This window comes from Meriones unguiculatus, chromosome 19 (genome assembly GCF_030254825.1).
Source record: "Meriones unguiculatus strain TT.TT164.6M chromosome 19, Bangor_MerUng_6.1, whole genome shotgun sequence".
NCBI classification, from domain to species: domain Eukaryota; kingdom Metazoa; phylum Chordata; class Mammalia; order Rodentia; family Muridae; genus Meriones; species Meriones unguiculatus.
Window position 1 is genome coordinate 38,656,219 of NC_083366.1, and position 71,054 is coordinate 38,727,272.

The 71,054-nt window shown below is 43.3% G+C and overlaps 3 protein-coding genes, 2 non-coding genes and 1 pseudogene across 6 annotated transcripts; 4 read left to right on the forward strand and 2 right to left on the reverse strand.

Moving 5' to 3' along the window:
* The first annotated feature begins 3,664 nt into the window (after window positions 1-3,664).
* Gpx6 (glutathione peroxidase 6) lies at window positions 3,665-14,249 on the forward strand. The gene is made up of 5 exons (XM_021649823.2): window positions 3,665-3,806; window positions 5,211-5,364; window positions 11,526-11,643; window positions 12,110-12,209; window positions 13,348-14,249. Exons 1-5 carry the CDS (start codon window positions 3,720-3,722, stop codon window positions 13,570-13,572), a joined length of 684 nt encoding a protein of 227 aa, XP_021505498.1. The 5' UTR covers window positions 3,665-3,719; the 3' UTR covers window positions 13,573-14,249.
* Window positions 8,978-9,079, reverse strand: LOC132649375 (small nucleolar RNA SNORA17; annotated as a pseudogene).
* Window positions 14,250-17,158: 2,909 nt separating the features above from the next.
* Trnat-cgu (transfer RNA threonine (anticodon CGU)) lies at window positions 17,159-17,232 on the forward strand. Its single transcript has one exon. It is a non-coding gene; the product is annotated as a tRNA-Thr (tRNA).
* Window positions 17,233-21,066: 3,834 nt separating this feature from the next.
* Trnam-cau (transfer RNA methionine (anticodon CAU)) lies at window positions 21,067-21,139 on the reverse strand. Its single transcript has one exon. It is a non-coding gene; the product is annotated as a tRNA-Met (tRNA).
* A 16,583-nt stretch (window positions 21,140-37,722) lies between these two features.
* Window positions 37,723-38,664, forward strand: LOC110556171 (olfactory receptor 2B11-like). The gene has a single exon (XM_021649825.2). The coding sequence runs from the start codon at window positions 37,729-37,731 to the stop codon at window positions 38,662-38,664; it is 936 nt and encodes a 311-aa protein (XP_021505500.2). The 5' UTR covers window positions 37,723-37,728.
* Window positions 38,665-58,956: 20,292 nt separating this feature from the next.
* Window positions 58,957-65,933, forward strand: Zscan12 (zinc finger and SCAN domain containing 12). Of its 2 annotated transcripts, none has more exons than XM_060372859.1 (4): window positions 58,957-59,230; window positions 59,877-60,283; window positions 62,953-63,097; window positions 64,659-65,933. In XM_060372859.1, the coding sequence occupies exons 1-4, from the start codon at window positions 59,179-59,181 to the stop codon at window positions 65,852-65,854; spliced, it is 1,800 nt and encodes a 599-aa protein (XP_060228842.1). In that variant the 5' UTR covers window positions 58,957-59,178; the 3' UTR covers window positions 65,855-65,933. The 2 variants fall into 2 exon arrangements, with proteins under 2 accessions (XP_060228842.1, XP_021505476.1); XM_021649801.2 differs by having other exon boundaries at window positions 58,957-59,110.
* Window positions 65,934-71,054: the final 5,121 nt, after the last annotated feature.

The window sequence follows — 71,054 nt, forward strand, 5'->3', positions numbered from 1 at the left end:
TATTGGTTGCATCTTTAGAGCATCTCCTTTTGGGGCAGTGACAGTGTACCCAATACTGCGGTCATGTGTGGACACGGTGGGACCCCCCAGGGGCATTGCAGTGGGAACAATGGACCCAGTCAGTATACAGAAAGACACATGTTCATCTTCACATAGGCTCTCTCTTGTGTCACTAACTGCTACAACTATCTTCTGACGCAGATGAAGGTAGGCTTTCTGGTAATAAAAACAGAGCCTCAGGAGGACTTTAAGTTAGGGCCAGGAGTCATCATGAAAGCTCAAGATTAAAGCCACAGCCAGCCTGGATCTGGGGTTTCCTCAAGCATTAGGCAGTACAAGGCAAAACGTGCACAAAAAATGTAAACAAAGGAAACCTACGGCAAATCTATCACCAAGAAGCCAGGTGGTCCCTGCGTGTGACTCCAGCCCTTGGGACACTGAAGCAGAAGAACTGCCATGGGTTTGAGGCCAGCTTGGGCTACATCCTATGTTACAGTCCACCCAAAGTGACAGAGTAGGATCCTGCTAATAAATAAATGCGACTAAATAAGTAAATAAATAAATAAACACCACTCTTCCCAGTGTCAACATGTGTAGTGAGTGCATACGAAGAACAGAAATAAACACAAAAATTATGTCAAGTGACCTTTTATAAAATCTATGCTGACATTTGTAACTGGGAAAATACATCACTGTGACGTTCAATCCTCTTAAAACTGAGAACGGGAGAAGGCTGAAGAACTTAGAGATGTGCACAAAGAGGAATGCCTTCTGCACAGCTGCCCCAAGGCCCCGGAGGGTGGAATGTCTGAATCAGGTGTCTGTGACCAGACCCTGGCTTCTGAGAGGAATGCAGAAACTCCAGATGACAAAAAGTGGACCTTCCGAGAGTTCACTCCATCCAGATCCTATTTCTCAGAGGCAGAGAAGGCCCTTTTTGTGAACTTGGAAGGGGCACAACAGGTGGCCAAGGCTGGATAACAGAGAGCTTAGAACTGGACAGGAGGGCTTTCTCAGAAACGGAAGCTGGCAGCAAAAACCAGGTGTGTGTGTGGGGGGTGGATGCAAGAGGAAGCAGCTGGAAAGTACAAGTCTCACCCACTTCAAGGATTTTGGAAGAACATTTTGGCTCTTATCTTATTAAAACTTCACAGTAATCCATTTTTAGAATAGGCAGGGAGATATTATTGCAAGTGTCTGCAGAGAAGGAGACTGAAGGCCAGGCCATTCCTAACGTAGGGCCTAAAGCTTCCTTTCTGATAACTTTCTGCTATGAATGTGTGTACCTCATTTTATTTCTCTGTTAGGGTTCTCTTTCCCAGGGGCCAGAGTGAGGGGCAGAGCCTGAGATATTTCCCACCAACATGGCTTCATAGTTTACAAACTCAATTTTTTTTTTAAGTTGGTGAAATTTGAAGGGTCAGAACAAATGATGGCCATCCTGAGGCAGAACAAAAAGATGAGAAGATTAAAGGAGGACATGAGAAGAGTAAGAAGTCCTTACCTTTGGATGCAGTTTGCCTGTCCTGGTGCCAGGAAGGCAAGAAACTGCAACACAACAGATCAAGCCAAAATTGCCTTCGGAGATAATTTGTATTTTTCTAAAAACATCTCAAAGAAGGATGTTAAAAACAACCATTAAAGGCTGGAGGGATGGCTGGGCAGTGGAGCACACTGGCTGCTCTTCCGGAGGTCCTGAGTTCAATTCCCAGCAACCATACGATGGCTCTTACCCATCTGTGATGAAGTCTGATTCTGTCTTCTGGTCTGCATGAAAACAGAGCATTCATATACATAAAGAAATAAATAAATGAATTTAAAAAAACAAACAAAAAACCCAACCATTGAGTCATGTTTTACTTAGGGCCAGAATGTTTATAACGTGGAGCTTTACTGCATTAGCTCTTCTCATTCATCCTAAATATAAACAGTGAGTCTCACAAAACAGTGTTGTAATTTCATTTTTTAAAGGAGGGAGGGAGAATTCTCTAAGAAAAATGTGGGTCTGGAAAGATGGCTTAGCAGTTAAAAGCACTGGCGGCCCTTCTAGAGGTTTGATTTTTAGCAGCCATATGGTAGCCCACAACTGTCTGTAACCCCGGTCCTAGGGGATCCAATGTCCTCTTCTGGCCTCTGCAGACACCAGGCATGCGTGTGGTGTGCATACATTCAAACAGAACACTAATACACATAGAAGGAAGGAAGGAAGGAAGGAAGGAACGAAGGGAGGGAGGGCGGGAGGAAGGAAAGAAGGAGGGAGGGAAGGCAAGTTGGTTGTGTGTTGGTTACTTTTATGTCAACGTGACACAGGCTAGAGTCACCTGAGAGGAGAGAACCTCAACTGAGAAAATGCCTCCATGAGATTGGCCTATAGGAAAGCCTGTAGGGCACTTCCTTAACTTTAGTGGTTGATGGGGGAGGGCCCAGCCCACTGTGGCTGGTTCCATTACAGGACTGGGGCTCCTGAGTTCTATTTGAAAGCAGGCTGAGCAAACCATGAGGACCAAGCCAGTAAGCAGCACCCCTTCATGGCCTCTGCCTCCTGCCTCCAGGTTTCTGTCCTGTTTGAGTTTCTGCCCTGATTCCCTTCGTTGGTAAACAGCGATGTGGAAGTGTAAGCCAAATAAACTCTTTCCTACCCAAGTTACTTTGGTTCCAGCAGTAGTAATCCTGACTAAGACAATGAGGCTGAGAATGTATAGTAGCTCAGTTTGCAGACACTGGCTTTATATAAAGGAAGCCCTGGCTTTAATACTCAACATCACAGAGCACCAGGTGTGATGGCAAACACCTATATTAACACCAGCGTGAAGATCAGATGTTCAAGGTCATCATCAGCTGCATAATCGATTAGAGGCCAGCCTGGGATACAAGGAAACCTTGCCTTAAAAAAAAAAAAATTCAAACCAGGGATGGCACGATAACTCCATTTGTTCAGGTGTCGGCCGTACAAGCCTGAGGACCTGTGTTTAATCTCTGGAGCCCATGCAAGGTAGAAGAGATCCAGCCACACAGAGTTGCCCTGTGACCTCCCGTGCTCACTCACATGCCATATGCAAAATACTAAGTTAACATTTAAATCTTTACAAAATAGCCAGCTCACGTATTTTCAACTTTTAAATCTTACTTAAATTCTGAAATTTACTTACTCCTGCTGTAACTTACAAGCTTTGAGAACTGCCCTAAAAAACTACAGCAGTTTGTGCAGTAATGTTTTGGGGTTGTGCACTGCCCCTCCCTGTGTGACTCTTTGTCTAAATACCTTTGCTAGGTCTGGTATTGAAATTCTTTTCTGCAACACAGGCAAGGATCTGGCTTTACCTGAGCAGAGGTTCTCTAAGAGGGAAGGGAGTTAGTTCCCCAGGCTGAGTGCCTGTCTCCTGGGCAAATCACTGACAACTTGGGTCAATGCTCTCCACACTTTAGTTTGCATGCAAATCTCACGGATATTTTGTGAAAAGGTAGGTTGTGATCCCGTGGCATGAGTTACTCCAGTCCCTATGGGAAGAGAGGCACAGCATCTCACCTTCATTTCACCGTCATCTGTCAGAACGTGTGCCTACCCCAGTCTACTGTATCAGGAGGAGAAGAGAGGAGAGGTGGAGAGTGAAAGCAGCTCTGTGATTGGCTGTGCATCTTCAACTGGTGCCTGCTGGGAATACTCAAAAGGGATTACAGTTCCTGAGATTCAAGACTCACCCACTAGTCCTTGGACAGCCATGGCCCAGAAGTTCTGGGCTTCCTGTTTCTTCCCACTGTTTTTCGCTGCCTTGGCTCAGGAGACTCTGAATCCTCAGAAGTCGAAGGTAAGCAACCCCGCAGGGGACCAAAGCTGGTTTCAACATCTGATCAGTACTTGGCTACCATGAGTTTCAGGGGTCAACCTGTTCTTGATGGGGGAGAGCTGCCTGACGGTCTTTCTTTGCAGACTTCTGCCACTGATGCCCTCTGCCGCAGCAGCTCTCCTGCCTCTGTTCATTGTGCTTTATCCTGTTTTCCATGCATCTTCTCTGCTTCTCTGCCCCTAGTGGATCTTTGAACAGAAGGTAGCCCTCTGGCCTCTCCCATCCCTCCCCAGCTGCCCTTTCCAGTCCTCATTGATGGCTGTTTGACAACCCAGAACCTGCCCTGTCCCATGCTGATCTGTAACTTGGAGCAGCCACCATGAGTTCTAGGAAACAGTGGTTAGGTAGCAAGTGCCATTGAGAGGGAGGCCAATGTTCTCAGACCAATTGAACTAAACTAAGAGAAAGTGAGTAAAGAAGTGGGTGCTGGACTGGGCTCCAAAGCCCCAGGTTAGAGACGAAGGGATTTTTCTTCAGTGACTACCAAGACACAGAGGCTGAATTCTGGGATGGGGGTGGGGTGATGTGGGAGGTGAAGACAGGGCTCAGCTCAGTATAAGGACGGCTCCTCAGATCTCAGCGCTGCTCCAAAGAGCTGGACAATCGCCACACTGTGGGGCAGTAGCCAAAAATGTTCACAGGGGCCAGGGAGAGGGAATTGTATTAAAGACTGTTCATATGGGGAGTCAGTAGCCATCCCTGTAAAAAAAAATGCATGCAAACATCTTAGAAAACAGAGTAGGGCTAATGTAGATGACTTGACGGACCGATATATTCTAACTTTGAAATCAGAGAAACTCACTGAAAACCCCCACCTCACTTGTGGCTTTAGTGAATCAAGTACCTTTGACAACATCTTCCTTCTGTAAAAGGGGAGGGATAGTCTCACCCCAGAGCACAGCAATTCTCACACCTCAGCTGAACTGAGAATCCACTAGCTATCGGGTCCCACTCCTAGAGCTTTTGATCCAGTATGCCTTCTTGGGAGCCCAAGCATCTTTTAACTGCTCTCATGATCCTTGAATGCATCCTTAAGTCTGACCTTTGACCTTTGGCCTCTTTTATTGAACACTCCAAAGGGTCAAAATACGTGTAAAATGTCGACTTGCCTCTGTAAAGCCATTGGTTATCTACCTGCTGCGGAGTGAGGTCACAGCTCACTTGAGCGGGCCCCGTTTTTAGGCGCCCAGGTCTATTCACCACCGACGCCTGCTTGGGTGTGGCGTTCCTCAAACAGAAATTCTTCCGTTCTTAGAATTTTAAGATACTGCATGAAACATCTTCAAGTGCTTTTAAAATGCTGACAGTGTTGAGGACTACTGTCTGTCAGGTCAGGCCACCACAGTTACTCGTGTTCTGTTACAGGTGGATTGTAACGAAGGGGTGGCTGGCACCATCTTTGATTATGGAGCCAAGACCTTGGATGGTAGGGAGTACATCCAGTTCCAGCAATACGCAGGAAAGCACCTCCTCTTTGTCAATGTGGCATCCTTCTGTGGCCTGACAGCTACTTATCCTGGTAAGAATTCAAGTCTCAGCTCTCTTTCAGAGCTAGCTTGCCTCCTCACCGTGCTGTGCCTGGAGAAGGTGATACTGTGCTGCTGAGACCGAGTCATGAGTAAGCGCAATGACGCTTTGTGGTGGGCGTGAAGGGGAAACCTGAAGCTTCCCATTCTGCCGCATTGAATGCCCAAATTATCTCCATCCTTGAGCGCTAAGCTTTTCCCCAAGATTTGTCGGTCAGCCCTTAAGAACACATCTGTGGCTGAAGAACTTGGCGTTGTTGCCCATCTACCACAGAGAACAAGGAGGCTTCTCATAAAGGGATAAAAAAAAAATCATGCCATCTGAGCTGGCATCAGGTAGTGTGCGGAAGGATTCAAGGAACTAGGGCTTTGCTCTGGATTAAGCGCTCTCAGGAAATGAAGGGGGCAATTATGTGACTGGTTATCTTAAGAAATCTTATCTATATGGTAAGGGAAACAGAAAGGCTGAAGCAGTAACTGGAGAAGCAGCAGTCATTCACATTGGCAAGGTGAAATGTGGTCATTTTGTGGTTTAGACACTGTATTTGTGTGTGTGTGTGTGCACATATTTGTTTGTTCAGACATGACTGTAGAGAAGTCTTGAACTGTCATGGTTGACCATAGTTGTAATTTGATGTTCTCTGGAGTTCATTGATAGAACACTAAAGCCTTCCTGTGACTCCTAGGCCAGAACCTAGAATGGTGAAGGCTGGTTTGCATTAAAGTGAGAGTGAAAATGAGGAGTTACAATTTATGTGGCTGGAGATATAGCTCAGCTGGCAGAGTGTTTACCCAGCATGCACAAAGTTCTGGGTTTGGTCCTCAGCATTGCACAACAGTCCACAAACCTGTCATCTCAGCCCTTGTGAGCTGGAGGCAAAAGGATCTGGAGTTCAAAGTCATTCTCAACCATTGGACTACTTCCTAAGACCCTATATCAAAACAAAACCAAAAATCCAGCTTTAAGGAGATTGCTTAGTGCAGGAAGTGCTTGTTACACACATATGAAGACCTGTGTTCTGTTCCCTAGAACTTACAGAAACCCAAACATAGTAGAGGTACATGCCTGGAAGCCTAGAACTGGGCAATGAGAGGAGAGGAGGCAGGTGGATTCTTGGGGCTGCCTGGCCAGCCAGTCTAGGTAAAACAGTGATCCCGCTGTTCAGTGAGAGACTGGATCTCAAAAACAAAACATAAAGTAGAAAAAAATAAGGTGGGGATCAATGGAGAAAAAACAGCATACATCTACCCTGGGCCTCCACACAGGTACATGTCATATTCACACTTACACATACATACCATCAGCACCATCACCACCACCACCAGCAGCACCACCACCACCACCAGCAACAACACAGGAAAGAGGACTGAGCATTTATTTCGGGAGGCACCCTCAAATGACAGAGACGAGGAAGAATGAAGTTTTTAATCCAAGCAGCTGTAACTGGCATGAAGGCTGTCTGGAGCCAGTGGTAAATGGGAGACTGCTCCATCTCCTCGTTGTGTCTACCATGGAAGAATTTTATCTTCTTGTGGATCCAAATAAGGCCATAGACATTTCTAACATGAATTGTACAAGAGAAGGATGTAGTTTTGGAGATGCTAAGAATGTCCAGGGTAACTTCAAAAGGTTTATTGAGTCAAACACCATAAATTAATAGACCAAAAATTCTACATATCGACCTTGTTACATACTTGGCTAATCAAAACTATCAGGCCCTGCTCAAAAACCATCTTTGAGATAGGATCTCCCCTTTCAAAGTCATGATCCTTCTACTGCTGCCTCCCAAACACTGGGATGACATGTGTGAACGTTATTACACTCTGTCAGTTTGTTTTAATGGAACTCTGATAATTACAGATTTCATGAGTTTCTTCTTTCTGCATTCTACACTGCAGTGTCTCATCTAGCACAAAAGCCTTGTCAAATGTTTGCATTTTGAAGTTGATCATTCAGAGGAGGATGCCGGACCAAGCTGTAGTTATATTAAAATGCCACTTCCTTGCGGTCGGTCCCTTGTGGAAGATGGAGTCAGGCGTTCAAGGTCATTGTCGCTTACGTATTATATTCCAGTTCAGCTTAGGTTACATGAAGCCGTGTTTCAAGAGAATAATAATAATAATAATAAAAGAATAAAACATTACATGATACAAATCGCAGCCAAACAACCAGTTCAGATTTTTCAAGAGAGGCTAAAGACTTGTTTCAATTTAGTGGTAAAATTAGTTGTTGTTTTTGTCTTCTTAAAAAAAAAAAAACCAAAACTTTTTATTGGCTCTTTGTGAATTTCATGCATTCCAATCCCACTCGCCGCCCCTCCCCCCGCACCTGCTCTCCACCCTTGCAAACTCCCCCCCAACAAAGAAGAAAAAGATGTCGTGTGTCACGGTGTGTCCCGCAGTATACCCTTTTGTTCACACGTCTTCATTTGCAAATGTTCACTGCAATCCCTCAGTCTGGTACAAGGCCTCTGGCTTCTGCTAATCTATGATACTGGAACCTCACTGAGACCCCTCTGGGCTATCCTGTTGTTGCCCTGTGTCATGAAGATCCTGTGGTTTTGGATCTGTAGGACCAGCCCCTTCATCCACTCCAGCAGTTCATCAATGGGGTAGATGTTGGGGGTGGACCAGTTCAAAGCCTGAGAGATAATCCGAGTTGGCCAGCTCTCCTGCTCCTCCTTTTCACTAGCAACCCCCTACGCCCCACCCAGCTCTACTGTGTTGCTTAGGGGAGGTTGCGGGACCTGCTGTCCCAGGTGTTGCAGCCTGGAGGGACATAGCTGGTTCTCTCACTCTCATGACCACGGGGCCAGCTCTACTGCCTGCCAGAGATAGCAAGGCCAAAAGGGAGAAGTAGCAATCTCTGCCTTGCCAACACCACCACAGAGCAAACAAGGGGCAGGGTTGACTTTCCCTCTTGTCAGCTCACCTGCAACCGTCACACCCAGGGCCAGCTTTACCCGCTGGCCTAGGCGGGCGCTCTCCCTAGTGCTGCTGCTGGTGGGAGGCAGGAACATCTCTCCTGCTCACCTAAACCCAAGGCCAGGTCTCCCACTGCAAAAGGTGAGGGGCGAGGTGGGAAGAGGACATCTTTCCCTCATCCATGGACCCAGACATCCTGGTGGCAGCACAGGCCAGGATTCTACCATGGTCCCAGGTGGTATCACCAGCTACTCACATCAGGCTCTCCCTCACTACCCTTGGGCCTCCAGTTCTGCCTCTTTTCATTTTGCCCCATCCTTCTCCACCACTTACTTGCTCCTCGTAGTGGTGCCTGGGATCTCTGAGTGTCTGGGGTCTCAGGAGTGCTAATGCCCTGCGTGTTCATTATGGTGCCAGGCAGGGGTCATCTCGAGCATGGTCTGTCCCACCAGGCCTGTGCAGGCCCTGGCGGTCATCTCAGGTTAGCTTCCTCTCCGGGCCCCATGGTGCTGGTCTGGTGGCCGTCTCGGGCTTGCTCCTTGCCTGCTGCATGCCAAGGTTGTCTGTTTAGGGTTTATCCCTGCCTGGGGGCCCAGGCAGGGTTCTTTCGAGTCTCTGGCTTGCTCCTTCTCTTGGGAGCCCAGCCCGACTGGTGGGCCTCAGGCTTGCTTTTTTTCAGGGAATGTTAGGTTGCTAATTGCTCTGATGTTCATAGGTCCGAACCCCGAGTCTCTCTCCTCTCTACCACCTACTGACACACTCCTGAAACGTTCTAGGGACAGTCTCTTCTTGTCTTTTGCTTTTAAATTGAACTGTATGTGTATGGTCATTTTGTCTGCATGTATGAATGTTTGTATTATCTGTGCATATGAACCACTCCCATGCAGTGCCCATAGAGGCTGGAGAAGGTATGGATCTACTGGTACTGGAGTTACAGAGAGTTGGGAGCTGCAAGTGAATACTGGGAAAAGAACTGGAAGAGTAGTCAGTGCCCCTAACCACTGTATTTTTATGTTCTTATGTGGAACCAACTTTAAGGAAAACCTGAAAAGCTATATATTAAATTTTTAGAAACCCAAGTACCTAAAGTTAAGAGCCAAAAAAGAATTTAGTATCAGTTAACAAATGGGATTTTCTTTCCTTCAAAAAGTTGAAAATATGGTAGATTTGGAAAGTTGCTCTAGTTTAATTTTAGGGCTAAGGGTGTAGCTCAGTGGTAGAATATTTGACTAGCATTTGTGTAAGTCTGAGAGAATTTTTTAAATTTAATTTTAATATGTGCATTAAACAGATAATACATTACAGCATTCAAAAGACACAGAAGGGTTGAACAGGCATTCTGCCCATATTCCCTTTACTTTATGTGACCTGTCATAGTTTATGGTATATATTTCCTGAAATGAATCTCTGTTGTGTCTATGTGTGTGTGAAAAGGAGAAAGATGTACACACACACACACACACACACACACACACACATCATTTTCACCTTGCTTTTTTACATAACACATTTCTTGTTATTCTTTACCAATCTCTGCTTTTTCCTTGCTTTTCTGAGACAAGGGCTCCAGTAGATCAGGTTGGCTTTGAGCTTGTGATCCTCCTGATCCCTCTCCCAAATGCTGGGATTGCAGGTTTCAGCCACAATGCCTGACTACGTCATCCATTTGTAAAGCATGAATTTCCACCATGTTGCTGTAATATTAAACCATTTCTTATAGAGCATTTCACATTTTACTCTAGATGAATAGGTTGAGAGAGCCCAGAGCTTATCAAGAGACTAAAATTGAGGTCTACCGAATTTCAACATCAGGGAGGAAGCTGAAGATGAGAGGCAAGTGAATGTAGACAGCAACTGAAGAAATTCCTAAGATTTTTTCATTTGTTTTTGTTTTCTGAGACAGGGTTTCTCTCTGTGTGTAGTGCTGGCTGTCCTACAACTGGCTCTGTAGACTAGGCTAGCCTTGAACTCAGAACTCCACCTGCTTCTGCCTCCAAAGATGCTGGGATTAAAAGAGTGTGCCCACCACAGGGCTTCATAAGAATATTTGTATAAGATATTTTTATAGGGGTTGGAGGTGTACCTCAGTTGGCTGAGTACTTGTCTAGCATGTATGAAATCCTAGGTTCAAGCCCCAACACCACATAAACCGGAATGGTGACACAGATCTCTAATCCCATCACTGAAAGGGTGTCGGCAGGACGGTCAGAAGTATCCCTGACTACACAATGAGTCGGAAGGGTCATATATGAAACCCTGTCTCAAAAGTAAAAGTTATTCTGAATTATAACATTTGTTAAATATACATTTTCATATAAGTCATGCAAGAAATATATTAAAACTTGGAGACACTGTTTAGGAAGAGGTTCTTAGTGAAGATGGCAGCAAGCAGAGCTGAGCCTAAGTGAGCCAAGAGGCTGGTTCTGAGGAATGAGTAACTCCAAACTGAAAATTAACTGAAGATAGGCATTTCTCAAGTGAGCAGATAGGTAAGAGGCTCTTGAGATGTGAAGAGAGGTGTGTGTGGCCGCAGAGAAGAGAATCCTACGCAACCAGGTTTGGAGTTTTTTTGTTTGTTTGTTTTTTGTTTTTTTGAAAGGCTGTCTTACTATGGTAGGCCTGGAACTCATTATATGGATCAGGCTGACTGACAACTTATGGCCATGCCCCTGCCTCTGTCTCCCAAGTGCTAGGATTATAGGTGAGCACCACCATATGTAGCCAGACTCTGGCTTTCTCTTTCCTCTATCACTTTCAATAAGCAACAGCAAAGAGTCTTCTGGGAAAGTGACTTGTAGTGTCGGAGGTGTCATCATGAGATATGGTGTGGGGACAGGAGGAGAGTACGTCCATTTTGTTTTCCTTAAAAAAACATCCAGTCAATCAATCCACCAGCTGATAAGGGCAATGCACTTTGAGCTAGCTTCCTTTCAGAATCAAATAGGATTTTTCATAAGCCTCCTCAGTCTCTGTCCATTTGCTATAGATAAATTCTGTGTGTGCAAGGTGAAGAGCAATGAGACTTGGGAAAATCTGGGCCACACACCCAGCAGCCATTGAGAGTAGTTCCCAGGGATCTGTGTTATAGCTCTTTGCTCTGCCTACTTAATGTCTGTAGCCTTTCACAGTCCTCGGGGGATTCATGTGACAAGAGGGTAAACCCAGTGGTCCTCCACACCTAGAGTTTCAATCAGGAAGCCTACTCATGCTGTTCATCCTCTACATACAGAACTGAACAAACTGCAGGAGGAGCTGAAGCAGTTCGATGTCATCGTTCTGGGCTTCCCTTGCAACCAGTTTGGAAAACAAGAACCTGGAAAGAACTCAGAGATCCTTCTTGGACTCAAGTGAGTGCTATATGGCCCCCTGGAGATGCCCCTTCCTCATCTGCCTAGATACCTTCCCATTCTAGAATCTTCTAGGGTAGGTGATAGAACAATGGGTTGATGAATGTCATCATGATGCCTTGAGTTCCATCTTGCCCTGCAGTCAATGCCCAAGTACTCTTTGCACACTTAGCTTCTTTGAGGGTGAGGATAGGGAAGACCTAAGAAGAAGACATTCAGGGGAAAGAAGAAAATATGGGAAAATGAGATGGACCAGGGAATCTGAGGTCAACATATCCCCTCTCTAAGGTCTCAGAATTCTTCAATTCCATGAAGCCCCCTGCTTGGAATCTTGATCCCAGAGACCCCTCTTGTTCTTCGCTCTTTCTTCAGTCTTTTCCATCCCTTTGTGAGGACCCTTGGTGGCCATTCCTATCCCTCCTTGACTTAATTTGGATTCTCTTGAGAACACCTTGTTTCACTGCAGATATGTGCGTCCAGGAGGTGGCTATGCCCCCAACTTCCAGCTCTTTGAGAAGGGCGATGTGAACGGAGGAAATGAACAGCCGTTTTATTCTTTCTTAAAGGTGAGTGAACCAACATGGAGCTCCCAGACAGGATTCTCTGGAAACAATGGGGTTGGTGACTATGAGACTGGACTCCTTAAAAGGGAGGAAAGGAAGTTCATGGAAATTAGGTGTTAGCGTCAAGCAGAGGAAACATGCACGAGAGCTCTGACTAACCTCCCCCACTGAACACTAATGATTTGTTTATTTGATAATCACTGATCAAATCCCGACTTTATTCAAGGAATTGTGAAATACAGGTTAACTCTTATTAATAGGTTAGTCTTGGATCCAAAGGATCTGTTATGAAGTCAGGAGATGACATAGATCTATTATGAAGTCAGGAGATGACATAGACATAGATAAGGGAGAGTGCCAACAGTTGAGAATCACAGAGTACTGCAACCACAGAACACAGGAAAGAAGGTCCTTCCCCACAAGGATTACTTCATCACTTGTCCTCAGAGAATGGTCTGCGGAACAAAGCTGTCCCTGTGGATATTTTCGAAAGATCAACTTACTGAATATAAAAGGCAATTATTTATTCTAATAATAAGTGATGCTGAGGCTACACCACATGAACTGCTTTTTGTAGCACAAAAGATGACCATGGCAAAACACGGTGTCTCGGATTTATAGTGCCAGAACTCAGGAAGCAGAAGCAGGATGACCGTGAGTGCTCACTTCGTCTAAATGGTCCTCTCCAGGCTAGTCACAACTACGTAACATGGGGCCCCATCTCAAAACAAAGCTATTTCCCTACAGAGCTGTTCAATATTTAAAAGTCCTATCTGGTGTGGTGGCTCATGCCTGAAATCCCAGTACTTCGAAGAGGCAGTTCACAGTCAGCTTGAAACACTCTGAGTTTCAGACCAGCTTGGGCTCTTGAGTGAAACTACATATTTTTCTACTAAAACATCATGATGAAACCAATCAACTCTAGAGAGGCAGGAAAGTAGGTGCTTTTCACGGACAGTCATACATTCTGACCTGGTTAGGACAGCCTTGGAGTGTTGGCGGCAACACACTGGTATGTCTGTGATTGGCCGGACACACGTGAAGTTTTAAATGTTACGATGTACAGTGGTGGGCCGAGGAGACTGAACAATGGAGAAGCAGAAATGAGATTACCTTTCTGTTTTCCATATCTCTGCTCCAGAATGCCTGCCCTCCCACCTCTGAACTTTTGGGCTCTCCAGAGTATCTCTTCTGGCAACCCATGAAGGTCCATGACATCCGCTGGAACTTCGAGAAGTTCCTGGTGGGGTCCGACGGAGTCCCTGTCATGCGCTGGTTCCACAAGACTCCTGTCAGAACTGTCCAGTCAGACATCATGGAGTACCTAAACCAAACCCGTACCCCGAAGGGCATGCCATACAAATAGTCCCTTTGCTCTGCTCCCTCACCAGCCTTCATATGGCCAAAGCATGCAGCGCTACCCGTATCCCTATAAATGCACATGCGAACAGCTCTAGGTGAACTTACGCAAAGTTTATTTGTGGTAGGCGTATACATGCCTTGAAAATTAAGTCAAAGAAAAACTGTCTACCCAAATATCGGACTCTGAGATATCAAGTTTTCCTAATCTACTCCAAAAGAAAATCATATTTTAGAGTTGATGACCCAGACAATCCCATGTATATAAAAAGTGACCCTCAAAGATCCTGATCACTTCCCTGGTGGGACGTAGGAACAGGTGGCCAGATCCTCTGGGTTCCCTTCCCAGCCTCTTCTCCTCTCAATCTGGGCATGCTTTGTCAAGTCATTTTTCTGTTTAGTGCCACACCATCCTGTACTATTCTTAGGGGATTCTGAAGACCCAGAAACCTCCCTCATGAAGGGAGGGGCCATCTCCACCATGGTAGGTTCCAAGCTCCTCCTGGGTCACGCCCTACCTGCGTCTTCCTGGATGCCTTCTGTTAATGCATTCATATCTGGCACATACGTCCTTCACACCAAATGCTGTACTTCACTCCCGCCCAAATTTTCCCAACTTTACGTTCATTCCCATTATTACTGTCTCAAATAATAAATAATCTAATAAATAATAAAAGAACCTGCAGCAGCTGGACTTTGGGTGATGTTTTTTCAGTGCATATTATGTGCTTTCTTGACCTCCCTCTTACATCTTCAACATTCTGGTTTTCTCACAAGTGTTCCAGAATCTTCCTTGGTGCCCTTGAAAGAATCAGGTTGTATATAGACACGTTGCTGCTCAGATCTAAAGCACAGAGCTATGCATGTAGCCCAGGCTGTTCTTGATTTGCCAATCCTCCAGCCTCAGCATTTCAAGTAGCTAGGATTACAGGTCCTGCAGAGTTCCCAGGCTTTTTAGAGCCAGACCTCTCTGTACCTTTTATTCTGATCATTTAGCCAAGCCTATTAAGCCCCTACGAAAGGGGACTTACTGCTTCTGAAAGAATCTCCCTCTCTCACTCTGTTTTAAAAATCAATTCATACTTAAAGTTAAAATTTGGGAGCACATAAACACAGAACAAGCTGTCAAGATGCAACAAAACCTGCTGTTGATCAGAGGTGCCATGGCCCTCTGGGAAGCCTGGCTGTCAGCTGTCAGCTGGCTAAAGTGTTTTGTTCTATCCAGACGGAACATTTCAGTAGCAGAAGTAGCTCTTCCGGTGTCTGTAGCTCTGGTCCTGAGTGTCACAGGGTTACGGTCCAGTGGCTCTAGGGCTTGTCAGAGCTACAGTCTAGAGGACCACAAGCTATGGCTATGCACTCCACAGTGCGGTGACTTTCTGTTCCAGGTGTTTAGAGTGGGGACACTTGGTCTGGCACTTGGGAGCAGTTGTCATCTTTGGCTCTTATCCGGAGCTGGTGGGTGGTAGCAGTGGGTACAGCTAGTGCTGTAGGTTGGAGGTCTTAGGAACTGGGATCTCACAGTGAGTGTGTCAGTCTTTGGGTCATGGCTGGTCAAGCCCCGTGGTTCTTACAGCAGCCAGTGTTACAGCATCTGGGCCTGAGAATCTGGTGCACTTGACTTTTAGGGCTTAGAAGCTTCATGAAACTCTTCTAGCGAAGAGGGCCTGTACTTAAACCTTCAGCCCTTTACAGTCGGTGTGCTCTGTGCCTGAGAATCTGGGAGGTCTCAGTTTTGCTGCTGCTCTGAAAAGGTACAGATTCTCTGCCTCCGGTCAGGAGAAAATAAACACTGTTCTGGGGAACCTGTCTTAGTTATTTTTTCCTGCCAATGTGGCCAAAGACAAAAGCAACTAAATCGAGGAAGGATTTACTTTGGTTCATAGTTGATCATGCTTCTGACAGCTCTCTGCTGTTTCCGTGGCAGCAAAAGCATGAGCTTAAACTTCGGAGAGCTCAGCGGGATAGGCTGTACCCCGTAAGGCTAGCCTTGCGGTGATCTACATCCTAAGGGTACCACAACCTCCCCCAGAAGCCACCATCAGCTGAGGATCAAGTGTTCAAACCCGTGAGTCTGCGCTGGACATTTCACATCGAAATTATAACATAGCCAAAGCCAGGGGAAGCAGAAACAGAAGTTTAATTGCTGTGTGAGACCTGAGCGTACATTTGGGATATTTGGCCAAATGGTAATGACAATAACAGCCATAATGTAAAGGTATTTATAAACGGGACAAAGAAAATTCCATTTTTCTCCTCAGTCAATACCTATGGCTGATTTCAGTGCTCAAGGAAAACTGTGCACAAAACCCTCTAGAAAGGGGAAAGGTGGCCAGGTGTGTGTCAGGCACCCCAGCATGTTAGAGTACCCCGAATACTAACACTAACTCTTCTCGTTGGAGAAAAAATTTTTAAGCCAATAGTTCCCACAACCTAGCATGTAATCAGACAAGCTGTGACTCTCCCACAGACAACCTAATGGCAGCTGGCATCACTAAGCGCGTGGGTCGCACACCCTTTCAGGAGGGCCCTCACTCAGAGAACCAAGTTCTGGGACAGCGGCTTCACGAAGTCCCACGTTTCCCTGCTGCGCTTTGGGGTCAACGGCGGAAAGTTCTGTTTTGACGTTTCCTTAATTTTTAAAACAGAGCTAAGGGAACCAGGTTGGCCTCAGTCCTTCTGCCCCAGCCGTCCCGGGGTTGGGATTGTGGGTGTACGCCATCACGGGGTTTCTTATTTTTTAAGAAGAGCAGCTAGAGGCCAAATGTCTCACCCCTCCCTCCCAGCTTTCTACCTGAGATCATGAAGTCCCGAGGGTGAAAGCCTTTTGCTGTAGGTGTTCGGGGGTAGCTCACAGTCTCCCAGTGCGATTCAGAACCCATCTGCTTTTGATACGACTCTCCGTGCCTTCCCCAGCCCTGAGATGATGGGTCCTGCCTGCCCCACCTCTCTGGACCCCTCCCAGATTCCTCCCCAGCAATCCCAGCACCCCAAGATCCCCCGGCTTGAGCGCATGGAAACCAAGCCATTCTGGTCCCCAGGGTCCAGGGTGCAGGCCCCAGCATCCCCAGACCCCCTTCCCCCCTTCAAGAGGCTCCGAGTGAGCAAGTCTATTACGGTCCTTGGAATCGACCGGATGAGGTTCAACGAGGTTGAAACCCCGCAGACACCTGTAGCTGAAGAGGGAGGTTCTGCCCGCTCAGTCGCCAGCAGATCCGGCAAGTGAGTCCGCTACAGATAGCGGTGTTTGCTGTTTTTTTTTTTTTTTTTAAATGCGACTTCTTGAAGAAGCCAACGACTCGCACCACACACACGTGCGCCACACCTACACATTTATCTACTTCGCCATGGATGGTCTTTGTCAGTTACGCTACAGCCGGAAAATATCTGACACCGGGACCTTCTTTCTTCCAGTCTGCAGCCCGACCAGAGAAAACGCAGCATCTTTCCCCAGCTGAGTCTTCTAAAAAGAAACAAACCAAATCAAACCAAACCAAAACGAGCATCATCAGACAGTGAGAATTAATCCCCCCCCCCCCCAGGTAGAACTAGGATGGGATAGAATCATCTGTCTTTCCCACCTGCTGCCACGTGGCTCCATGGCTTAGTTGGTTAAAGCGCCTGTCTCGTAAACAGGAGATCCTGGGTTCGACTCCCAGTGGGGCCTTTGAGTTTTCCCACTTTCCCACCAATAAAACGGAATTGTTAAGATGTTGTTTAGTTTACGAGACTGTAAACCTGCCTTAGGCCTTCTTTTTTTTTAAAAAAAAAACAAAAAACAAAAAACAAAAAACAACAGTTTTTATGGAGATAAGTCAGATTCAAAACTTGAGCAAAGAATAATGCACGGACAGGCCCTCAGTCACTTTTCATAAATTTACGTTAAATTTACATACATTTACATAGCGAGGCATCTTACTCTAAGGGACAGCCATAATCATAGACACACATGATCCGGACCCTAAACATCTCCAGCGCAATCAGCCGTTATAAAGGGAAACCAGCACGTTTGTAGGGCCCGCCCTCTCCCCTGCCGGGTTGCAGGAGGGAACCCAGGGCTTCAACACGCTGGGCAGACTCTGGAGCGCGGAGTGACCCGGACGGCTCCGCCTTTGGCATTTTGAGGAGGACACTAGGAAAAGCACCTCAGTGAATCCTCTCGAGGAAATCACCAGAAAGCGTTACAGACAGTAGACTGGAAGCTCAAGTTGGCTAGACCCAAGTATGCCTAGAGCAAGGATGGCAAGGCAGGGAGCAAAGAGCAGATTGGAACACTGTGCCAAACATCTCGGAGCTGAGTCCCCCCCCCCCCCCCAGCGCCTTATAAAAGGTCTGCGCCGCCTCATCTCCCATTGTCCCATCCACTAACTCAACAAACATTCACTGTTTGTCTTTCCTGTGGGAGGCGTGGTCCCAAAGTGAGGAAACAGAGCTGCGAACAAAGCTAACGGAAAACTCTGGGGAATCTTCCGTGCCCGTGTACCCACAAAAATGAATATACACAGTAAGAAACTGTGGTGTCTACTCTTGAAGTCTGGGGTGAGGAGATGGACTAAAGAAAAAATATGTACGGAGTGGGCAAGTACTCACAGAGTATCGTGCCAAATAAAATCACTGGCAAGTGTTTTTACACATTTATTTTTGTATGTGTGCATGTGCACCCATGTGGGTACAGGGAGGTCAGAGGACAACTTGGGAGTCAGCTCCCTCACCCTGTGAAATCTGGGGAAACAACCATCTCATCAGGTGGCTGGTGTCTGTACCCCTTGAGCCATCTCACTGGCCCTATGTTTAATTTTTTTTCTACTCAATGGACTCCACAGTATTACCAGTATATCACCGTAACTACCCTAAGGAGCAACATAAAATAATCAGAAAACCGCCGTTAGCTGTGCCTGGATCTCACGTCTGTCCATTTTGGTGGGGACCCGGCTGAAGCACGTCCAGTCTTCATTCTCAGCCCTCAACTGCTGGACACGCTGGCTGAGGCACCTCTGACAAATTACTCTAGCTCAACAGGCAGCAGTTACAAGCTCACCTAGCAGAGCTACCTGGACTTGACAGATAAACGCAAATGAAGTCTCTGACATAGATATCTGACTCATGAACAATGGTCGGTTAAGTCAGTCAAGCTCTGTATGCCTGAGATCATTATTCTAATTTTCAGAATAATTGTTTGTGGCAAATGCTTACCCCCCACACACTTTTTTTCTTGTCTCTTTTCATTCATTCATTTAATTAATGAATTAATTTTAGACAGTGTTTGTATGTGGAGCCCTGGCTGTCCTGGAACTCACTCTGGCTGGCTTTAAAGTCAGAGATCCACCTGCGTCTGCCTCCCTAGTGCTGGGATTGAAAGTGTGCACCGCTACTGCCTGGTTAGTCTTGTTTTATTTTAAATGTGTGAATAAACATTCTAAACATGTTTTGATGAACTGTGTCCCTCTCTCCCCAAAAGACATGTTAAATCTCTAATCCCCTGCATATCGCATTAATGTAACTTTATTTGGAAGTAAGTTTTTCTGCAGAACTAATCAGCTTTTGCGGTTTTGCTTTGTTATGTTTTGTTGTGGAATAGGGTCTCTTAGAGGCCAGGCTGCCCTTGAACCCTGATCCTGCTGCCTTCACCTCCCAAGGGGGTCCTGCTTCACTTAGCAGGAGGAGCTCAGTTTGGGTGATGATCTTACAGTATTAAGGTAGGACACAGTCCTGTGACTGGAGCTTTTGAGGAAGATTCACTTGTGAGGAAGATTCAGATTGAGGGATAGGCGTGTAAGGGAAAGACTGTAAGCAGATGGAGACAGACTGCAGAGACATGTCTGTCCCACGCCAAGGCAGCTAATAAGCTTGACAGGGGGTCGCTGTTTTAGACTAAGTTTCTCCAGGCAGTCCCTACAGAACAGACGCAGATAAAAACTGGAGCCTCACCCCTAAAAAAGTGTGTCACTGAGGAGAGGTTGGGGTCCAGAATCAGGGAAATTCAGTCTAAAGGCTTTTTTAGCACTAGCTAGCTTTTTTAGACTAGCTAGGCTAGCTCTGTTTATTAGACGCTGGTTGGCTACTAATGAGGAGTCCTGTCATGGAGTACTGGAGAGCGAGGTCTTATGCTTTTGATAGTCATGTGCCCGAGAATGGCCTTGAAACTCTGAGGGGACGTTTCTGGGCTTCACAGATGAATTTTTATAACCATGAGCCCTGTTGTCGTAAAAGCCCACTACATGCTTGTGACCTGTTGAGCAAGGATTTGGTTTCATGCACAGAGCAGAGTATTGGTCAAAGGGCAGACTTCCTTATTCTGTTACCAGATAACTGAAAGCTGTTGATAACCTGTCGTCACTGGACTCCTAAGCTTAATTAACCCCTTTGGTCTTGAGTGACCTGCACAATAACATATGAATGAAGCCTGGCATGGTGTCTCACACCTGTAAGCTCAGCGCTTGAGAGGCAGAGGCTTATGTAAAGACAGTCCAGGCTGCAGGGAGCAACCCTGCTTAACCCCCCACCCCCAACAGCCAGCAAGAACAACCTTTGCAGTCGCCACCACAACCAAAGACAGATTGTGTACCGTTTTTCTAGGACCTGTATGCCCATGTGTTGATAGGGGAATGTCACCAGTTGTCAGTCTGTCCTCCCGGAAGGGAGCTATTGATCATTCTGTGGTGGGTTAGTTAGCAAGGCGGTTCCTATTTGGTCCTTATGGTGTCACTGGCGTGACAGCTGGTCCTAGAACCCCCCCTAAGCAACAAGATCTTCCTGGCATAGTAGATGTTTCCTCGGAGTTGTTATGTCATGATGTAGAGCCACTTTGGTGCCCTCTAGAAGATCGTGGCCTGCAACTGTGGCAGTGAACTAAACAGAACCGCATAGTAGGTAGCTAGGTCTGCCAGGCTGGCTTTTTGAGACCAGGTGTCAGCCTGTCACTTGTAACCCTTCCTCAGCCTCCCGAATGCGAGGATTCCAGTCGTGAGCCACCGCACCCGCTTTGGTAGGTATTTTTAAAGTTTGGAGCCCAGCTGCCAAGCTCCTGGCAGCTCAAACCAACAGTGAAAGAGGTTTAACGGGATTTCTAATGTCAGTTCTCTGGTTGGAGGCAGACAGACGCCTCCGCCACCTTGTGGTAGACACCTGAATTTGCAATTCCGGGTCAATTGACCGTGGACCAGACCCTAAGTCCCCCGGAGACGGAGTCTTAACCTAGCAGAGCCTGTGACTTTGCAATAGACAAGAGAGAGTAAACTATTTGAAGCCTTTGAGATTTGTGTCCGTTTTCTAGAGCGTGAGCAGGTAACTGACAGCTTTATGATATTAGGCACATATTTAGCTTTACGTGGGAGGTCTGTAATCAAGAGGTGCTAAAGTAAAAAGGACCTCAAAAGACTACACACGTGGTAGGGTACGTCTTACGTTCTTGGCGCGCGTCAGTTGTCCGAATCAAAATTTCATATAATGGAATTACTGGTTTGAGAAAGTTTTACATCAGTCTTCCCAATCAAAAGACATTTGCCCTCTCTGAGGCTCGAACTCAGGACCTTCAGATTATGAGACTGACGCGCTGCCTACTGCGCTAAGAAGGCACTGGGAGCGGGCCTTGGATGAAGCTATTGATCATAATTTTGAAGCTGCAGGAGCCTCCACCAAGAGCGTTTCCTAACCGCGACGCCCGAGCGCCCTCTGTTGGTCGATGCTCCGAAGAGCGTGATGAAGAGGAGGGGCTGAAGGGATCCGCAGGGGAAAATAACTCCTGCGATGGCCTTGTGCGTGCAAGTTACCTGAAAGCGCCGCTATCTGCAGAACCACCGTGGCATCTCACACAACTCAACACTTGTCACAAGTGAGCTGTCGGGGGGAATACGAAGAAGCGACACGAGTAAGGACCCTGAGCTTCGCCGTCGGTCACTCCACCAACCGTTTCTCATCTGTTTTCTAGCAGTTGAATAGTTTCTTTTGCGTTTGGGGGTGGGGGAGTGGGGTGGGGTTTCGTTTGGAGACAGAGTTTTGCCCTGTAGCCCAGGCTATCCTGGAATGTGCGTAAGGCCACATACTCCGGCCTCGGCCTCCCGAGTTCTGGAATTTAAGAAATAAAACAAAACTGTCACCAAAAGTTCAGAGAGACGTTTCACCGTCCCCGCTTGGTTTGGGAAGGGAAGTGCTGGGGAGCCGAGCCCGCTTCCAGTGCTGTGTGGGTACCACCGGGGGCACCCACGCAGCTCGTCCCCACAGCCTGCCGGGCGGAGCACACGCCTCCAAACCCGGGCTCTTGGTTCACGCGTTTCCTCTGCCTTGCCACCCCCAGCCCCGGCTGGAGCTGGAGGTTTGGGGTTTGGGAGAGAGCCCCCCGGGTTTCTGAGGAAGGCAAAGCGATTGGCGTCCGCCTAGGACATGTTTGAGTAGGCCGAAGCGAATGTAGGCGGGGCAGGAGGGGGTGCCCGTTTGTAGATTGTGTTCACCAGCATCTGCAGAGTAACTCATAATTTTAAAATGTTAAAGCATGCACGCCAGGTTCCAGACAAGCGAGCCCTATGCTGTGCTGCGCAGCAAAGCCCTATCCCAGATGAACCCTCATTAGGATTCAGGATATTAAGGAGAGGCAAAACAATAAGATGTTCTAAAGGGAGGTAAATATTCCGTATTGCAATGAAGCTCCTTAAACACAAAAGAGTAACTCAATGACTTCAGAACGTCCCTGAAACTGACAAGATTCAGTAGGCCCCTCCTTCCCCAAGCACACATATAAGCCATAAGTACTTTTGGGAGATTCTCAGAGAAGCAGCAGGGAGCGGAATGATCAAGGACAGAGTCTCTGGAGCACAGGGAGAGAGCACAGTCGTGCTCCACAGAGCATGGCCAATACATGGATTTTGCTTTTCATACTCCTGGCCTCCAAAACAGAAAATGTATTTCTTGGAAGCAAGCGTGATAGTTCATGCCTGTAATCCCAGCACTTGGAAAACTGGGATAGGGGAGTCATCAGGAGTTTGAAAGCAGTGTAGTGTAGGCTAAACAGTGAGTTCCAGAGTGATATCCTGTCCGAAAAGAAAAGAAAAAAAGAAAAGAAACAGACAAACAAATCCCAAAGGTTCCTGTTTGATTTGCAGGACCTACATTAAGGAGCTCACAACTGCTGACCAGTACTCACCTCTGACCTGGCTGTGTGTGGAACATAGAGACATGCACATAAAGAAAAATTAGAAAAAAAAATCCTTTAAAAGAAATTTATTATAGAAACCCTCAGAGGACAAATGTTCTCAGTTTGTCTGCCACGCTATAGTTAAAACTTTCTCTTTGATCATGGATCTACAGTTGAGCCTCCCTGTGAAGGGTGATGCTGGTAGTATGAGTGATCTATATACAGTCAGGTTCTTTCTTTCTTTCTTTCTTTCTTTCTTTCTTTCTTTCTTTCTTTCTTTCTTTCTTTCTTTTCTTTTCTTTTCTTTTCTTTCTTTCAAGACAGTGTGTCACTATGCACCCCTGGCTGGCCTGGAACTCACTATATAAACCAAGCTGTCCTTCAACTCAAAGACCTACCTTGCCTTCTGCCTCTGGGGCACTGGAATTAAAGGCATCCTCCACCATATCCCTCAACAGGCAGAATTTACATAATGGATTACATCAACTTTTATTTCTGATTTATGTGAAAAATGGTTTTCTATTCCAAAGTTATACGAGATTTTTATCTTGGCATTTCTAGTAATTTTACCTTTGGTTTCTCATTCTTTAACAATTATTTGTGTCTATTCAGAATTTATCTCAGTGACACATGTGGCATGTTGATTTCAGCTTTCGTGTGCCTGTATACACAGTGGTCCAGTTATCCTGAAATGTTGCTTTGAGCAGTCTGTCTGGGATGGTTACTCTTAATTGTCAGCTACTTAGAGTTTAGAGTCAACCTAGAAGACAAAACTCTGCGGATGTCTGTGAGGTAGAAAAGCCAGCCATGAATCCAGAAGACACTTCCGTGGTTTAGGAGGGACTACAAAGGAGACAGCTGGATGGGGTACCGTTCAGTTGACAGAGGGTAGCCCCCACCCCTGCCTCAGATCTTACACCTGTCGTCCTAGCTAGCTCTCAGGAGTTGGGTGACGTGAGACCCAGTGTCAAAAGTTACATAGTGAGAACTCGGTCTCACGAATAGACAGACAGATTGAGAGAGAAAATCCTTTCTTATGTTGCTTAGGTGGGTACCAAACATTTCATCATTTTATCACAATGATGAAAAGTGAAATTAAAATGGAATTTGAATTTGAATCACACCTCTCTCACATTCCCCTCTTGAGAACCACTGGTCTAATACAACATGAACACATTTTACCCATTGGTATTGTTTATCTGCTTGTTTCTTCCTGAGGTACATTTATGGGGCAGCTATACATTTTTCTTACCTTTGATAAACGTGATGAGGTTGGCTCTAGCTGCCTAGTCTAGTCTAAGGCTAATGGGGGAATAATCACCTGACTTTTGGCTGCACAAAGCAGTGGCCACACTTCTGTATAACCCTGACTACCCTGGAACCCACTTTATAGACTAGGCTGCCTTGAATGCACCTATCTGCCTGCCTCCACTTACTGATGAAATTAAAGGCACAGTAAGGTTCTTTACACATTACTCTATCGACTGCAATATGTATTCAAAACTTTGAACGTTTTAAAGGGCAGCTCTGTACTTATTTACTTATTAAGCAGGCATGCCACCTTATACCACATAGAGGAAGACAGCCTCCCTGGCATTTCCCATGGCAGGTTTCCCACTCAGACCTTCCCTCTGGGTAGAGGACTCATTCTTGGTTACATGTCTCAGCATCCACTGTAGGGTCCATGCAACCACTAACACAGTACCCCATATCAAATAAGGGGTTTATTTCAGGATAGCCACCCCAGTCCCCACGTGAATGCTCTAGCCTCAGTCGCATGCCTTGGTACCAATAACCCAAACCATGCAAAAGCTGATTCTCTCACTTCTGCCTCCTAGGTCCTGTTACAGGCATGGACTGCCACACCCAGTAAAGGGATATACAAGCTTATACACACAGCTAGTGAGAATATAAAATGGTTTGATGTTTTTTTAATAGAAGAGAATTTGAGAACTGTTAACAAAAACCAAATGTGTTTATCTTCCTACTAAATGCAGTTACAGAAATCCATTCCAACTCTACACTTGTGAAAATACAAAAGAGTATGTGTACATTGCTCTTGGTGCCAGTTATCGCTGAAGACTAGAAGCAACTCAAAAGTCACTAATTAAGGATTAATGAGTATGTGGTATGATGTACAGGGCTTTGGAAGGCATGATGGCTTCTAAACTTCTGCATGAAGTTATTTCAGTATATAATCCTGAAACTTTTAGAAGAGTATATTCAGCAGAGAACACAGTTCTATGGACCATGTGCAGCTTCCTTTCTTTTGTGAGAAATGAAAGAGGACCAAGACACGATTCATCATATGTTGGCATAAGAGAACACAGCAAGAGTGACGCAACCTAAGGAGAGCTGAAGAAATGCTTTTCCTCTGGGCCTTGCCCAGTTGTCATGTGTCTCTGAGACCTGAAGATCAGTTCGGCTTCAGTGATTCTTGTCTGACATTCTATTTGTGCACATTCCACGTTGTCTCCTTGTCTGCTGGCTCCAGTGTTTCTCTGGTGTGTCTCTCTTGCCAAGATGATTTTATTTCTCTTGGGACTTGAACCTTTTCCAAAGGATTTTCCCCCCTTTTTCTTTGAAGATCATTTCCTCCTCCCCGCCCCCCAAGTGTTTAATTTGTCTGCTTTTTATTTTAGGAAATCACTTTTAAAGTATAATTTTGATAACCCTTTTTTTTTCTTTCATGGTCTTCCTTACTGGTTATTATCAGATAGATCACAGATAGATCTGTGAGAGATGATTGAACTAGTCAGAGTTCTTTAGAATAAGAGAATTTATAGACTGAATATCTCTCTTCGTGTGTGTGTGTGTGTGTGTGTGTGTGTGTATGTGCGTGCGCGCGCGCCAAGAATCCCGTAATTGCTCAGTCCATACAGCTGGATGGCTCAGCTGGTCTTCAATATACAGAGGAATCCCGAAGAAGTAGACTCAAATGTCCATGAAGGAGTGGACTTGCCAGTGAGGGAGAGCAGGCAGGCAAAGATCAAAAGTTTTCTCCTTCCATGTCCTTACATGGGCGTCCAGCAGAGGGCATGGCACAGATTAGAGGTGGGTTTTTCCCAGCTCAAAAGACCTGGATTTAAGGTGTGTCTACCTACCTCAAAGATCCTGATCAGAAGTTGATCTTCCCACTTTAAATTAAGCAAAAATCCCCCACAGGTTTGCTCTCCATTTCTGGGTTTTAGTTAATTTCAGATGTAGTGAAGTTGCTAACCAAGAACAGCCATGACAATGGTGATATACAGATGACAGAGGAGATAATAGATGATGAGTTAACAAGTCAACGACAGAAAATAGGAGATAATAGATGATGAGTTAACAAATCAATAACAGATGATAGAGGAGATAATAGATGATGAATTAACAAATCAATGATAGATGATAAATTAGAGATGATAAATAGGAGATAGATGACATATTATATATAATAAAGTACATAAGATTAATAATTAGGAGGTGGATGATAACTAGCAGATAGTAAATGCATAGAAAATGGACTGATGGTCGATATATGACAGACAGACAGATAGAAGTTGTTTACTTGCTTTCTTGAATGAGTTCACCTGTTTTACTTTTTCTTTAAAAAAAAAATCTGTTGGCTTGATCTCTGCTATTCAATTATTCTAGCTTTTTTTTTTCTGATTTAGTTGCAAATTTTTCTTTTAATTTTTTACTAAGGTCTATCAGTTCTCTGTCTTGTACAAACGTTTCGTTTCTACATTTTGATTCTTCTTCTTTTTTCTTTTTTTCCTGAGACAGGGTTTCTCTGTGTAGCTTTGGCTGTCCTGAAACTCCTGTAGACCAGGCTGGCCTCAAACTCAGGGAGCTCTGCTTGCCTCTGCCTTCTGAGGGGTGGGATGCGATTAAAGAAGTGTACGAACACTGTCTGGATTATTTTTATTTTTGGAAATCCTTCACAGTTCCCCCCTTTCCTTTATTTTATTTATTTTGTGAGCAGGAGTTTGAGGGAATGGCATGGGTGCCATAGCTAGCGTGGAGGATGACATGGAGGCCCCGGGGATTGAACTCAGATTGTCAGGCTTGGCGTATTACAAACCCCTTTCTATGACTTTCTTATCACTTTAGTTCTTCTTCTTCTTCTTTTTTTTTTTTAATCTTAAATGACATATTACACACCCTTTATGGACATACACTTATTTTATCTGACTTTCTTTTGAATCTTTGTTATTTAGTTACTTAATATTTTTAATATTTATTTTTATCATGTGTATGAGGGGTGGTGCATTCACATGAATGCAAGGGCCCACAGAGGTCAGATTTCCATTGGAGCTGGGGTTATAGGCAGTTCTAAACCACCTGGTGTGGATACTGGGAATTGAACTCAGGTCTTCAGGAAGAGCAGTATGTGCTCTCAAACACTGAGCTATCTCTCCAGCCCCTACTTAGTTTTTTTTTTTTTTTTTTTTTTTCCTTAATCTAGGGTCTCATGTAGCTCAGGCTAGGCTCAAAATTGCTTATGCCTCTTTTTCCTCCCATCTCAGCTTTCCCGAAGTGCTTGAATTACAGATGTGTGCTCCTGTGTCTGGCATTCAGAGTTTCAGCATAAGGTTGGTCCATCACAGATGCAGAACACATGAATAAGAAAATTTTGATTATTAATAACTTATCTGAATAAATATAATGTCATAATTTTATGAGAAAATCACGCTGTTTGCCTTACAAGATCTATTGAGGGTCTTCGTCATGTCTTTCTAAAGTTTCTCTATTCATTTGCACCTTTTTTCCTGCATCTCTCCATCATATTCTCCATCATATACACAAGCAGGTATCTTTGGTCTTTCTAGAATATGCTTTGTTACATAGAGGCCTAGGTTTTTCATTGTCTTTTCTTTTTTGGCGAGGGAGAAAAACAAATGTCCCTGGTGCATAAAGTCTTTTTCTGAATTCTGAATTTGTTATTGATATTAGATAACTAGCATTGAGTTATCTTTTTTTTTTTTGAAGTTATACTAAATTTTGTTTTGTTTTGGTTTTTAAGACAGGGTTTCTCCAAGAAAGAGGTCCAAGAGTAAGATGATCAATCCTCATCTAGAAAGACAAAGGGTATTGACATTGGAAATAGGAGAAAACAAGTAACAGGACAGTAGCCTACCACAGAAGGCACCTGAAAGACTCTACCTAGCAGTGTATCAAAGCAGATTCTGAGACCCATAACCAAGCCTTCGGCAGAGTGTAGGGAATCATATGAAGAAGGAATTAGTATATCCTAGAGGGAACAGGGAGCCCCACAAGGTGCAAATATATCTGAGCACAGGGGTCTTCTATGAGACTGTTTATCCAACCAAGGATCATGCATGGATATAACCTACAACCCCTGCTCAGACATGGCCCTTGATAACTCAGTATCCAAGTGAGTTCCCTAGTAAGGGGGACAGGAATTGTTTCAGACATGAACTCATGAGCTTTCCCTCCCCAATTAGGGAGGAACAGCCTTGCTAGGCCACAGATAAGGACATTCCAACCATCCTAAAGATACCTGATAAGCTAGGGCCAGATGGAAGGAGAGGAGGACACCCCCTCTTAGTGGACTCGGAAGGGGGCAGGGAGGAGATGGGGGGGAGGATTGGGAGGGAAAGAGGGAGAGGGCTACAGCTGGGATACAAGTGAATGTATAAAATTATTTAAATATATATATATATATATATATATATATAAAGACAGGGTTTCTCTATGTACATAGTCCTGGCTTTACTGGAACGCTTCCTGTAGATCTTGGTGGCCTCGAACTCAGAGATCCACCTGTCTCTGCTTCCTGAGTGCTAGGATTAAAAGTGTGAATGTGCCATCACCATTTGGCTGCTATTACTAAATTTTAACAAGTCATTTATATCTGTTTTTATGCCTTTAGTCTTCAGAGAAGGCTTTTAGTTCTCAAGGGGGTAAGTAAATTAACCTCAATGGAATACGAACTTTAGCTCTGCAATTGAAAAGGCAGTCTGATTCTCTAATGCGGTGACTCTCCTTTTAAGCACACACTCGAATCGCCTAGGGAACTAGTTAAAATACACTTGCTTTGGGACTCGTTCTCAGAATTTTTAATTTTATTTGGTCAGTGGCCCAGAAATGTGTATTTTAGTAAGGACACGAAATGCTTGCTGTTGAAACACGTGACTTTGCAAAGCGCTGGATTATAATAGTGAACAGGGAGGAGATCTTAAAGTGAGGCCTGCCTGTACCAACAGCACAATGAGTGCACTGACTCAAGAACTACACCAACACTGTGTACTGACTCATGAACTAAACCTGTTTTGCCAGGATTGTGGGACCCTCAGAGGCCACCAGGAGACGACTCAATGCAAGAGCAAGAGAGCTTTATTACGATAGCAATCGAACTTGGGACCCAAGTCTTACTGACACAGCAGTAGAAGAGTGAAACCCCAAGCCCTGGGTGAGCAGGGTTTTTAAAGGGAAAAACTGCAAGCTGGGGGTTTCCATGACAGCAAGCAGGGGGGTTCATGCCTTGATGTTACAGAATTGGGTAAAAGCCAGAGGTGCAAGGTGACCTTCTACATCATCACAATTGCCATTCTTCTAAACTACATCTGGAACGTTGGGGAGAATTTTCCCAACCGAGATTCTCATTGATTATTGCCAGGGAGATTGTCACTATTTCCTATCAAGTATTTATTCTGTGATTTTCCTGGAGGCTGTTGCTAGGAGAGTTAACTTTGTTCTCTGCCAAGTGCACATTCTGTGATATTTCCTGGTACCTGAGTTCAGCGCCCGGTCAAGATGGCTCCTCATTTCAAAATGGAGTCACCCAGGCTAATTTAAACTCTTCATACCTACACTGTGCGCACTGTGCGCTGACGTATGAACTACAGCAGCATTGTGTACTGACTCATGAGCTGCATGTCTCTTATCACCACATAGGCAGGAGGAGTTATTTTCTGGGATTTTTTATATCCATTATATATATTCATTGTATCTATTTTTTTCACAGAAGATCTGACTTAATTAACCCAGTAATCCTATCACGTAAGTATCACAACCTTCAACCATTTGAGGATGAAGACACAGGTTTAATGATGTTCACTGCAACAGAGTAAACAGCCATGTTCAGCTTTAAATCCAAGACTGTCTCATGTTGGACCCCATGACATTCTCATGGCATCTGACTTCCATTTCCTTAGATTCAAGGATGAAGTTTACAGCCATAAAGTAAAAAAAATTGAGTGGCTTAGACTAATCTCAAAACTTAGTCTTTTCTGCCTTAAGAATCCTAAAATAGTTTTGTTATTTCTTTTTATGAAGAGAATGCACCAGCCTAGCAAAGTGTTGTTTAACTCTTTTTACTCCTGAGGGAGAAAATATAGACTAAAACTTCAGCTATCTGTGTAGGAGGTCCTCTGTGAAGAACAAACAGTAAAGTTGGGCATGCTGTCACAAGCCTGTAATCTCATACTTGGGAGGTGAATGAAAGAGAATCTGGAGTCCAAAGTTTTCTACTACACAATGAAATGGGGGCCAGCCTGGGATATACAAAACCGTATCTTAAAATACAAAAACAAACTAGAAAGGAAGGGAGGGAGGGGAGAACCATAAGAAAATGCAATTTTTTTCATCTCCTGGGCTGTATCATGCTGCTTCTGCTGTGGACACTGCTTATCCTCCAGTTCTTCAGATTGAAAAGGAGATGTGGGGATGAGATGGGTGTGGTGGTATATTCCCGTAATCACAGCACTTGGGAGTGGGGAGCAGAAGGCTCAGGGTTAGAGGTCTTCTTCAGCAACATAGTCAGTTCACGGCCAGACTCAGAGCAAAATAGAAAGAGGAAGAACTGTGTGACATATGGCTCTGAGCAGCTTGGTCAGGAGCCGTCTAATAACCCTAGAAGGACAGCCTTGGTGTTCAGGAAGGGCTGGAATTAGAGTCTTTAACTACCTTTGGAGTTTCTGCCTTTCTTCCACCTTGTCCTGAGGAGAAGTTTACTCTGAAAAACTTTTCATGTGATAGAAATGCGCCAGAGCCTGCCGGCAGAGTCAAACAGTATCTGAGTGGGGAGTGAGGATTAAAATAATTAAAACAAATCACACTACACACGGGATCAGCTTGAGAGGGCTGTCGGTAATGACTGCAGCAGAGTGGGTTTATTCCAGGATTCATTTTTTTTTTTTTTTATAGGTGAAGCAAAAACAAGTCACATCAATACAAAAGAAAAGTTCGTGCAAACGCCCAACTTTTCTAAGACTACTTCTCTGTATCAGTTATGGTCCAAGGTCACACAGACAAGCTTTAAGGAACTTGGAACAAGTTTTAAGGAACTTGGCGAAACTTTTCTCTGTCTCAAGATGAAGGCCAGGGTGAAAACATAACAAAGCAGCTTGACAAACAGAAATAGATTGAAATGGTTCCGGCTCATGTAAGAAATAAGGCAGTTAAAAAAAAAAAAGAAAAAAAAAGACCTAAATCTTGACTATGGTGAGCTTGAACAAATGAAATTGGCACATACTTCACACTGACCTACCGACCTAAGCAAGTACCTCTGTGCTCTGAAGGTTTGCAAAACCTTCACTTAGTATTTGAATTCTGAAAAATGTGAAAATTTTATAAACCCGAACAAATGATTTACTTTCTTCAAGCTTTAGGCTGTAGGTGAGGACCACAGTAATGCCCACTTTAAGAAGCTATTAGAAACCTTCGTGTAAAGTGTCTAGGGTGTGTTAAGTGATTGTTATCGTTACTATTTTACTGTGTGAGTTTATTTATGTGTGTGTGTCTGTGTGTGCGTATGTGTAAGTGTGAGTGTGCATTTGGGTGCCTGTAGAGGCCAGAAGAGGTGATCCCTGGAGATAGAGTTACAGGCAGCTGTGAGCCACCCAGTGTGAGTGCTGGGAATCAAACACAGGTCCTCAGCAGGAGCAGAACATGCTCTTAACTGCTGAGTAATCTCTCGGACCCTATTATAATTGTTATTAAGACATTTGTTTGCTTTCCAAAAATTGCTGTTGTAAATTCTTCTCTCCCTTGATAGTAAGATGAGATTAATGAATGAAAAACTGATGCAATCTCTAATTGTAGCCAAGGTGATAAATACAAAACTGATGCTCCAGGGAGATTAATTTACCAATGGCAGTCTCTCAGGAATGGATGGTGCACTAAGGGAAAGCCGGTTTTATCTGCTCCTGAGTCAGCCTTAGAATAAGGAGAGAATATTTCCTATCATGCGATCTGCCACATCAAGAATTTAGAGGCTGGGTCCCTAGCCTGATCAGACCCACATATCTCTTTCCAGACCTGAGGAGCCTGGCCTGTCAGCAACATTTCTCCTGACTAGATTTTTATAGCTGATCACATCTACTTAATAAATCCAAACAAACAAAGGTATGTGCTAGTGTTGTCCCATTCTACCAACACAAGACTAAATGTCCCTGGGTTTTGTTTAGTTTTACTTGGTTTTGAGAGGGGGGATATATGAGCGTTTTGTGGTACACAAGATCAGCTAGGCTAAAGTACCTCAGTTAACTGAATTATTGCTCTCCCAGAGAAACTGCTGGCACTTGTTCATGTCAACTTTACTAAATAATGATAGAGAAGGTCATGACTGAACAGATTCTTTAAAATGTTACACATTGACAATCAATTCAAGAATCATATTGTGCAAACAATGGCCAATAAGCCAAAGATCTTTAGGACATTTTTGAGAAGACAGGGTATCATTCTTTTCCTCTACTACTTTATCTGTGAATGCATGGTCCCCTTCAGTGACTGTGTTATCTCTTCTGGTTGGATAGTCCCTTGATACTGCCTCAGTCTCCTTGTGTTTCTGGCCTTGGTGATTAAGCTATTATAATTATTCCAAACATGGGTTCAGGTATTTTACGATTTTTCAAATCAGCAGCTGGTACCCAGGGGTCTGTAAGAGAGACACTTAGGCTGATTCTTACATGCCAAACTTAAAACTTACCTTCTAAAGGTATTTTTTATTTAAACTGTGCATCTCACACAATGTTCACACCGACACCTCTTTCCCTTCTTGTTCACTGTCTTTGTAGACTACTAGCAAATCAGATTAAAGTTGGATTTCTAGCTCCTCTGTCTCACACCTGTGTCTTGCTCCTCTTTGTCGCCACTGCCTTGCCAGCTAAAGCCATCCGTGTGCCAATTGTCTTCATACCATCCCTCAGCTTCCCATCTCTTCTCTCCTGTCATTCCTCATCATCCTCTGTAGTAAGTGTTCTTAAGTGTTCCTACAGTCATCACACTCTCGTCCTGAAATACATCCATGTGACCGGCATCTTTTACCCAGCAATCAAGCTTTTCTACATTGTAGACTCAAGTTGACTTTACAGCCTGATTTTCCACTATAGCCTGTGATGACTCTCTTCACAAAGGCAAGTTCACCAGGTTTCTAAAACCAGCAGTAGAACTGAGCATGCTTTACTCAAACACTCCCTTTCCCTGGAGGTAACTGTTGTGTTTTCATTCTTCCAAGCATGGGAGTGTGCTTCTGAAGCCTTTGGCTTTTATAAGTATTTATAAGTAATGACACTTTCTAGTCTTCATTATTTCCCATTTCATTAAAAGAATATAGACAAGATTAAAAATATATATAATACTACGAGCATGCAGTGAAAAACTAAAATCAGCTTTTGTGGTTACCTTGTGAGGTCTTGAAGGAAAAGTCTCTCTCTCTCTCTCCTAAGGGACAAGTTCCAAGTCAACATTTAAAGCATCATTTCATAGGAACATTCTGCTGATGTCCACCTCTAAATGCACACGACGTGACCTATTAGACACCATTTTAAAACATGAAATCATCAGATTTAATACCCCCTAAACTAGACACTCTTTTTAGCTTAACCAAAAAACCCATGCCCCTGCTCCCCTCAATTCCTACAAGGCATTGGTTCACCAGCTTTGCTCACTGCTGGTGAATTCTACAAACTTTTGTGTGCCTCTGAGTTCCTCCCAGGATTTAGACATGAGCACAGCTAACCAGCACAATACCTTCTGATGATGCTTTATCATAATAGCTACTAATGCAAAGTCAGCGCACCCATCCTGAGCTCCCTCAGCTCCTCCTCTAGAGAGGACTTCTTTCATCCCTTCAAAAGAGAAAAGTAAGATCCTTTCTGCTGCATCCAAGCACCCAGCAATACTGACTGACCCATAAACATTTTTTAAATAAGCAGGAATGAATCCTCAGTTCAGTCTATATCTATAATTAAATCTGCCTTTTATCCCTCGTAATTACTGTTTCATTCAACAGGCAGCTAGGTTCCAATACTGAGTTCCTGAGGCAGTGTAATTTTGTTTTCACTCAGTCAACACCCAGCACATTTCTGTCCCATGATTTATATTCTACCTGCCATCTGAAACACTTTCCTTCAAATTACCAATGCCTCTCTCAGCCCCTTACTTAAAATATTGTTTTATCGAAGAAGGCTCAGGAAACTACCCTAAGGTAAAATATAAGCTCCCTCTGCACACTTTATCTCCTCACCCGCTAAGATGAGTCACTTTGCTGCTTATCTTCACAGAGCTGATTTCTGGATGTTTGTGGATCTACTTTCTGACCTGCAGTCATATTTTGTGATCTTAAAGGTAATATTCATTTTATTCAGCTATGTGTCCCCAGCCCCTAGGAGCTGACTCAATGTAATGACCAAAACATTCTTACTTAATAGTCTCCTGCGTTATAAATATTCCCTGAAACGTAATCCAAAGGCTACTCATAGTGCCTGAAACCCTGGCTAGAAATGATGATTCACAAGTCTAAAAAGGTTCACAGAGCCACAACCCACAGAAAGGAAAGACCTGAATATATATTTTAGACCTTTAATTAACAATTAGAAAGTGACGATGAAATGCTTATGTAAGTACACAGAGACAAAGTACAGTGAGTGGGTAAAGAAAGGTCAGTGCATTCTTTCTTAGTTCATAGGGGAACAGAAAGGAAAGATAAACAGGTTTTAGTGGGTTTACTCAGAAGGGCTTGACAGACTGGCATAAACGAAGCAATGGCATTGAGTAATAGCTAGGCAGAGATCTGACAAGCTGGATTAGTGGAGTGCAAATGGAGAAGCTTCACTCCAGCTTCAAGTCGAGATACAAGAAGAGACCTAGAGAGGGAGAGGCAGGAGATCTGGGGCTTTCAAGCCAACTTCAGCTACAATGACAGTTCAAAGCCACCCTGGGCTACATGAGAGCCTGTCTTGAAAAGAAGATGAGGAAGAGAAACAGGAAGAGGAGGAAAAGAGGAGGAGGAGGAAAGGAAGAAGGGGGGGGGGGACAAAGAAAAGCAGAAAAGAGACCTAGAATGAAGATTCCTCGTTTTAACTATGTTTGCAGCTGTTCATGAGATCCTTTCTTAGGCGGCTGTCTCTTACTTCACATGACACAAATGTGGAGTTATTCCTCTTTTTTTTTTTAAGATTTATTTATTTTACATATATGAGTGCTCTATCTGCATGTATACCTGCATGCTGGAAGAGGGCATCAGACCCCAAGTATAGATGGTTTTGAGGCACTATGTGGTTGCTGGGAATTGAACTTAGGACCTCTAGAAGAACAGACAGTGCTCTTAACCTGTGAGCCATCTCTCCAGCCCCCTCATGTTTTATATAAATCATTTTTCTTTGTATGCTATGAAGAAGAACTGATGATGGAGCTAAAATGTCATGTGTTAAGATCTGGCCTTTAAGGAGATTGTGTTCTTTGAATGTCACTCACTTGAAACAGATTAAGTAAGGGTACAGTCATGCTTGTGGATGAGGTTCTTCCTTTTGAAACCACTGAGCCGTGGGCTGCAGTAGCCCTGTCCTTGTCACCTGTGTATTATGATCAACTGACATGAAAAAGCTCTGCAATCCTCCCATGATCCTCTATCACACACCACACCAAGTCAACATCATTGAGGCATGCCATTTCAAAACCAGGTTTCTATCATGTAACAAAGACAATTAAAACAACTTTCACAGACTCAGCCAGTACACCGAAACACATGTCTCTCGTCATGAGAAATTTACATCCAATTTCTTTGGTTAGAATTTTTTAGAATTAATTTCCACATGTGGTATCTAAATCTCTGTTCTAAACTAGGACACTTCTACATTAATTTTCAAATCTATTATCCTTTTCATCAGGCTTGTCTTTTAACTGGCTCTGAGCTTTCATAAATATTGAGCAGGCTACAAGGAGAATTCACTTTCATTGAGCTTCTTGAGAGATAGAAAGATAGATAGATAGATAGATAGAATTTTTTCTTCAAAATTTATTTTAGAGGCATTTTAGATTAATAGAAAAGTTGAGCAAAGGTACAGAGATTTCCCATAATACTCTCACATCTACACCTTTCCCTTTCTCCCACCACAAAGGAACATTTGTTGTTGTCAATGAGGCAACACTGATGGATATACTCCAAATCCAGAATTCACATTGGAAGTGACCTTTGGCATTACTTTTGTACACACGTGCATTTGGACAAGTTTATTGTGCAGGTCCCAATCATTCCAGAGAGCGGTGCACATAGAAACAGTGGAGTACTTTCACTGTCCCAAATCCTTGATATCGCAATGATTCCCACACCCTCAGCCATTGGCAGCCACTGATGGTTTTGAAATCTTTACAATGTCACCCTTGTGGGATGACATTCTGTTGGAATAGTACAGTATGTAGCTTTCTTGGATTGCCTCCTCTGGTATTATTTTTATGGTTTGAAAGTTCAGGTTTTCATAGTGAATGATGTTCTATTATTTAGATATACCAGGAGTTATTAATCCACTCACCTGCTGAAGATATTTCAGCTATTCCTAAGTATTGGTAGTTATGAGTAAATCAGTTATAAACATTTGTGTCCAAGTTTTTATATGGGCATAACTTTTCAGTACATTTAGAAGATAGCAAAGGATGGAATTTCTACCTGTGTTTGACAGTGTTGTAAGAGTCTACTGAGATGTCTTTTAAGTGGCTGCATTATTGCGCATCTGACCAGCAGCAAATGGGAATGCCTGGGGCCCTATGTCGGCCCCAGCATTTCTTCTTGTCTCTGCTCTAGATTTGGGGCTTATTTATGTTCTAGCATTTGTAACAGCATGGTCTGGTACCTTGTATTTGATTTTAAGTTAATTTGCTCTCCAAGTTCTGCTTTCTTTTATCAGCAGACACTCACTTACTGCAAAATGATGTTTGTAACCTTGCCTGAGAAATTATTCCTGATTGGTTGATTAAAAGGCCCAAAACTGGGCAGGGCAGAATGGTGTACATGTGGTCAAAGTTTGTGAGTTTTGAGAGGAGGAGGATTATGGGAGGGAGAGAGGTGCAGGAGGAGGAAGAAGGAAAGAAGAGAAGGAATGGAAGGAAGGGAAGAAAGACATAATCAAGACTGTACCCCAGGAGGAGACTACACAGATGCATCCTTAGGTGATGTCGTCAGGGATATTCATCAGGAGGTCGTATGCTCTGAGTTTCTAAAGTCCCTTTCCTTTCTTCATCCCTTTGTGTTATCATTCCACTAATTTCAAGTCCTGGGGACTAGCATCTGATTGGCTAACCCTAAATCACATACTCCCTTGGCTGTGGGGAATCTGGATAAACATCACACTGCCCACTTTCCCCTGGCATCTTTAGTCATGAAGAAACAGTTAAACAATACAAAAAGTTGCCCCTTCCCGCCCCCCCTTTTTTTCTTTCTACTGACAAGTCATTTCCTAACACGAAGAGGTGGAGAAAGAAGCTATCACATTGCCTGAAATCTGATTTGTTCAGGTGCTTCAAACGCCTCGATGAGGCATCAAAAAGGGAGTAAGGAGAGGCAAGCAAGCATTATATAAAACAACTTTGTCCCCAGAAAAAGCTTTCCAGATGTTTGAAATGTCACCTATAGATTATTGTATTAATTAGCACAGCTGTGATTTCTGTGGACAGCATTCACCAGCTCTTTCCCCATGAAAGTGTGTATTTTCCTAGCGTTTTTAGAATTTCTGCCCACTTGAGTTGTCTTTCGAATCATCCTTTTCTTCCTCGGTTTTTACCAGGCCTCTCTCCTTTGAAAATTCAATGAAGCTCATGAATGGAGATTTTCCAGACGATTTCATTCTCATGGGCCTTACCAAATACCCATGGCTGGATCTTCCTCTCTTCACTGTCCTACTGACTTCCTACATGTTCACATTGCTGGGAAACATGGCCATTATCCTGGTCTCTCAACTGGATTCCCAGCTCCAAAGTCCTATGTATTTCTTCCTTACCAGCCTTTCATTTTTGGATCTCTGTTTTACCACCACAACTGTCCCTCAAATGCTGTTTAACTTACAGGGGCCGAACAAGAACATCACTTACATGGGCTGCATGGCCCAGGCCTATGTGTTTCACTGGCTCGGCTGTACGGAGTGTGTTCTGCTTGGCGTCATGGCCTTAGATCGATACGTGGCTGTGTGCAAGCCTTTGAGGTACTCTGTCATCATGGACCGCAGGCTCTGTCTGCAGCTATCCAGCACTGCTTGGCTTATTGGTCTGGCCAATTCACTCCTGCAGTCTACACTCACCATCCAGTTGCCCCTGTGTGGGAACCAGATAGTGGACCACTTTTTCTGTGAGCTGCCTGGGCTTATTAAGATGTCTTGTGGGAACACCACAGTCAATGAGGTTACATTATCAGTGGTGGCCACATTCTTGATAATGGGTCCTCTCTCCATGATCCTTGTGTCTTATAGTTACATTGCTCAAACTGTGTTTCGAATTCCTTCTGCGGCCGGGAGACTTAAAGCTTTCAACACTTGCTCATCACACTTGCTGGTAGTGTCTTTATTTTATGGCCCAGGTATCTACATCTACATGCAACCCTCAGAGGATGGCTCCCAAGACCTCATCAAGGTCTTGACTCTGTTTTACTGTGTTATTACTCCCATGGCTAATCCATTCATCTACACTCTGCGGAACAAAGACGTCATAGGAGCTTTGAAGAGGCTTCTGAGGAAGGCCTTTTCAACTAAGAGGATATGAAAAAGAATGGAAAGGCCCAACAGTAATATGAAACATCATTTCTTTTTTTGTCTGAAGTAGGGAATTTCTGACCTTGAGTTTGTGATCTTCATGCGGCAGCCTCTACCGTGCTGGGATTACTGGTGTGTATTACCACACCCAAGTTAAATGTTTATATCAAAACCACCCTCAAAACTCTAGTGCTAGAAGTGGGCCACATCTTGACGAGTTATTGGCCAAAGTGGCCCCTAGACTTACATAGACATCACAAGTTATTGCCAAGGCTGTTGACTATCCTCCACAACCTGATGGTAAGGTCCTATTGCCTTAATGATGTCAAGAACATGATATACTTGAGCTGGTGGCCAACTAGAAGCTTCACTGATGGAAGGTGCTATGCACACTACAGGAGGAGAAAAGTATATCACCCAGCTATAAAACCAGCATCCTGCAACAGCAACTGCCTGCAAAAATACACCGGTGCAATAGTGGCACAGGCAGGAGCAACCAACTACTGTCTTTTAACTCCATGAGATGGAACCCATACCCAACACTATTAATAAGATCAATAACCCGAGACTAGATAGATCATGGGCTTAGGGGGAAAACCTACTATTATTATTCTGCTGAATGAACACAGCAATAAAATGATACAAATAGCATATTGCTATGCCCAATTGCTCAGCCCTCATTAGAGAAGCTTCTTCTTGCAGGAGATGGTAATGAACATAGAGACTCACAACTGAACAGTGAATAGTGAATGAGACACTTTGACTGCTCAGCTTCATAGAAAACGTCTTTATCAAATCCCTCCTCAAGGATATTTGCAGAAGAGGAGGCAGAAATATTTCAAAAGCCAGAGGTAAAAGATGACTCCAAAGAAACAGTGTCTTCCAGACCCAGCAAGGTTGATCCACATGTGAACTTACAGAAACTGTGATAGCATGTACAGGGCCGCACACATTCAAACCAGACAAAATCCCAGCATGGAGAAGGGAAAGTGAACACAAAATCCCACCCTTAACCAAGAAGCTACTTGAAATTGATACCTGCTAGGACAGGAAAAATCAGGTTGTTGTTGTTTTTCACAATGGAGTGACGCTGAGGTGTATCGACTAAACTGGGTGAGATGCTGAAGGAGCATCAGGGGACTCGAGTGGCCCAGAGAACAGAGAACTGGCTGCTCCTTAGTGCCCGTCTGCCTTTTTCCAAGAAAGAGCCTTGTAGATGGTGCAAATTGCTAAAGGCACATGAGGAGGACTAATGAGGGAGAAGAGGTCCTGGGAACCTATTCAAAGTCCCCCCTCAGAGCTCTTAGGTGGCTCCACTTCTGGGGCCCCACTCATGCCTTTGATGAGAGCTGTTTGTCCACATGAATGAAGTTTGTCCTTTCTGCTCTTTTTTTCTTCTGTGGCCTTTGCCGCTCACATCCCCTATGTGTTCTCCTGTTACATCACTTTCCAGTCACGTTTTGCTTTCTTTGGGTGGGTCTTCTTTCTGGAATACACAATTCTTTGTCCAACCCACAGAACATATGACATAATGAAACCCACTATCTATTCTAACCTGAAATATGAATTTTAAAGCAAAAATTTGTCTTCTAAAATTTCACTGTCATGCCAGGTTTGGTGGATCACACTTGGAATCCCAACACTAGTGAGGCGGAGACAGGAAAATCAGGAGTTCAAGGCCAGCCTTGGATTCACAAGCCCCACCCCCAATAGAGCCCACCACTACCAACAATAACAATTCCAAAAAAACAAACCATTGGGGGTTGGTCTGATGTTGGTATTTTGATGCTAATTACTGGCCCTCAAGATCTGGTTACTGTCCTACCCTTGTTGTGTTAACCTGCCTAAGACATTATTATTGATTGGTTGATTAGAAGGCCTAAACCTGGGCAGGGCAGAATGGGCAGCCCTGGCTAAGGTCCCCAGGTTTAGGAAACAGGAGAATCATGGGAAGCAGACAGACAGGAAGAGAGGAGAGAGGAGGGTCCCACCATGGAATGAACCACATGGGCCAGGAGCAAGGACTCTAGGAATGTTGTGGAAAGAAACACCAAGATAAAAAAATATAAAAATAAGTATTTATAAGATTATGGATAGAAGGTAGCCCAGCTAGGAATGGCTAAGATGGATGGCACTGGATGGAGGCTGGAGGTGGATGATGAGGTTACTGAAACAGTGCAGATGGAATTATTTGCCCAGCCCACGGTGTTTAAAGGCAATTTTAAAATATAACATGTGTCTGGACTTTGTTTGATTGTTTGATTGTTAAATAATGCCATCACAATAATTATAGGGCAAATAGTAAACATTACATAGCCTGACATCAATTCATTTTCAAAAACACAAACAAACAAACAAACAAATCAGAACAATATCTGCTGTGATAGGTGATATACATATGCTGAAGGAGGGAAGGTGCTATTTTTAAATGGCTCTAGGCACAGTACTATTGAAATTGCACAATGTAATATTTCAATGTGCCCACACTGTGAAATGTTAACTATGTTCCTGACCATAGTTACCTTTGTGTGTGTGTGTGTGTGTGTGTGTGTGTGTGTGTGTGTGAGTGAATGGATGTGTGCATGGGGTGTGGGGAGGCTGTTGTGTGAGTGAATCTATGAGTGTGTGTGTGTGTTGCTGGCTGGGGCACAGACTCCTCTCTGCAGGTTCATGGCCTTACTGACAATTGAAAAATGGAGTCAGAAAGGAACAGGAAGACAACTTACTGTGGTCAAAGAGACACAGCAGGCAACCTGGAGATCTCAGAGGGAGGAGAGGAGAGAGACATGAGAAAGTTACATTTTAAAAGAACAAATGAAAAATAGTCTCACAGAAAAAGTAAGAAACCAGGAAAAAGAACCTAATGGGTGTTCCTTGTTTTTATTGAAGGGACGAAAAATTTCCCTCTTTTCATGGCAATTGAGACCTCAAGCTGAAACACAGCGCTCCACCGGCTTTTGACAACCAAGGGCAAATATTAACCTGAATATTATTTGGTTTAGTCTTGTATTCAGTGAGTAGTTGCTTTGGGTGGCCTAGAATTCAGATGTGTCTAAGAAAGGAAGGGATATTAACTGACTGGGTATTGTGGTCAGTTTACATTTCAGCCTTGAAAGCTTTGGGGCTGTTTAAACACTGTCACTGGTCCTTTAACCTCACAGCCAGTCACAAGCCACCTGTGGCTCTGTCACTTACTGAGCTGCCAGTGCTGGTTTAGTCTTACTCCAGCCACGGGAGTCGAGAATCTGTTACAGGCATCTGTGACACTTCTCATTATAGTGTTTGAGCTGGGACTCCATCGTAGAAATCTTTAGTTTCCTTTGTCTACCAGGACACTGGCCACCGACACAACTATTTGCCTCAGAGAAAACTGACATGTTGATGATGTTCATGTCTCAAACAGTGCCAGGAAGACAATGGCTGAAGATGGCCCTTTCGTTCTCATCCTTCCTGCCGAGTATTCCCTATCATATTGGCTAGCTTTGTGTTAACTTGACACAAGCTAGAGTCATCAGAGAGCAGGGAGCCCCACTTGAGAAAACGCCTCCATAACATGGGGTCGTAGGCAAGCCTGTTGGGCATTTTTAAAATTAGTGGTTGACGTGGATGGGCCCTGCCCACTGTGGGTGGGGTTATCCCTGGGCTGGTGGTCCTGGGTTTTATAAGAAAGCAGTCTGAGAAGCCGTGAGGATCCAGCCGGTAGGTAGCCCTGGCCTTTGCATCCATTCTTGCCTCCAGGTTCCTGCCTTGTTTGACTTTCTGTGATGCCTGCCTTCGATGATGAACTGTGATATGGAAGCACAAACAAAATAAACCATTTCTTCCCCAAATTGTTTTGGGCCATGATATTTCATCACAGCAATAGAAACTCCGAGACACCATGGTAACAACAGTTAAGACTTGCTCTCTTATTAAAAGTATGTGAGAGCGTATTAACTATAGTCACCACACTGTGCGTTGTAGCCCTCAGTCACTCATCCTATATCATGGAAACTATGTACCCCTCTACCAACACCATCCCACTTCTAAAATCCTACAGCTTTATGCAACTACCATGTACTCTCCGCTTCAATGAACACAACTTTTTAAGAGGTTATACAAAAGTGAGATCATGGGTTTACATTAATAAACTTAAAGTCTTTCAGGTTTGCCCATGCCTTCACAAATGGTAGGGTTTTCTTTTATTAAGGACAAATATGTAGGGGAGGGGCAAGCTCATGGGGACCTGTAGATCTAGCATTTGGGAAGTTAAAGTGGTAGGATTTCTTAAATTTAGGAGTTGGAGGCTAATATAGTGAGACACACCTGATTTTAAAATAAACAAGCAAGAAGGACTAGGGATATTGCTCAGAGATAGAGGACTTGCCTAGCACATGCAAAGCTTTGGGTTTGATTTCCAAGAAAATAAGCAAAACTTAATAGTATTATAGCACGTGCATATATGTATGTATGTATATATATATTCACACACAATAACTTTTTCTATATACAGTTTCATATCAGTTAGGTTGAGTCCATGTTTTGACTATTTTCAATAATAGTCATAGAATTTAGATTGGTCTTCTTCAAGGTACCAGTTGCTGTTTCTTTTAATACATACTGAAAAGTGAAATTGCTTACTCATATGTTATGTACGGAATTTACTGAAAGCACTACCCCAACTCGTTGCATGCAAGCAACAAAGGGCGTTTATTTCTGCAGAAGTCCAGCATGCTGGTGTCACCACCTTTGCAACATGACAGTGACCCTGATGGGAGCTTGAAGACCCCCTTTTATATCCAGAAAGGGGAATTCCTACTGTGGTTATGTGACCTCGATTGTGGCTGGTGCCTATGGAGGCTATGTGACTCTGGTCAGGATTTAGTGCTTTCAAACCAGTAGTTAAGTAACCTTATCTTCCCCAGGCTACCTGTCTTGGCTGTTTCTGATTGGTTGCCTTTTTTCTATGTTTTTTCCTGTAGCTCTTAGGCCTGTTTTGTCTAGCAATAAAGTGAAGCCTGTCGTGAAACTGGTCAATCTTATTTAGCCAGGCCCTCTCGATGGTAGTGCCTTTTTTCACATGTCAAGAACGTGTGAGAGTTCCTTTTCCCTACACTCCAACGACACCTGCTACCTTTGTCATTAGAAAATCAGCTATTCTAACACGTTCTAATATTTTTATGTGCATTTCTGGAATAAGTAATGATGCTGAGCATTTTTCATATTCCTATTTTTAAACTTTTTATTGTTTTTTTGTGAATTTCACATCACGTACCCCAATTCCACTCATCTCTCTCTCTCCTTGTACCCATTCTTCACCTTTGCAGCCTCCCCTGAAGAGAGGAAAAATAAATAATTCTTGTTGTAGAAGCTGTAGTGTGTCACAGTGTGTCCCACAGTATATCCTTTTGTTCATACTTCTTTGCTTACAAATGGTAATTGCAATTCTTCTCCTTCATCTATGCTTATATTTCAACTATTTGATGATGTCTCACAGCTTCAACATGTTTCTTTCCTGTGTGTGGTTTAAATTTTTTTTTTTTTTTTTTGCTTTGTGTGGTATAAATCCTCTACTCTATCCTCAAGTCCTGATATTCTTTCTGTCTTCTACTTTTTTCCATTCTACTTATAAGGTTTTTGCTTTTCTAGTTGGACTATTAAGTTGTTCAATTCCATTTTCCCTTTAGCTTGAGTTTTCTTCAACATTTCTATCTCTTTAGTGAATCTGGTTTACAAATTCTGGATTGTCTTCGTCATTTCCATCTGCCTCATGTGTATGCTGTCTTGAGCATCACTCCAGTGTTTATTCTCTTTAAGTTCATTGAGTTCTTTCTTTTTTAAATTTCTTGAATTCTAGGATGAAGAGTGTGATTACTCTTTTAAGTTATGAGTGCTGGGATTCATCTAGGTAACTATCATGGAGAACATTCCTATAGGACTGGTGGATTAGGGAGAGGAAGTACTGTCTTGATTTTTTTTTTTTAATTTTTATTTTTGTGGTGAGACATGAGCGTGCAGACCTTCTTTGTTCAGTGTCTGGTGTGAACACAGCAGGCTGTGGAAAAGCACTGGCTGAGTTTTGCCTGAAAGTTGGCTATGGCATAGACAGGATGGAGTCAGGTGGATATGGAGGCCTGGATGTGTGTCCTGGCTTAAGCCTGGAGGTTGGGAGTGGTGCACTCAAGACTGAGCATGGGGAACCCAGGTTAGATCTGCCGATTGGGGGTGGTGCACAGAGAGGAGGATCAAGCAAACTTGACCACACTGGGCCCCAAGTGCAAGATGTGTGGCAGGCTGGGCCTGGAGTCTGAGTGTGGAACGGGAGGGATGAATTCATGTGGTAGGAGAGGGGCTGGGGTTGGCTGGCAGAATGAGCGTCCTGCTCAAGCCTGGATGTTGCTTTAATGGGGTTGACCAGCTCACTGGACTGGGCCAGGGCACTGGATGTGGGATCCCAGTTAGATCTTAGGATTTGGGTTGGGTGGGGATGAGGGGTCATCAGGTGGACTCACCAGGAGCCCCTGTGTGAGTCTAGGCTGAGCCTGCATGTTGGATATCTTTGTCATCTTAAAACCTGCTTCAAGGCTGACAAAGGCATCTAGAGGTTTACAACTGATCTTTAATGTGTTAGACCATAGACATGTATTTGAGAATTACTCATCTGTGGGCTTTTGGTTTTAAAGAGAGATAATGTAGTTTAGGTAAAATACTTATTAGAGGACTATCATACCTACCGCAAGGTTAACAGGTGGCTCAAAACAAAATAAAAACCCATCAATCCATTCTTATGCATTCATAATGGTTAAATATTTAAAATAGCATATATATTTCTCTATGTTTAAGATATAGTCTCCTGGATTTTCATTTAAATTTATCTGATAAAAATGTTTTCTCAGCTGGATGGTGGTTAATCCAAGCTCTGGGAAGGCAGAGGCAGTTGGATCTCTGTGAGTTTGAGGCCAGCCTGGTCTACAGAGTGAGTTCCAGGATAGCCAGGGCTAAAACAGGGCAACCCTGTTTCTAAAAACAAAATAAAAAAATGTTTTCTCAATTTTGTCATAATAATGATAATGATAAAAGCAAATTATCACTTTAAAAAAAAGAGATGTAAAGGTCATAGATACGGGTATACTTTCGGTAAAGGAACGCTAAATGGAAAAAAAGGCTTTGTATCATGAGACTGGTTGCAACGTAAGCCCTTTGATACCAACCAACCACAGCATATTAAGTTGCAGTAAGGCAAGGCACCGCCTTTTCTATTAAGGGTAGAAAAGGCATCCCAGTAGGGGAAAAGGGTCCCAAAGGCAGGCAACAGAGTCAGAGACAGCTCCTTCTCCCACTGTTAGGAGTTCCACAAGAAGATTAAACTATCATGTGTAACTTTATGTTAGATGCAGCCTACAATTTTAAAACGTCAAATTTGCATCATGATAGCAAATCACTGTGATTTTAAACAAACGAAATAACTTTAGTCCCCTTTACTCTAGCTAGAGATACCCAAAAATTTCGGTTAATTTTTTTTTATAATTATCCAAAAGACATCAATCTCTAATAACAACATTCATGGTGTTTTATACCTCAAGTACTAACGTTTATTAATTAAATAATTATCCAAGGTGTCTTATACTACAACTAGCAAAAATAAACGACTCTTGTTTTTTGATCCAGCTGTTTCTCTCTTGATGGCTTTACCAGCTATCCTGCTCTCTTGAGGCTGCTGCGTGGCCCACTACCCAGCCTCAGCTACATCAAATCCTAGGCTATGCGAGTCATTATAATATTTAATAAATAGTATGCCCACTATCACCCTGCCAGAAAAAAAAAAAGTGACAGTTGGCCAATTCCTGAAAAGCCATGTCTGTGAAGACTGACTGATTAGAACTTCTCTGAAAAGCAGCTGGAATGTTGTAACTCCAGATTGTAAGTACAATTTAGCATGAGTAACCTTTTGCCTTGTGTATACCCACTGCTTTTCCACCTCTGTGTCACACTAACATCCTGTGACTAACAAATAGAAACTTCTTGAAATATATTAGCTTAACAAAACCCAGTTTCGCCCATGAAAAGACTACGTTTCATCAGAGAGCATTTGAAATGGTAACTGAGATTTTTCTGCTTTGCTGTAACCAACTATTTCCTCCAACGTACTTAGGAAGGGTCTTGGTTTATGCTTTCTCTGTACTATAAAAACCAAATAAACTAACAAAACAAAAAAACACCATCATTCGACTGTTTCCACATTGGAATGTGGAATTTGGGAGAACCTAAATCTGTGTTCTCAGTGCATGATTGCTCATATTTGGGTCCAGAATAAATTTTTATTTTCCTTTAAGGTGATTGCTTGATAATCTACCATACAGAACTCAGATGTGGTCTTCTGTAAACTACTGTCCTCTAAAAGGAATCCCCGATTCATGGAACAGGGACAGAGTCAAGGTTTAAAACGTGAAAGTACTGTTACAGCCTGATGAGATGTCACTGAACGCTGCAAAGGAAAAATTCCAAGACCCCGCTGCTGGAAAAGCTCAAAATTTTATTACGGCTGGGAAGCACTTTGCTCAAAGAGAATGTGCATCGACCAGAGAAAGCACTCTGCAATCTTTTATACAGTTTTCCTTGCTGGTCAGGCAGATACAAGCTAGCAGGTTACAAGCATCAGTGAAAAGCGTTGGCTTGGGCTAACCCACAAAGTTTAAAAGGTTCAAAATAACAGACACGGTTTCAGGTGTGACCCAGTTTGAACAACTTCTTTGAACAGATGCTATCTCCTTCCTGTTATCACACCCTCCTTACAGCACACTGCACCTGGGGACAGAACAATTTAGCCCTCGGTGTAAGTTTTCTTTTTTGGAGAAGACGTCTTTCTCCTAGGTCACATCAATACGAAGTGTCCTGGAATATCGTATGTAAGAAACTAAAATGGACAAAACAATGGTGCTTAAAGCGCGTAGACCCAATTAAATACCAAGTGTAATTGTAACGTTGAATTTTAGAAGAATCTTGAGATGGTTGTAATGTGAGAAGACGGGCGAGGCGAAAACATTTTCTTTGCAAGAAATGGCAATAAACGCAGAAGGAACTTTCCTCGATGCCCTCATCTGATTGACAGGCGTGGGCTCTCGGGGCTGCTAATTAGAATAAACTGATGGAGACGTGTAAAGTCGCAAGTCGTCTGTGCGCGTATTGGCCCGGGGAACGGAAGACAGCACCCTCACGCCTCACCCGACCGCAGAAGGACAAAGGAGAAGCCGGCTGGCTTAGGGGTGCCTAGAAGGGCGCGCAGCCAGAAGTGCTGTTTACCCGGCCGCAGTCGTGGTGGCGCTTCCGGCGTCTGTACGTGTGGCCGGCCCACTCCTACCCCGCTTCTGAGTCTGCGCGGCCTGATGTGCGCAGGGTTTCCTCTCAAGGGCCTGGGTGAGCCAGGTTCAAGCAGCCAGGGCAGGCGGGCGGCACTGGGGAGCCCGAAGCTCACCCAGCCCTCTGCACTCTGAGCTGTCAGTGACAGTTGGTGGAAGTGGTCACAGAGTACGACAACTCATGCTCCCTGCTCATTCATTCATTCATTCATTCATTCATTTATTCATTTATACAGGGGTTCAGTGTAGCAGGGGTTAGTGTCTCTGCCTCTGCTTCAGCCTCCCCAGTGCTAGGATTAAGGGCTTGAGCCCTCACTTCCTGCTTTTTAAATGAATATTTAAGTAGTACTTACTGTGTACCCACTGAACACTATTTCAGCACTCTGTAGATACTGATTATAATTCCACGAAGTAGGGCCTAGGCAGATGGCTCAGTGAGCAACGGCTTGCTGAATACACGCGAACCTGATTTGGCTCTCCAGAACTCCCGGACTAGAGGATCCTGGGACTTGTTGGCCAGCCAGTCTGGTGGAATTGGTAAACCCTAAGTTCCGTGAGACACCCTGTCTCAAAAAATTAAGGTGAAGAGGAATAAATGGAAACAGCGAACGTTAACGAAGCTGTGAGCTGCATGTGCACACAGGGTGATAGACATAGGTGAAAATAATTTCATGAAATTATTCACTGTTGTTCTGTAGGGCCCTTCCCTCAGCCTACCCTGTTTTTGTTTTGTTTTGTTTTGTTTTGTTTGTTTTTTGACATCTAAGCAGTCATAGAACAGCTATTCAGGGGTCTTGGTTCAGGCTTCATCATACCCAGAGAGAGCGATTCCATTCAGCTTTCTTAAAACATTTCCTACGCAGGCTCTGCTTTCTGTTTCTGTCAGTTTTTCAGGCACCTCCCCACCCGTTCCCACTCCTGAAGTTACTTGGATCTAGTCCTCTTTCCCTGGCATCTGTAATTCTGGCCTTCTACTTAGGATTTAAGATTACAGAAAAGATTACCTCTGAGGACGGGAATACCAGAAAGCGTCTGGAAACCTAATGAAACGGCCATTTTGTTTGTGTCTGCACTTCTTTGGATGATAGAAAATATTATAATTTGAATCCCGTGGGAAGTTAGCATCTATTGATTAGGCCAGTTCTGTGCCAAACTTGCACATCTGTGTATCACCTCTTACTGTGTGACTTAATGCATAACCACTTTATATGTTATTTAATATGCTCAGCTTGGTACTAGAGTACTAATATGGTCCTTGTTTCACTGATAAGGTCGGGGCTCAAGAAAACAATTAGATTGCCCAAGGTCACTGTATAGATTCCAGATCTGCCGTTGGCCTTTGCTATCTGTCTTTTGCCCAGATATATGGGAATGTAGGCTTCTATCAGTTGGGTGTGTGGTTATTGTTAGGATTGTGCAACAGAGTTACACGGTGGGTTCACGTAGGAGGTTTGTTAAGGGAAAGTGGAGAGGAGAAGGGAAAGGAAAAAGGAAGGGGAAAGGGAAAGGGAAGGGGTCACAGAGAGGTCTCTGGGCAGGACAGGAGAGAAAGGAGGAGCTTCGAGTTTTCTTATAACCCAGAGCATGTGCAGGTGATTCCAAGCGGCTTCACAGGTGCGTGATATCCAGTTAGCCAGGTCCCTTGGGGCTGGCCATAGAGATGCCTGCTTACAGATCCCAACAATTAGTGAGGGGACGCTGCAGGTGTCCAGGCAGGGAAGTGAACCTGTGAAGAGATGAGAATGAAAGACTCAGATTAAATTGACTTCTGTCAACCCGGATGAGAGTTTGGAGCCTAATGCCAGGAGTGGTTCATTATCAGCGTATTTAAAACACAGCACAATTTGGAAAATAGTTTCCAGGCAGCAGTCATTCCAGTGACAGGTGCACACTAAAGCTTGAGGTGTGAGTACTTAGAAATTCCTTCACAAAGTACATGTGACCATGAGGGTGGATTCTACGGTGAAAAGGTCTAGAATCTACCGTGGTCTCTGACCAAGATAGCACAGAGGTAGGTCAGCAGGCTACAAAATACGCGTGGCATCTCCCCAAAGGATAGGTTCTATTAACTGGGAGCAAATGATCACATTCTAGGGAGGGAGTGTCTGGACTAATCCTCTTGGGGAATTTGGGAGAGGTCTGCTTCCACAGTTAGCAAAAATATCACCCGGTTCTTAACCTATTCACTCTCAGTTTTCTGGATGGAAGGCAGATATTTTATTTTATCTCCCCCATCGTGGAGGTTAACTGCATGCTCTTCCTGATTTCCCTGGATGTCTGTGGGTAAAAGCACTTTCGTGCTCCCAACAGTTGAAAAAGTATAGAAAAACCCGACAGACATTCCAATCTTTAACACTACTTACAGAAAGAAGGGCTTGGCGAAAAAAAAAATATTATATTTCCCTGTACTCTTTGGGTTTAAAGATAATTGTGATCGAAGCAGTGGATGCAATCAGGTCACACAGATCTCACGGAGGAGGTTTAAAGGGGAGGGTGTATACAGAGGCTGCCCCCCCCCCCCGTGGGGGTGCGGGGACAGAGGGCGGAGAAAGGAGGACTGGCTTTTTCTAAAGGTAGCTTAGAAGGTAGAGGCCATAGGATCAGGAGTGCCTGCCCAAAGGGAGGCTATGTGACGCGTGGCCACAGCGGAGATGTGTCACCTTGGCAGCTAGTGACCACATAGATGACGTCGGTAGGCCGCGGAGATTCCCCGTTGCTAACAGCTGTGACTAAGGGCCGCTAAGACTGAAACGTAAAGGAGGGTGCTGCCAACCATTCTGTACTATCTCCTATTACTTCCTCCTGTTCCAGCCACTTTATCAAACTAGCTCCGTCGCTTTAAGAATACAGGGGTGCTTCCACCTGACATCCTTTGTCCTCAGTTGCTTTTGCATGGGCCATTCTTCAAGTAGCTATATGTCTTGCTCCTCGCTTCTGCTCAGCTGTTGTCAACAGAGACCTCACAGAGAACTGGAAACCTTCCTCCTTCACGTATATTCCCTACATGCTTTATGCTTATTTATTCCCTAATACACTTATCATCACTTTCCCTGTATTTGCCACCTGGCTCTCTTTCTGGTCCAGTCACCTTCACTCTACATAGATATTGAAACTGAGATTCTGCTTTATTTATTTTTGGGGAGACAGGATCTTATCCTGTACATTATGATGACCTCCCACTTGCAAGCCCGGTGACCCCTGCTTCCCAACTGTGTGATTACCGTTGAATTCCACCATGCTGGGCAAGAGACTGTGAGTTCTGTACCCAGATTGGTTAAGTCTGAATCACTGTGACTTAAACCCACTGTGTCTTCAATTGTCTCGTCAGTAACATGAGGGAATGATAGTACCTTACTCGTGTTTGTCTTGGTGATTAGATGGATTCCTGCACACTAGCACTGTTACACATGTCAGCTGTAATTAGAATGTAAATTTCTTGAGACTTAGGACTTCGCTTTGCTTGCTATTTGTATTCCTAGCATTTAAGAGTAGCTATTGAATAAACATTTGCTAAGTGAATGAGTATTATTTTTTTAACAAGTAATTTTTGTTTCATTTTACAGCTGTCCTGGAGCTCAAATAGTAAGACTGGCCTTGAACTCACTGAAGTCCTGCCTTTGCTTCCTCAGCGCTGGAATTACAGGTGTGAGTGAGCCACCACACCTGCCTCAAGTGTATGTGAAAAATTTTGACACAAAATGGTAATGTGGTAAGAGAGGTAGAGAGTCATTATGAGGAAAAACTGAGGAGGAGCACAGATGCAGCTTGGTGCAGTAGACCCAGCTACTCAGGAGATGAGCCAGTGAGTTTGAGACCAGCCTGGACAATACAGTGAGATGTTTTAAACAACAATGACCACAAATGAAAACAAAACCATGAGCTCATCCTTAGAGGAAGCAAACAAACAAAAAACAACTTACATTTTCCTAAATATGAATCAAACCTCTTGGTTTGTGAGACATTTTAGAGAGAATTGTGTTTCCAGGTTAACCAGAAGGACATTGCCCATCTCACTGTTTCCTAACCCTTGTTAAATAACTGATATTTGAAAAGTGAATTTAACTTCTAATCATAGTGTGATCAGTGTGTACCTGTGATTCAAATACTCATCCTTATTTAACTTTGTGACAAATGTCAACACCTAATTGTGAATTAAAATATCTTTATCTACCCTCCTTTTTGAGACAAAGTACCATATAGACCACGCTGACCTCAAACTTGCTGAAACTGGCCTTGTACTCCTGATCCTATGGACTCCATCTAAGTCTTGGGATTACAGGGATGCACCACCACTCCAGGTGCAAAAACCATTTTAATATAATGCTATTTGTATTTATTTGCCATAAAATGTATTTGCAGCTTTTTGACCAGACTTCTTTGTTTAATAAAATAATATCTAAAAACAGCAATGTGTTATATAGGAAATAATACACAGCCTTGCCCTGAGTGGGCAACTTAATTAGAGAGGGCTTGCCTGGCACAGTCAAAGGTCTCAGTTCCATATCTAGCTCTGGAAAGAAAAAGAAGGAAAGATACATAGACATTTGCAAATGGTTATTTTTGTTATTTCTTACATGTGCATATATACTCACATAGACACATGTATATTCTGTATCATAAAATATTTGTTACTGAGGGTTTTGTTTCAAAAGATTTCAAAGATTCTGTCCAGAAATGGTGCTCAGAACTAACTAATTCACAGAGTAATTTTACTTTGAGAAAGTTGATATCATTCAATATCATCATGGTTTAAATCATTCATGAGCTTTAAGTAGTCATAGAGGGTTGACTTCATTTTTGTAGCAATAATTCTATTTTATAGAAAATTGCCTACTTCCTTTTCTCAGAGAGCTTCAAAATGAAAAGTTTCCAATGATTAAATGGAAAAAGAAGTGCAAATTCTGTTTTGAACAAATGCTTTCTTCATTTTCTTGTCTCTGAGCTAAGACCATTGCAATCAACCACTTACTGCTTCATCTGCCTGAGTGCTTACTGCTTTCCCTTTTCTTCCTTAGTCATTGTGTCACATCTGTAAACATTCTGAGCTGACATAATCCCAGACGACACTGTGACTCAGGAGGAAGAGAAAATGTTTGTTTATCTCCATTCAGCAAAAAACTTAACATGGTTCTTAATATCTTGCCATTCAAATGGAAACCCAATATACTTTGTTGAGTTGAACTGTTTTATTCAGGATAACCACAGTGGTATCTACCCATCAGTGAACTGTAGAAACTTTATGTTGTTTTATTTCTGTTTCTTCCATATCACCTGCAACAGTATTGTCAATATGCATTTATAAAAAGGGGCTGATTTTGATATACCTTTTTACCTGTCATTAGTTTTTCTGATTTTATATATTTTTCTCTAAGGAAATTGTTTTCTGGAGTTTGTTGCTGTTGTTGTTGTTGTTGGGGGGTGTTTTTGTTTCTTTTAGAATTCAGGGTTTTTAGAAGAAATAATCAAGGGAGAATAATCAGAACTAGATTCGTGGAAAAAAAAAATCCTAAAATGCCCATCGTCTTGGTCGTTGAGACTATGGAGATACAAGGACTTCTGAAAGTGAAAGTCAAGGAGGAGAAGGAGCATGTCCATGGGCCAGATTCTAGCAGGTGGAGAAACAGTCTTCAAAACAGAGTGATCTTTGGCAAAGGCTTCAGGCGGTTCTGCTATCAGGAAAATCCTGGGCCTAGGGAGGTTCTCAGAAGCGTCTAAGAGCTCTGCTACCAATGGTTGCAGCCTGAGGTCCACAGTAAGAAGACCCTGGAGCTGCCAGTGCTGTGTATTCTGCTTGAGGATCCTCCCTGAGTTGTTGCAGGCCTGGATAAGAGTGCACCATCTTGTGAGCAGTGATGGGGCAGTGACTGTTCTGGAGCATTTGGAAAGAGACATGGATGAACCAGGAGAACAGGTGGGAAGTGGGAGTTTGCTCCTGTTATGGTTCAGACCAAAGGCTCATAGGTGGGGGCTTTAATAATAATCCAAGTCTCGCTAAAGTGCAAAATTTTCTTCTGGGGAGGCAGGAGATGTAAAAGTTCAAGCTAAGAAACAACTTGTAGTTAAAAGTATGTGTACAAAAAAAACAAAACATCAAACAAACAAACAAACAAACAAAAAGTATGTGTACAACTAATCTTAGTTTGCTGCAATTTGTCATGTATATTGTTTGGATTCAACCAGTTACTTAGTAAAATGAAATTAAAAAGTAAGTGGGTATAAGAGAGAATTGTTAAATTGTTGAAAGTATTTAAGTGTGAGGTTATAGTTTTTGTAAAATAAAATAAGATTTTTGTCCTAAGAATAAAAAGATAAACGATCAGGACAAAACTGTAAAAGTTTAGAGATGAGTCACAAATGGTCTAAGCTGGACAAGGTTTGGTGACAGTGAATGTAAGTATGATATATATTTGGTAATTAAAATTCTCAAAGTTATGCTTATCTACTCATGGTTACATTTGCAAAAGCTGACTAAAAAGAACAAACAAAAGTATGTATAATCAAGATAATTAACGATTTGAGAAAATGGAGTCACACACACATTTTTTTAAAACTAGGCAGGTTTTTGTTTGTTTGTTTGTTTGGTTTTTGTTTTTTGTCTAAACTATATATTACCTATAAGTTAAAATTATGAAACTGGTAATGTCATCCTTCTGAGAGTCCAACAAAGCTTGGAAGCCTGCACAAATAAGGACAAGCAGGTCTAAGAAGACAATCTGTATTGTGTCCTTTCCCTCTAAAATCAGACAGGACGTAGGGAACAATGAAACTCCCCCTGATAAGTTAGTTGTCTACCCCCTTGATTGTAAAGGCAACAAAATGTCCAGGGATTATACTCTAATCAGTACATCCTAAAAGAAGAGAAGTTATTATGAACTTCCGGCTATGAGTGAAGCTATAAAGAAGTTATAATTATGTGGTACTACATTATTAATGAACAGGTGTGTGAGGGGTGTGTAATTGTCAAAGGGAAAAGAGTCAAGACCTTCTGAATTTTTAAAAGTACCCAGGCAGCCTTCACAGAAATGCATAAAGTAAAAAGTAAAATAAAAAGCAAAACCACACAAATATTTACCGATGGTAATGGACTACCCTTCCAGATGAGTAAGGATCTCCTCCCTCCACATGCTTTGTTGGTATTTTGTACTTTGAGCATGGAGGGACACATCTTTAATCCTAGCATTGGAAGGCAGAGGCAGGTGTATCTCTCGGAGTTTGAGGCCAGCCTGGTCTAAATGTACCGTTCCAGGACAGCAATAGTTACATAGTGAGACCTTGTCTCAAAACAAAAAAAGAACCTTGTACTAAATCATAGCTGTCTCCTTAAACTTTTGCTCAAAACTTACTCCTTGTAAGGAGTGTGGACTGTATCCATAAAACCTTGCATGGCCTCCTGCATCCTAGTATGTCCATAGACTGTCCACCAAGGAAACTAAGAATCAATTTCTTAAAAATTATGAGCTAGATCTCTCTTCTACTTTGCTTTCTTCTGGGTTACAAGGCCTTCTTGCCCAGACTCTTCTGCTCAGTTTTCCAGCCTATCCTTTACAAGCTAGGGACCAGGTGCTGATAAAAACTGGAACGAGAACAGAATGGAACCAACCTGGAAAGGGCCCTTTCTGGTGATATTCACCGTTAAAAACATGGTTAAGACAGCTAAAAGAGATGGAACACATGATACCCAAATGAAGAAGGCTACTAGCAACCATGCCCAGAGACAATAGGCAATCTTAACACAAGGAAACCTTTTGAAATTAATATTAAGAAAGAACTGTTTTAAATGTTTATTATGGGAGGAAAAGATAATGGGAATCTTGGTGATCAATGTAACTAAGACACCCTTTCTGCTAACTGTTCAGTTTAATGCATGTCTAGTCTTAACCTAAGGAAACTTAGAAAACCAGAAAGAATTTTCATGCTTGTTTGTTTGTTTTTGGTCACCTTCTCTATTGTCATGTATGGACAAATATTTTGTATTGAGTTTTCCCCCATGGGTCATCTATGGAGTATTTAAAATTAACCCCGAAAGGAACTTTATGCTACCTGAGGTGTTATGAATGAGAATAACCCCTACAGGCTTATACATTTGAGTGGTTGGTTCCAGTTGATGGGCGGTTTAGGAAAGATTATGAGTTGTTGCCTTGCTGGAGGAAGTGTGCCACTAGGGGTGGACTTTGAGGTTGCCAAACCTAGTCTCTCCTTCTGCCTCTGTCTTGCCAAAAGATGTAAGCTTTCAACTACTTTTTCAGTGCCATGACCTATCTGCCTTCTTGCCTGCCTGTCGCCATGATTTTGTTGTGTAGACTATAAAATATTGGCCCTTGGTGGGCTATCTACTTTTGATAAATTTTTTTTTTCTCATGGATGAGAAACTGCTACTGGAACATTGCTGACCTCCACACAAACATCTTGACATGAATTCATAATACACACTTACAAACATATACACACTAAAAATTAAATTTAAATTTAAAACAAAATATAAAAAAGGGACAGAAAATTGAGCAGTTGTAGGTATAGGAATAAAATAGTGAAAGAGGCTAATCATAAGGCGGAATATTTGTGTCTTTTCTGTAAATAGAAGCTCTTCTGCCACCTGGCTACCTTCTTTCATAATTCTGTGTTTCCAGTCAAGATAACTAACAGGAATGCTAGGCAAGCATAGGGAAAAATAACCTTGTATTATGGTTGTGTACAAAACATTGCCAAATGATTAGCATACCAATGCACAGAATGTAGTAGAATCTGACCCAAAGGTAAAGCAGAAAGTGGGAATAGGTATAATGAAGACAGATATGAAACCTTTTAAATCTGTTTTAATGACCCATCAGACATGGAGGCATTTTATGTTATCACAGGAATCTCACTCTGGACCCTTTTGGGCTCCCCATCCCTAGATTTCCATTGAAATAATTCAAATGAGAGTACTGTATCAGGTAGACAAGTTTACTGTCAAAGAGAGGATAGCACAGTCATAAGAGAGGAGAGTGGACAAGGCTAAAGAGAGCACTGTAGAAAAGCTACTTGCCCCTAGAACTGACACCCCTTTCCCTGAGGGGTGGTTTCTCGTTCAGGTGATTGACAGGTCAGTTTGGATTGAGTCTTATGAAGGGACAATGTTGTATCTTTCCCCTTTACCAGAAAGCCTCCAGCTAGTTATCTCATAAAGCTTAGATAGTCATCTATTAATGATGTTATATTAATAGCCTTAGAAATGTGACTTAGATACTATTCTTTTGACCAGTAACCAGAGTCCTACAGTTTCCATTCTTGATTATGAAGCAGGGTTGGGGGTCGGGTGAGGTGTGTATCCCTAATGACATACAGGCCTGCTAATATCTACCCTGTGTGAACTGATGTTCCCAGGGGGGGAAAAAGCCACATTTGTGTTGGATTCTACAAGACTGATTGAATGGTTAGAACTTAGGTGGTTGCAGAGAGTTTTAAAGTTGCAGGTCCAGAGACAAATTATCCTGTGTTACATTTATCTCTCTTTATAACCATTCATTGCCTACCTATGTGTCTGACTTAATGTTCTTCTGCTTATTAGGCCAATCTGTAGCGCTTGTTTTTAAACTCTATTTTACTTGGGGTTCCTTAAAGCCTTTCCCTTCCAACCCCTCAACCCTTGGTAGGAGAGAGGTTAGTGGGGAGAGAGGGTACAGACCCCTTTACTTCTCCTGGCTGTTTAGGGTTGAAGGGTTCTTTTAGGGCTATTCCAGTCTCCATGAGCAGCATCTGCAGCAAGGCTCCTCCAAGCTGCTGCACCCCGAAGCGTTTCTCTCCAGCTGTCTGCTGCAGACTGCCACTGGCCAGACACCACCACCACCACCACCACCACCACCACCACCACCAACGCAGGCCACACCTTCTCTTTCTGGGCCCTCTATTTATATCCTCAGAGCCCTAGAACACGCCCCTCTCCTGGTCATACAAGGCAGGCCCTTACCAGCTACCAAAGGCCACAACCTGTATGAGACAGTTATCAGCTGTGAACAAACTGAAGCCCGACTAAAATCTCACACTTGGGATTAAAACAAAAACATATTTACATAACACAACTGAATTTACAAGGAAACCAAAAATTCCATTACATAAATCCTTTTGAAATGTACTAACAGATCACTTGGTTTCACTTGGCTTGGACTGTTTCAGATAGCTATCACCACCTAACTTACATTTCCACCAGTTATTTCTCTAAATTGTCTCGATTTATTACTTTTTGTTCTGGTAACCTAAATCCATGTACCTGAGCCACAATCCACACATATTTTGCTCCATAATAAGTTCTTAATGTCTTTGAGAGCTTGTTTGTTTGTTTTTGGTCACCTTCTCTGTGTATACTAGCTCCCAAAGAATGGGATGAGATTTCTTTTTCCTTCCGTAACTGAGTGTTCTGGCTCATGATGAGACCGTTAATCACTATTGTTTTTCAGTGGGTTCTTGACTCTTCTCCATTTTAATTTTTTTTAATTTTAGAAAAATATTTGTGTTTATGGGGATACCATAGTTGCAAACATATTTAATGAGTACCGACTGTTGCGTTTTTTTCTATCCAAAAAAAGCGCATTACTTCCTATTTATGTTCATATTTGGCTTTTAAAGAGTGTTTTAAAGTTTCTCCCAAGCAAAATGGCGCATCTCTTTTGAGTGTTTTTGTTGCTGTCTTTGTAGCTGTGGTCTTTTCATTCACACAGGAATGTACGAAGGCTGATATCAGTGTTGTTGATACCCTGCTAATGTACTAAATTATCCTTTTGGTATATATTTCCTATTGGCCGTCCTGGCTTTTCAAATCTATGATCGCATTATCAACTTAAAGAGGGACTGGAGGAGAATCACTGACAACCTCGTCAAAAACCCACAGGCTGGGTCTGAGGAGACTGTGGGGAAGCAGAGCGGAGTCAGGAAGGATGGGGCGAAGTGATCCCGCCCAGCACGCTCAGACACAACACCCCGACCTCCCCGCACAGGCGCGAGGACAATCCACTCGGTGGAACTCCGCGGCTCCGGGCGTGCGCGCCGGGCGACCCGCCGCCACCGCTTCCGGCCTCTGTGGGGGTCCGCGCTGGCTTCCGGTTCCTGCGCGGGCTGGAGTGTCATTCCCCGCGCAGGAGCGCCGCGGTGAGCGAGCTGCCCGTCCCGGCCGGCGGGAGGGCGTGGGCTGCTGCCCGGAGTCGGCTCCCGGAAAGATGGCTGCGGCCGAGGGGAAGGTCACCCGGGCCGCGGTGTGGACGCCCGTGGGTACGCCTGGGGCGCAGAGCTGGCCGGGACCTAGGCACGCGGCACAAGTTACTAGATTTAGAATCACAGAATGTGGAGGGGCAGGAGAGAGGCAGACTAACCTCTCCGACCCTTCACCTTTATAAATAAATTCCCAGCTAAAGCCAATTCGCGCGACTCTACTGTGTAAATGATTGTATGACACCAGGCATCAGCTATGCAGGAAAATTTTCAAAAACAGCAAGTCCTGGGTACCCTAGTTGTCTGCTCTTCTGTCCTCTCCGTTATTTTTGTGGTACTGGTATTGAACTTCGCGCGTGGTAGGCAGCTCTTGCTCTTGTCCAACGCCGTCTAAAGGTTTTATTTCAGTTGACTGTGTTTTACTTTAGGCGTAAGTGGAGCTAAGTTTCTTACCAAGCCTTCCCTCCTGAAGTCTTGAAACAACAGGGCATGTTTTCCACCTTTGTCTGTTTTTGTGAAAGTACTTGTACAAACATACAGTGAGTTAACTGGAGGGCAGGCTTTCAACTACCCCACATAAATTCTTAGAATATTCAGTATTTGCGTATGGTAGTCTGTGTTAATGATGGCTTATCCCTTAGATCGGCTTGGTAAGAAAATTTACAAGGGAGTTATTATTTGAGACACTGATAAATCTTTTATATAGCTATGATGGCTTCTACTGCGGATAACAAGATCTGTAAGAACCAGGATGGGCTTTTGGAGATAAAGATGAAGGAAAAATGTAAGTATACCACCAGAGAAGATTGGAGCCTAGAAAAGAAGACGTATAACAGAGAGGTCTTCCGAAAATACTTCAGACAGTTTTGCTACCGGGAAACATCTGGACCCCGGGAGGCTTTGAGCCGACTTCGGGAACTTTGCTGTCAGTGGCTGCGGCCAGACTTGAACAGCAAGGAGCAGATCCTGGAGCTGCTGGTGCTGGAGCAGTTCCTGACCATCCTGCCAGGGGAGCTGCAGGCCTGGGTGCAGGAGCAGAATCCTGAGAGTGTGGAGGAGGTAGTGACTGTCCTGGAGGATCTCGAGAGAGAGCTGGTCGAACTAGGATACCGGGTAAGAAAACAATGGGGTGTCTGTTCCCTAAAATAGTTTTGAATTTGTAGGCCATAGTGAAGTAAGCTATTATTTCACAAAGCATATTGACGCTTAAGTAGATCCAAAAGGAACTTTATTTTCGTGGGGAGTTGGGGGTTGAACTTGTATGTTACCCAGCCTAGCCTTGAGCTTGTAGTCTTACTATCTCACACCCTTAAGACTGAGATTGTAGTTATTTACCACCAGTCTCGTCTGCTCTCAGCTTATTCATACCTTTTCAGCACAGGGATTGTGTATTTCTGTGCTAAACTACAAAATTCTGTTGGATAAATATCTTCTTAATTCAGAAACACAAGGCTCACACTACAGAGAGAAGGTATCAAAAGATGCTGGAAGGGCAAGGTATTAGAGAGATGGTGATAATAGGGTGGAAAACAGCCTCTTGTCATAGTGGTACGTATTGTGTAATAGAAAACTAGTAATTAAGAAATAAGGATTTGAGCTGACCAAGAGCACATGCTTGTCAGCTAGTGCTCAGAAGGTGATAGAAGCAGGTGGATTGAGAGTTTGAGACCAATTTAGGCAACATAGTATGACCCTGTCTTAAAAATAATAAGAGCTGGGATATAACTCAGTGCTCGAGGACTTGCTTAGTATGTGCCAGGCCTGTGCTTCACACCCAGTACCATGATAGCTGTGTACATGGTGACAGGCCTGGATTCCCCTGGTAGAAACTCCTTAGTAGAAACATTGGTGGAGGATACCAGCTGTTAATATTTCTTTTCCCACAGCTGTTGGTGGACAGCAAGACTCCAGTGTTGCAAATTTGATGGATTCTTCACCAGCGCTAGGGTGGGACTTGTCACCCTTGTGTCTTTAGAAACCCCTCACCTGGGCTGTAAGCAAGTTCAAGAAACTCATTGGTTGGCCAAGCTAGATTTAGATAGGATCTTTATTTGGTCCGTTATCAATGCACTATCTGCAGTGAAAAGCATGCTTACATATTCCCAGGAAAACATGTATCCACTGCCTTGATTCTGCACTAAAGAGTAAAAAGACGGAAAAATGAAAATCATTATCCTGAATGAATGAGCTGTGGGAGGAGAATGGAAATTTAGGGAAGAGGGCTAGGGCAGGGAATATAGGTTGGAGGGATGGAAAGCCCATTAATGTTGGAAAGCTGAAGTGTCAGTAGAAAAGTTGAGATACGGAGTTCATGACATTGACTATAAACCTCTCAGCTTAGGTTTTCTTCTAGTATAAAGGCTCTAAATCTTTTCTCGATAGTCTAAGTGAGCTGTAAATGTTATATAAAAGAGGCAGAAGAATCATTTGTTACCTTTTTTATTTTTGTCTTAACTATGACAAGGTGTTTTCAATCAATGGAGTTTTGAGGACATATGGCAAATTCTTAGAAAATTTGACTGTTATAACTGAGGAAGGCAGAGATGATTCTACACATCGAACAGCACACAAGCCAGCCTCAGACAGCAACAAATGAACTTACCAAGAGCATATCAGAAGAGCTGAAATTATGAAATCTCAGTATGAAGAGTATGAACCTGTGAGAGAAAAGAATTATAATCTGATATTCGGGTGCGAAATAGATGGGAGAGAGAGAAGGAGGCCAAAAGTTTGAAACAGAAACAGGGTCATGAAATCATGGCTACATGTAAGAGAACTAGCTGGTAAAGACATCCCTGACAGTGCTAAAGACTGTAGGTGGCCTTTCTGCAGGTTTTTATAGAATGCTGGTTTTGTCCACATGCCGTCAGAGACTCTTGGAATGCAGCAGTAAATGCCATTTATAAATTGCTATGTAGAGTCTAGTCTCCTGAGAAGAGATCTCTATCTCTTTTGTGGAAGAAGATTCCACAAAAATATAAGGTGTTAGATGTTGATAAGTCTACAAAAAACAACAGAGAAAAAGTGTAGTGAAGGAAATGGTTTTACCTCAGGTCGCAGAGCTTTCAAGGAGAGGAAATGCTGACTGCATAGGCTTTAAGTGCTGTTAGTATATCTAGGATAGAACTAATTTGTTGAGAAGATGAAAAGGATTAAAGAAATTATATCATGTAGGGATTTACAGACCCTTATAAAGAATTTAGATTTTGGTAAATGGATAGTCAGTGCCTGGCTTTGAGCAGAAGAGAAATATAAAGAAAATTTTAAAATAGTCACTCTGCTCACTCACTATATTGGGTAAATTCTACAGTGGTGGTGGAGGTGCCTGTTGGTCAAAAGTAGAATTAATGGGAATCATTTTAGGATGCTATACCTGCTAACCAGAGATATGGACAGTTGGAAGTCACCCCTGGTAGATCCTGGGAACCCCACATCCCAGTCCTCTGAAGAGCAGCAAGTGTTTTTAACTACTGAGCCATTCTCCAGCCTCTTCCTCCTGAATGCTTTTTTCCTCCTTTCTTCCTTCTTTTCACCTCTTTCCCACCTCTGTTCTCTGAACACTAGACAAAGACAGAAAATGACAGAAAACCAACAAAATTTTGGCTGTAGCAAGGATTCCCGAAGAAGGTAACATTTTTAAATGACCTTGAAAAATGAGTGGTATCGAGGCAGGCTGATTGTTTTGAAAAAAGGCATTTCAGGCTTGAGTAGGCCATGTGCCAACGCCATGAGCACTATACTCTTGTTTGCTATTACTAGAGTGCATCTTTCATTTCCCTTAGGCCCCAGTCCAAACCGAAGAACAGGAAGTGGCCTTGCAGAAGACGAAGCCTCTAGGAGCAGAGCAAGAGCCCAGTGCATCCCTTCAGTTTGCAAAAGCCAAGCTGAAGTATGAACCTGCAGAAAGTGACTTCCAAGAGGAACAAGGTAAGAAAGGAAAGGGCAGAGCTAAGACAGGACCTCAGGGCTCGTTTGTACTTCCTGCTGTTTCATTAAATTCAGGAGGGTCTGTCCAGAAATCTGATGCTCATGTGTAGACTTCCATGTGTAATGGTTTGTCACCCTGTAGTTATTTTTCCCTCCTTCTCTTTCTTCCTTCACCCCCAGAACCTCATGCATGCCAGATAAGCACTGCATCTTTCTAAGGTACATCCACAGTCCCTTTTACTTCTTATAAAATCAGTAGTTTCTAAATTCTGGCTTTATGTTGTTTAGGTTTACTTAATTTCATTCTTCTGGTAGCTATAATTCTCTATTCTGACCTATGTGCTATTTCTAGACTTTGGTCTGCTAAACAATATTTCTGTCTTCCACTTGGACTATATCCTTAGTTCTTTTAGTAAATAAGTTTTTGATCCATGGTGTCTGCAGCTACCTAATAGTCTAAGAGAGAAAGAATTTTCTTGTCAGTGAAGGAACAGTAAAATGAACATGGCAGAAATGTTAAAGGTGGTGAATAGGCAGAGACTCGCCAACTGACTCATCTCTGCGTCCTCCAGTTTTGGATTTTCTAATAGGTCAACTGTCTTATGGTTTTAAAAAGATTTATAAAATTATCCAGTGAAAATTTTCTGTGCCATTTAAATCATCTAGTCTCCTCCCCCAACTCTGAAAATAATTGTCCCCTTGTGTCCTTCTAGAGTCTTTATAGTAAACATTTTCTTCTCCTTTATGCTAAGATGGTAGACTCTTGCAGTTTTTATTTATTTTTTAATAGTTGCTTAGCATTAAAAAGTATGGAGAAAGCACAAAGCAGGTTTGCCAGCCACTACTGATGACATTTATCTTTGATATACTTTTTTACAATAAATAACATAGCATAGATTATTATCTGTAGTTCTGTTGTACCAAAAGTTATATACTGTTATAATTTCAGTAGTTATTGCAAAGTTGCTTTCCATAACAATTTGGATAAATTCACACCAATAATTTGTGATACCCATTTTGTGAGTTTTGTGTTACACTAAACTAATTAGGTAAATTCAGTGAGTGAAAAATTATACCTTGTGCTGGCAAGATGGCTCAGCAGGTTAAAGTTCCTGCTTTGCAAAGCTGACAACCTGAGTTTGTCCGCAGAATCCACAGTAGGAGAGAACCAGCTTGCAAAAGTTGTCTTCTGACTTTCAAACATGTGCTTTAGGTATGTGCTCACTCACACATAAAATAATACCAAAAAATTTAAAAATTATACCTGTGCTGTTTAACTCATTTTTGCCTGATAATGGAGTAGTGTCTCCCTGTGGTGAGGATTATGTGTCTCCTTTCTTGGAAATAGTAGAGTTTCCCTTTGCCTCGTTTTCCGTTGAGTTGTTATTTTCATGCTCATTTTGGGGTGTTTTATACACTTGTCTCCTGTTGAATTCTAATTCGGTTCTACAGTTTGTAGTAGAGACTCTGACTTTCACTTGAATAATTTTGTGTTGCTCATTTCATGAGCTGTCATTTGCTGCCACTGGAGAGTCGGTGACCTGCAGGCTCCCTTTTGTAGGTTCACGTGTGGAGACTGCAAATGAGTCTGGGACTGTAACTCCACAGCAAGACCTTTGTGAAGGAGTGGAAGCAGAACAGGTGACTGCTGGCAAATTAGCAAAGGATGCACTGCAGTGTGAGGAAACTCAGGACCCTGGAAAAGAGCCTTCTGGTGCTTCCAGTGAGGACAGCCAGCCTCTGCGGAATGAAAATGCGGTAAATTTGGGTGACAACTCCAGCCACACTGAGCACCAAAACATCTGCCCAGGGCGAAAGTTGCATGGATGTGATGAGTGTGGAAAGACTTTTCGCCAGCACTCACGCCTCCTAGAACATAAGCGGATTCACACTGGAGACAGGCCCTACAAATGTGAGGAATGTGGGAAAACTTTCCGATGGAGGACTGTTCTCATTCGACACAAGGTGGTCCACACCGGAGAGAAACCATATAAGTGTAATGAATGCGGCAGGGCCTTTGGCCAGTGGTCAGCCCTTAATCAACATCAGAGACTTCACTCGGGAGAAAAGCACTACCGCTGTAATGAATGTGGCAAAGCCTTTTGCCAGAAGGCAGGCCTCTTTCACCATCTCAAGAGCCACAGAAGAAACAGACCTTACCAGTGTCTTAAGTGTAATAAAAGCTTTAATCGCCGCTCCACACTTACTCAGCACCAAGGAGTTCACACTGGTGCCAAACCCTACGAATGCAGACAGTGCGGGAAAGCTTTTGTTTATAACTCATCCCTCGTTGCCCATCAGGAAACACACCACAAGGAGAAATCCTTCGCTCAAAGTGGGCCTGCTCAGCACCAGGGGCACCACGCCAGGGAAAAGCCATACAAGTGCCATGTGTGTGGAGAAGTCTTTGTTCAAAAGACGAGTCTTACAGAGCATGAGCAAACTCATACTGGAGAGAGACCCTATACATCTGCCGAGTGTGGGAAGGCCTTTACCCAGCGGTCAGTTCTCACGGAACATCAGGGAATCCACACTGGGGAGAGGCCCCACCAATGTGATGAGTGTGGCAAGACCTTCAGACAGCAGCCAGATCTTAGCAAGCACCAGAGAATTCATAGTAGAAGTGGGCCCTATAAGTGTAATGAGTGTGGGGAATTGTTCAGACAGAACTCAGCTCTTATTCGTCATCAGACTACTCACAAAGGAGCAAGAATCTCTGTGGTGACTATAGGGAAGGCATCTCACAGTGTAGGCTGATGAGAAATAATGTGTTTGTAATGCTTTATGGCAAAACTTCAGTTGGTGCTATAAGAAGACCATAAATATTTGATGAGCACTCATTGTGTACTGTCCATTGTATGGGGCTTTGAAGGAAGACTAAGTCCAGATTTCTAGAACATTTACAACCCAGCCTGGGATGTGAAACTACTGTAGTTACTTAAAGAGAAGGGCAGTGGAGTCGATGCCCAGCATGTTTTAGAATTAAAGAGTAGAAAATAAGTGTCATAAATTGTGAAGGACAGATTCCTGTACACCTACTCAGGAAAGATTTCTGAAATATCTTATTGGAAATAAGTGTCTCAAGGATAGCTCTGAAAGACAAGGGAAAACAAAGGTGAGCAGAAGCAAGCGTGCGGGTTGTTTGGAAACAATCCTTCCAGACAGTTGATTTTAAGTGCTGAACTGATGGACATTAGTTGGAAGCAGCTTGGGGACAGAATAGGAGGGCTTCAGTGCTAGCAGTGCTAGCCAACACCTGTAATGCATTGACACAGAGCGCTTTCCTCATTTGTCTCTAAAATACCTCTAAGTGCAAATGTATTCTTTTAGAAATGATGTGTGTATGCTTATCACAGCACTTGTGAAGCTGAGGTAGGGGGATTAGGAGTTCAAGGCTAACCTGAGTTACATGGACCCTAAAGAAAAAGAAAATAGGATCCTGGGGTCTAGAGAGATGACTCAGCAGTTAAGAGCACTTGTTCTTGGGGCTTGTTCCCAGCGCCCACATGGTGTTGGCTCAAAATCATTCAGAACTCCAGTTCCAGGGCATCTGAAGTCTTCTTCTGATCTCTGTAGGAATGAGGCACATGAGTGATGCACGTACATGCCATGTAGGCAAAACACCCCTACACACAAAAATAAAGTGCAGATGCCGGCTGGAATACCACATGGAGGGAAAGCCCAGAAGCCAGGTTCTTGTACCTGGCTTCTAATCCTGTGCGTTAATGCCTGTCATACCCCAGCACGTCAAGTGTTTAAAATGCCTGTGTGCACTGAATGAGGCCCTGGGTTCAGTCCCAAAGCTTTGAAGGTTTACTTGGGTATGGAAGTATCATAGCCCCAGCCTCTCAGAAGGCTAGGGCAGGATGGCGTGAGCCTAAAGTTTGAGATCAGCCTTGATGACAATAGTAAGAAGCTATGTCTAAATAATAAGTGTTCCTGTTTCACTCAAATGCTCATTATGCCTGAGGGGTTCTTGTGAATCTTAAGGAAGACAAGCCTGTAGATTCTCAGAACACTTGCCCCAGCTCCACAGTTTTAGGTCCTTTCAGGGCCTAAAACTAGGGTTTTGGTGTGGTCTTTCTATCATTTCAAATTTAAGTGTATTACGGATGGGGAGAGAGCTGGAGAGATGGCTCAGTTAAGAACACTGGCTGCTCTTCAAAAGGATCCATCAAATTTCTGGCAGCTCAGCCATTGTAACTCTGGGTCCTGGTTATCTGATGTGCTCCTCTGACCTCCACAAGCACCAGGCACACAGATGGTGAGTGCACACACATGTGTGCAAACAAAAGGTTGTACATTTAAGGCTCTCAGGGGTCTGCTGACTACAAGGCTCATGGCTCAGCAATTAGGAGCACTGGTTGCTCTTCCGGAGGATGTAGGTTCATTTCCCAGTATCCACTTGGCAGCTCAGAGCTGTCTGTAACTCCTGTTCCAGGGCATGTTACACAGACATACAGACAGCTAAAACATCAATGAGCATAAAAATAAATTATACATAAAAGCCCCACACATATTAAAGCCTTTTTGTTTCCTCGTCCTGTCACTGTCATTGCGCTCTTTATTGTTGAGAACTGGTGTAGCCTTTTGGTCCACATACCTTACTGAGTGCCAGCAAGAGGCTGCCACTACCTCTGTGTGGCCGGGTGGAAACAACTGCTTTGAGAACCCGTGGTGATTACATTATTAGTGTGCAGTGAGGCTCGCTGAAACGTGGCTCCTGTGTTTGTTTGTTTGTTTTCCTGACAGGGTTTCTCTGTGTAGCCTTGGCTGCCCTGGACTCGCTTTGTAAACCAGGCTGGCCTAGAACTCACAGTGATCCACCTGCCTCTGCCTCTCTGAGCGCTGAGATTAAAGGTGTGTGCCACTGCTCCTGGCTCCTGGATTATTTTTAATCATTATTCAGATAACCCATGATTTTTCTCTTTTCTACCTTGCTACACAAACGTGCTGTTTCTTGAGACTCTATATCTGAGCACAACTGCAGTGCACATCTGTCCAGCCAGCTGGTGGATTTCAGATCATGTGTAGGAACAAAAGGGAAAGAGAATAATCAGCCCATTCTTTGGTAAATTTTCCTCCTGCCTGAAGTAACACCTCCATTTCCCCAGTGCCTCTTGCACAGAATAGCATTGCTAGGTTAGGCATTGAGCCCTTAGTCATGGGAATATACTCCTATGGAAATGATAATGGTTTTAGTTTTCTGTGTCACATTGGCTTTTGGTGTTGGAGCTAGTGTGACATTTGAAAATTACATTTGTTTATCTTGTGTGTGTTTGGGTGACACTTTTTATGGCATAGAACAACTTGAGAGAGTTGGTTCTTACAATTTGGGATCAAGCTCAAGCTATCAGGCTTGCCAGCAAGCATCTTTGCCAGGTGAGACGTCGCACCACTCTTTTCATGACTTGAAAAACATTGTATTCTCGACCAAAAGGCCAATGAGCTGTTGAGAAATAACCCATTCAGCTGGACCTGGGTGGAACTACTGAGGGGCCTGATTCAGAAAGATGGAAAGTTTAAGGCCAACCTGGATGACTTAGACATTCTCTCACAAAGAAACAAAAGTTTAAAAGAAAGAAAAAGAGAAAGGGGTGAAAATAGCTCAGTGTTGGAGCTCTTCCCATGTGTGTAAAGGCCCCACATTAAATCTCCAACAGTGAAAGCTAAAACTGTTTACTGCTCCAGGCTCCCTAACAACGTTAGAGCTGCAAAAGCTTAAGCAACAGGGGTTAACAAAACGTGCATTTTAATCGGCGCACAGGATCCCAGATTAAGCCAGAAAACTGTGTGTGTGGAGCCTGTTCTCTACTTGAGCTCACCCTGCCTCCCGCTAATCTCGTGGAATCTCTTTTTTGTGAGCATATCCTCCTTACAAGGCTAATGCTGCCAGTACTCCTTATCTACTCAGAATTCACAGATGTGCTACCCAAACAAGAATTAACCATAATAACCAGAGCTGCCCTGCTGGTTGGGATGCATCCCTTAGAACTGCCTTCCATTCCTGAGTCTTCACCATTCCTTGTTTGCTTACCACATACTGTCATTACACAAATGTTGTTCCAGTTTTCTTCTCCAGACATCATTCACTGTAACTCCTAAATATTTCATATAAAAAGACCTTGAGCAAAAACAATAGAAATGTTATACTGAGAGATATAGTTGGTAACTTGTTTAAATGTAGGAGTTTTGTTCTGGCTTCTTGTGCTTAAAAATACACTGTATCCAAAAGGGAGGCGCATGAAATTTCCACATAGGCATCAAAAGAGATCAGGCCTCATCCAAAATAAAGAAAATACAGTGGAATGTGGCTAGGTAGAGCAGATTGGCACCCCAGAGTCAGGTGCGGCGGGGGGGGGGGGGCTGATGACAGATGTGAGGTGTGTGATGGGCACTGATGTAGATGACACAGTGAACAGAGAGTACCTTGTCGTGGCCAGGATGACATTTTTGTAGTCATGTAGCCCAGGGTGGTCTCAGATTTTTGACAGCCCTCCTACTTCAGCCTTCTGAGTGCTTAGATTACAGGTCTGACCCATGCTGCCTGATCCCCTTTGCATCTTAGTGTAGATTTTTAAATGGACAACAGGAAGCTGAGAATGGAAATGAAGTGGGTCCAAGGTGTAAGTAATGCAGTCAGTAATTCAACCACACAGAAGTAACTGCTCAGGTTTTCTGGTTTCTGGTTTTATAACATTCATATCAAGACATTTCATGGTGAAAGTATGTGGAGTGGTTGGGCAGAACCAAGTCTCTAAAGCAGTGGAAAGAAGTAAGCTACAAGGGCTGAGATTGAATTCTACCTACTCAAAGTTACGTAGGTTTGAACAAAAGCAGCTATGCTCCAGAACATCTACTTTTAGGCTCTTACACGCTGCTTTTTTTCAACTGGACAAACTGCACTGCAGTAGTATTCAGGAACTTGAGTAATGTTCTATAGCAAGTTTTCAGTTGCTTTTTATTCTAAATAGAGCCCAGACCCAGGTCCAAACATCTCAGTATTCTGGTATCATCATCTCTCCGTAGTAAATCTTGTGGGATTTGGCCAGTGTCCCATAAACATCCACCCCAGTGGTAATCTGGACAGCATAGATTTGCAAAAGATGTTCTGCCTTCAAGGCGGGCTCTCACCTTTGAGAATGAGCCTTCAGGCTAAAACCATGATTCAGACTGTCTCTCTACCACAAAACAAGTGCTGTCTTCTCAGTACATCATACTTAGAGAGATGTCCCCAGATGGTGTTAACTCACCATGTCTGTCGTTAGGACTCTTTTTTAAAGTTATTTTATGGTGAAGTGCTTGCTGGAAAGGGGGCAGAGTGCTGTATCACTGTGACCCCAGTACCCAGAAGGCTTGAGGCATAAGGATCATTTGAACTCAGTAGTGTAAGACTAGCCTGGGCAATACAGGTTTCGTCTCAAAACAGGAAGATAACAATTGTGTTCTATAAAATGGCCCCTAGTCTTGGGAAGCAGCAGCTGTAGCGTGGCTTGCTTAATCTTGCGTTTGTTCCCCCGCACTGAAAAGAACATTTTCATTCATTCCATTTTTACTTCTCAGAGACAAGATGGTGCTCCATTAACTCTGGAAGCCACAAGTTCTTGAGTAACAAGCGTCTCTTCATCCTGGGAATAATAAATTGCTTACCTTTAGTTGAATCACTGCCCAGCTTTTATTCCTTACTGGAAACCTCTCATGCTACAACCCTTTCAAAAGCCCATTTTACTATTTTTTTTTTTAAACATATCTTCCAAATGTTCCTTGGGATGATTAGTAAGGCGTCCATGCACATTTTTGTAGATATATAGTGGGTTTTTTTATATCTTTTATAAACAGTATGTATTTGTGGATGTTCTGTGTGTTGTGTCTAACTTTATCATTCCATTTTATGTGAACAATTTAACTGGCTCCCTAACTTACCTTGTGAGAACATCATTGAGAACTTTCACTTTGC

Coding starts and splice junctions, on each gene's coding strand:
- Gpx6 (XM_021649823.2), top strand. CDS start 3,720: ATGGCCCAGAAGTTCTGGGCTTCCTGTTTCTTCCCACTGTTTTTCGCT. Junction 3,807..5,210: donor TGAATCCTCAGAAGTCGAAG/GTAAGCAACCCC, acceptor GTTCTGTTACAG/GTGGATTGTAACGAAGGGGT. Junction 11,644..12,109: donor GAGATCCTTCTTGGACTCAA/GTGAGTGCTATA, acceptor GTTTCACTGCAG/ATATGTGCGTCCAGGAGGTG.
- LOC110556171 (XM_021649825.2), top strand. CDS start 37,729: ATGAATGGAGATTTTCCAGACGATTTCATTCTCATGGGCCTTACCAAA.
- Zscan12 (XM_060372859.1), top strand. CDS start 59,179: ATGGCTGCGGCCGAGGGGAAGGTCACCCGGGCCGCGGTGTGGACGCCC. Junction 59,231..59,876: donor CGCGGTGTGGACGCCCGTGG/GTACGCCTGGGG, acceptor TCTTTTATATAG/CTATGATGGCTTCTACTGCG. Junction 60,284..62,952: donor TGGTCGAACTAGGATACCGG/GTAAGAAAACAA, acceptor CATTTCCCTTAG/GCCCCAGTCCAAACCGAAGA.